Source organism: Vidua chalybeata, chromosome 4, assembly GCF_026979565.1.
Source record: "Vidua chalybeata isolate OUT-0048 chromosome 4, bVidCha1 merged haplotype, whole genome shotgun sequence".
In the NCBI taxonomy this organism is placed as follows: Eukaryota; Metazoa; Chordata; class Aves; order Passeriformes; family Viduidae; genus Vidua; species Vidua chalybeata.
The window spans coordinates 49863477-49922543 of record NC_071533.1 but is presented as its reverse complement, the minus strand read 5'-3'; the positions used below and the strand labels follow the sequence as shown (position 1 = coordinate 49922543).

General features: G+C 38.8%; 1 protein-coding gene across 2 annotated transcripts; it reads left to right on the top strand.

Moving 5' to 3' along the window:
• Positions 1 to 10635: 10635 nt before the first annotated feature.
• N4BP2 (NEDD4 binding protein 2) lies at positions 10636 to 46585 on the top strand. 2 transcript variants are annotated; one of them, XM_053940503.1, is made up of 19 exons: positions 10636 to 10692; positions 14949 to 15063; positions 15353 to 15525; positions 18070 to 18408; positions 20205 to 21435; positions 22243 to 22367; positions 23539 to 23627; positions 25139 to 25215; positions 26971 to 27126; positions 28373 to 30687; positions 32083 to 32168; positions 32870 to 32912; positions 33887 to 34122; positions 35551 to 35669; positions 36941 to 37079; positions 37183 to 37368; positions 39562 to 39730; positions 41533 to 41656; positions 42419 to 46585. In XM_053940503.1, the coding sequence occupies exons 4-19, from the start codon at positions 18192 to 18194 to the stop codon at positions 42462 to 42464; spliced, it is 5358 nt and encodes a 1785-aa protein (XP_053796478.1). In that variant the 5' UTR covers positions 10636 to 10692; positions 14949 to 15063; positions 15353 to 15525; positions 18070 to 18191; the 3' UTR covers positions 42465 to 46585. The 2 variants fall into 2 exon arrangements, with proteins under 2 accessions (XP_053796478.1, XP_053796479.1); XM_053940504.1 differs by lacking the exons at positions 10636 to 10692; positions 14949 to 15063; positions 15353 to 15525 and adding an exon at positions 16930 to 17011.
• Positions 46586 to 59067: the final 12482 nt, after the last annotated feature.

The window sequence follows — 59067 nt, the reverse complement described above, 5'->3', positions numbered from 1 at the left end:
TATTTTCAGTATCATTCAGCTGCCTGAATGCACTGTTAGGCATGAATTTTTCTATTTAAATTAAAAAACATGTTGACAAGTCTATCAGATTCTGAATATAGTAAGAACAGAATAATGTTACTTCTAGGGGAAGAAAGCAATAGATCCTTAAATCCCCTAAGGAAGCTCCTTCATATAGCAGGTATGAAATAACACTAAAAGAAGTACACAAATGCTGACATATCTATGAGCAAAAAACGCCCAAAGCCTCTATAGTTTCCTGAATTTAAGCAAACTTGCAGTAATATTTTTTCTATCTTACCAATACCTTATTTTGGTGTTTGTCTCTCTGTTCCTTTCTAAAAGATTTTTCCATTGACCTGCTGCTGGGTGTGGGAAATGGGAACTCAGGAAAAGGTATGAATGAACAGGAGAAATGGAATGAGCAAAGATGAACACATGTAGTAGAAAATCTGCAGGTGTCTGGGCAGTAGGAGTCTCATGTAAGCAAACAAAAAATGCAGAGACAGAAGGTGAAATAAATAGCTCTGAATGAATTGTAAATATCTCTTAAATATCCTTATTTGTGATCTGTAAGTACAATTTTGCCAAATTCAAGATGAACTGGAGAAGCCAAATTCTGAGAACAATATACTGTTATATATCTCAAAACGAGTTACATCTACAGTGCTATTTACTTCATATAAAGGTTCCTTTCAATTTTGATTTTGGCTTTCCATATTTAACAGCCGCTATACTAATCTCTTTGGAAACTAGCTGAACAAACTTGCAAGAAGATTTTTGAAAACAGAGCATACTATTAAAATTCAAAGTTAAAAAGAAGACTGTTGTGGATTTTTTTGCCCTCCATTTACATATGAAGGCAAGTTTCAGGTCAGCTATAGAGCTACATCAAAATATATTGGGAGCTTTTATTTCTGTATGCATATGTCCTGCTTGCTGTTTTGATGCTGCATTAGTCTTCTTGGTGAAACCTGGGAAGAACATATGTGTGATGGTGGCTGCAGTCACTAAAGCAGTGAACCTGACAGTGTAAAGTTTTGAAAAATAAATTAAACAAGCTTAAATTATGGAAATGTTTGTTTTCTATTTTATCTCATTAATGGGTTTAAGCATAATTTAGATATGGATTTACTTGTATGTGCCTTTTATAATTTGAATTTGTAAAGTACATGTATAACCAGAAACAACTAGGAAAGTCCAAAAACATGTGTCTTTAAGAGTCGTCAAAATTACAAACTGCATAATGCTGCTGAGGAAAATAATTACCAACATCTATATGGATGTTGTGTTTAACCCCAGCCTGTAACCAAGTCCCACACAGCTGCTCAATCACTCTCTCACAATGGAATGGGAAAGCGAATTGGAAGGGTAAAAGTGAGAAAACTCATGGGTTGAGATTAAGACAGTTTACTAGGTGAAGCGAAAGCCTCACACACAAGCAAAGAAAACCAAGGAATCCATTTACCACTTCCCATGGGCAGGCAGGTGTTCAGCCATCCCTAGGAAATCAAGGTTTCATCACGTGTATTTGGGAAGTACACATGCCATCACTCTAAATGTCCCCCCCTTTCTTATTCTTCCCCCAGCTTTACATACTGAGGATGACACTGTATGGTCTGGAAAATCCCTTTGGTCAGTTGGGGTCAGCTGCTCCAGCTGTGTCCCTTCCCAACAGCTTGTGCACCTCCAACCTCCTCACAGAAGATATCTTGGCACTTTGTAAGGGCTGCTCAGCAATAACAAAAACAGTTCTGTTGTATTATCAACCCTGCTTTCAGCACAAATCCAAAACACAGCCCCATACCAGCCACTGTAAAGAAAATTAATTCTACCCACCCAAAGCCAGCACAATGGATGAGGAGGAAATTGGCAATTTATTCTGCTGAATGTGTAATATACAGAATGCCTTTTCCTTTTCTACTCTTCTACTATGTAGTATATTTAATTTACTTTTTGTACATGGAAAATAGGCAAGTTCATAATAAAAACTGATAAAATTCTCACTGAAGTTTTAAGGTATGCATTTTTGTCTCCTAACCATCACCACTGTACAGAAGAAGAAATACCCAACTCTGAAATTGAAGAACTACACAGAAAATACAAACTACTCCTATTTCAATGTTCTTTTAAGTTAGCTTGTTCATTCTTCCAGGTCTTGGGAATGTAATCAGAGGAATAAAGCAGTTGAAAGAGTTCAGTGTTTGATCATCCATTTGAAAAAAAGCTTAAACATGTTTTCATGTTGGTTGTATCAACTGTTTTTGTTTGGGGTTGGTTTGTTTGTTTGCCTGGGTTTTTAATAAGTTGTCTATTACAGATGGGCCCAGATCCAAATGACACCACCTCTGCTCCATCCTCTATTGTGTGTATCAGGTTGCAGATACCAATCTGAATGTCATAAGCTAGAGCAGGGTGGAGTGGAGCTTGACTTAAGATATGATTTCCTCATTCTTTGAACTTGGAATTGTCATGAATTTGACAGGTACTTATGTTTGCCTAGTCCTTAAATAAATTGGAAACTGTAGACTGTCCTGTTAGAAGGAGCGACTGTCCTTTTATGTCGCTGAAACTGTAAGATGGCCTGTGGCTTTCTAAATTTGAGTTTCTTTTGTTGCTGGTGTTATTCACTGGGAAAGAATGTGGCCCCATTTCCAGTGACAGAGGGTATGAAATGTTAAAAAATAGAAGTGATAAGTGGATTTTAAAGGGACTAAAAAAACCCCAAAGAGGTCAGAATTTACAGGAAAGCAAAAGAAGGCCTTCCCCATTCAGCAACAACCAAATAGCTATCTGCTCATTTCCTATCTGAATAATTAGATTCTATCATGTGACAGTTACAAAGAAGCACATAATAAACAAAGAATTTTCTTTAAAAAGGGTAGTCTTCACAGCTGTTTTTAAATGCACATCACTCACTTGCTGCTCCCTTCCCCCATCTCCTTGGCTTCTTGTTTCAGCATAAGACATCTGGCATACAAGTTATTCAAGTTCGGAAACTAGTTACTGAAATCTAATTAATAAATAAATGCTAGTGGGTTTAGACCATAACAAGTTCCCTAATTTATTTTTACAAGCAGTTGGAGTAATCTACAGATGTTTGTAACAGAAGTCAAGCACAAAGATTGCTGTAACTAGCAGTTTCTGTGTAACAAATGGTGAGGTAAACTGACACTAAGCAGGATACCTGCAAGAGATTTATATATTGTAGAATTTTGAAGCCATTGAGTTGTGGTATGAGAAAATCTCGTAAAATACTCATGTCTCAATAGGACATGTATTGTACATATCTGTACTTGAGAATAAGGCCTCTAGGAAGCTATTTTAGGAAAGAAATAAAATAGATTTTTATATTGTTGTAATCTTACATTAATTGAAGGTCAGTCACTGTGAGGAAAACAGGTTCCTAAATCACTTGTGATTGGCAAGCAATTAACTTCTGGTAAATGAATTCCATGGGCAATGGAGTATAGTCTGCCTTGACAGGTAAAAGTGTTTTTTCATTAGAGTAACATTAATAAATGATCGGAACTTGCCTAAGATTCAGGCTTGTACTTAATATTAGATCTACTTAGAAATTCCATCCTGCAACAAGATCCAATATTTTAACATTTAAAATTTCTGAATCAGAGCAAACAAGACATCTCAAAATTTATAGTAGAATGAAAGTACTAGTTTTTGTTTAGAATCACTGAAGAGTATTAATGACTTTTTTCCCAGAATTTAGTAAGGTGAAATGGACTGATAACTTGATATCACAAAACCCATAAAATACAAAAATACATCAACTAAATTTTACTTACAGTATTACATAGCTGAAATAAAGTAATAACAGATAGGGGTTTTTTCTCCTTTTCTTTCAAATTGACATTTTAAATTGTTAGTTTCCAAGTGTTTATTTCTGCATCTCAGGATGATGTGTACATTAAGTAAACTTGGGAATTAATATGCTTGAGGAAATGCATCTCTTTTGCTCTAAGGAAAATATTTACATTAGGAGATATAGAGTACATCACCTTAAAGTGATAAAATCCTGATACGAACAAGGTAGTTTGTAGTTAATACATGCTATCTTGATGAAGGTAAACAGGTAGGAGCATAAGATTATTTTAACTATCTAATACATATGAGATAATGTTCTAACTAAATGAAACAAACTTCTTTTTGTTTCTGCCTCTACCCTAAGTTTTCCTTAGTGAAGACGAAGTCCAACATGGAATTATTTGGATTCAGTTGCTATCACTTATGGTAGAGATTTGGCTCTTAGTAACATATCCCAGGAGAAACTCAGCTGCCCAAGGACATAAAATGCTGAAGTGTACTTCAAATTCTTGAATTATATTAGTTCTGTCTTAATATAGAATAGTTTAGCCCAATTCAAAAGCAGTGACATTTATTCTGCAACTGTGCCTGTCCTCTTAACAACTGCCTGAAGGCAGATACCTTGCAGATTGGAAACCTGGAGATTTTCTGTCCTGGGGCAGTTTTGTTCTTAGAACTCTGCCTTTATGAATGAATGGAGGCCATTCATGATACTGTTCTGTGGAAGTGTCCTCTATCTTAATCAGCAGACAATAATTGTTTTGTAAAAAAACAATAAGTAAACTTTCACATCCTGGTCAAATTCCAGTTTAGATAACAGCACCCTGCTGACAAATTTCCTACCATTTCAGATGGATAGTAACTGCATATTAATCTACTCTGTGTTATTGCATGGCATAGTTAGGTAGCTGTTGAATTTTGTTTGATGTAGATGTATTAAATGAATCCCCCATGATTTTGTTGTTTTGGTTTTTTTAACAAAACATTTTGGGAATAGTAGAAGTTGCAGAAGCATCAACCATTATTCATTTTTTCCTGTTAAGTCTAATTCTTGCAGTGATATACATGAAATCAGTTAAAAAAATAAAACAGAAATGCAATTTTACTGCTAACCTTGTTCATAAGCCACTTAAATATGCAGATCTCTAAGATATCTGATATTAAATTTACCATAGGATAGGATCAATGCAGTTTTTAAAAATAAAGGGATATTCAACAGATAAAAACATGACAGTTACAATGAAAGTCAGCTTATTACTTTTTATCATATGCCAAGGTGGCATATTAAGGATTGCTTGTTCTCCATTTCTGCAGTTTAAACTGATTAGGGTGGATTTTTGGTAGCTATTGAATTTGACATATCAGATTGATAAAAACAACAGAGCAGAGAACATCTAATACAGGAATCCAATTCACCACAAATCAAATCTGTAGTGTTAGCTTATTCCGAATTCAGAAGGCCCTTGTAGCAGTGAGGATTGTCAGCTGTATAAGCATGACCTCATTCTATGCCTGCAGAGAAGATACAATTAAGTATAATCCTTCAGTTCTTGGATAATAGCATTTATTGTCATTATCTCTCTGCACCTCCTTTCCTAAAACCCAAGCATCTTTATAGTTCATATGTTCTGGAGATGTTTAGCATAGCAGGTATAATGAGCAAATGTTATTTCTGTTCTGCAATACATCTGGAGTACCTCATTAAAGTACAGGTACTTTAAATGAAGACTAGTAATATGCAGCTTTAGAATGCTTTTAAACAAGAATTTGAAAATTTGCAATTATTAACCTTCAGTGGCAATGTTATAAACTCCTTTGATAATTTACTGATGGATTTGTGAACCAAAGTACTGATTTGTTAAGTGGCTTCTTTAGTATTCATTAGTAGTAATGCTGGAATAGGTGTGACCGGTTTACTTAAAAATGCAGTTCTATTGATATCAGCAGAATTTTTGCTATTGTCTTCAGTGGGGCAAAAAGTGCCTTAATGATCTAGATTTCTGCTGCTTCTAAATACTGTTTTTTCCTGTTTAAAATAATGCTGAAATAGAGCCTTGTATAGAGGGAATTGAGGCATTATTTTAATGCAGATATAATAAATCTGCACTATTTGGAATTAAAAAATGAATATGTGAAATAACTTAACATTCCTGCAGTGACAGCAACCCATTTCTTCAGTTAACTATGCAATTGATTGCTATATGGAACAGAAGATCAATATTCTGCAAGTATAGAAGCCACATATGGAGTTTCTTAATGGAGATAAAACACCAACATTCACTATGCATTTGACTTAAATCGAGACATGGGTGGAGGAGAAGAGAGAGGTATGTGAGGTACTTTTTACTTTTTTTTTTTTTTTTTTTTTTTTTTTTTTTTTTTTTTTTTTTTTTTTTTTTTTTTTTTTTTTTTGCGCCTTAAGGAATTAAATTTCTACTTTGGATATCACATTCTGGCAGAGGGGAAGAGTTATCTTTTGTAGGAACACAAAGTAATCATGGATAAATCATGGACAAAGTAATATTAACAGGAGACAGAGACATTCCAAGAAGCCAAGTTAAACATCTTAAATCAGCATTAAGGTAAATTGATTTAAAAAACAGGGAAGGATAGCTAACACTCTTTAGTTTATGCAGTGGCAAATGAAACCTAAAGCTGGCAATGGAATATGGAAGGCTCCTTAGGAAGGGGATTACAGCATTGTGGGACTGGATCAACTTTTATGAAAAAGGTTTCCACAGGAACTAGATGAGGACTCTTTTCATCTCTCCTTTCTGAAGGAAGGAAAAACCTATTATAGTTCGAGGCTTTGATATATTAATGGTCCAAAGTAAAGTTCTGAATAATGATAAAAACTGTACCTTAAGCTCCTGGTAAGAGAACTTATTTCAGGTTTATCTCAGCAGGCATTGATTTCTAATGCACACTTATTCCTCAGGCCTTTTCCTACAATATTTTTATTGTATATTCACCATGTTACTGTAAGTAATAACAAGTCTTTAAAACTGGCAAAGTTAAACATGTCTTTCTTGCCACACCAGTACGCTCTTCGAGACAAAAGTTTAGCTGCAAATTGTTCTTGCAAATCAAAACTAAATTTTTTTTAAACTATAAAAACGTTTTGAATGTAGAAGAAAGGAAATCACAATTTGTTGAGTAGATGTAGGCTGTATATAATCAGAAACATTATAAGGGACTGACATTTCCTTGTTCTATGGCTCCACTCTGGTAATATTACTACTTTAATGTGATTTATAACAAAAGCAAAAACATACTAAAGTATTTTTACTTTAAGAAGGCAGCACTGAAGAAAATAAAATGGAAATCTGTTGCTAAAGTATTCAGTGAAGACCAGACTAAACACTTTAGCCAAACAGCACAGATTACATGCTGTATGTTCAAGCCACTCCAAGTAAAAACAAGCCAAGTGTAGACATAAGGGGAGGCAAAGGAATGGAAAAAAACCCCAACCCAAACCAACAGCATATATAATAGGTGATTATGATGTTATTTGAAAAAGCTGTGTGAAAATTTGAAGGACACAAATACTTGAAAGAGCCTCTATTACATGATTATAATTTTCTGATCAAAAATCCTTCCTAGTTAAATCAAATCCCTCCTATTTACAGTGTTAACTGTGACAGTGAGAAATCTGCCAGTGCCCAAATTAGTCTGGTATTTTCATGGTGTCAAATACTGTAATATGTACAACTGGCAAAGAACAACATAGTTTCATGCATCAAGTGCCAGCAGCAACACCCCTCCAGCAGTGCAGTTTAATGGAGGCTATCAGATTAGAGCATACTGAAAACCTCTCTTCCTCTTTTTTTGGCAACCTTAAAAATATAAAGACACAGTCATTACACTGGAATTTACATGACCTATTTTTCCAAATGTATGATTAACACATTACCAGCACCACGCCCTTAAAGAAAAATTGTTTCTGATACTTGTCCAGACACTGAACACATGAAGTAAGGAAACAGTTTGTGGGACATGCATGAAACTGTCACTTGACATGACATGCACACACAAGTTCCAATCAAGGCAAATTTTCCTCCAGAGTTTTTGACTTGTACAATGGCAGTGTATTGAATAATTATTTATTTTGCTTTTGTGAGTCATGGCAAGAGACAGCTTTTTTGAGGTTGACAAGCACATGCGGTGGATGACTATGTATAGGCTTTATGTATTGTATTAGAAGTGTAAATGCTTGTCCTTGTTTATTTAAATATTGCACACTATGTATCTACAAGATAAGTACTGAAATGACAAAGTCACAGGCAAACTAGCAATGACTAAATCAACTTATTTCCCAAAACATTAAATGTTTTGAATACAAATTTCAAATTTTCTTACATTACTTTTATTGAGACAGATACATTGAGAAATCCTACATAAAAAAACCTAATTTGCCCTTTTGTTGTTGTGCTACCAAATAGTCAGCACTTAGGGATTGTGAACCCTACAAGCCCTAGACAAATTACCCGCAGCAGCCTTTGCAGTTTTCACAGGACAACAGTGTTGAGCTACCCATGCGTACACAGTTCACCCTAAAACCAAATATTATCTTTTGCACGTGCTTGTTCATTATTTGCATTAAAATTAAATGTTACATCTATAATGGAAAGGGTTGGGTCCTAGTGGCAGAACGAGGCTCTCTAGCAGGACATTAAGGAACCACAAGTGGGAGTACTTGTGATTGAGACACAAAGCTGGCGGTGACTTCTTGGTCTTTCTTGTGAAGCATTAGGTGCTAAATAAGCAGACCTTTAGTAGTCTTCTGAAGGCCACATCATCCTTGTTTCCCCCTTTGAAGGGAAATTAAGGACAAATGAGGCTCAGGGATGCCACTTCCTTTGAATGGGATGAATCACACCATGAGGGATCTTCAGCCTGGGAGACTTTGCTGCCTTGAGACTCATGCTCAGTGCGCCTGCATCAAGACAGGGGTTGAGTCCCCCACTACAAGATATCTCACTACAAGGGGCTCCAGGATCCCCACAGACCTCATTTCCTGGAGGGCTCTAAAGGGCTTAGTATTGCATGCATGAATGAAAGAGTGCAAAAATCTCTTCTACGTAACACATGTGCACCAGATAAACTGTAAAAGAAAGTGGATTGGTCTGTCTCTTCCTCCTCTCTTACCCCGATCCAGACCACTAGGGAACCTGTTAGGATTGGGAGCATATTAGCTTGTTAGCCAACACTTCCGAGACCTGAAGTTTGTTGTGCGAGTTGCGAGCTTGTAGAAGTTTGTTGTAAAAGTTAAGGGCTTGTTAGCCAACACTTTTGAGACTAAATAGCGGGCTATTTGCTGGAGTTAAGATGATGATACGATATGACATAAATGTTCCCTGACACATGGATTGGTGTATTTGTTCAGCATGATGAGAAGTTATAAAGAACATTGAGCACCCTACCAAGTGGGTCATGACACCCCATCGGGAGGGAAAATGCTTCTCTCCTTTCACACAAGTGTCCTGTTTCTGCTCCCTAGGAAGATCACAGCAGGACTCCTCCAGCAAATGTCCTCCAGAGGCATTGTGCCCTGATGGGAGGTGGCTGCATGCAGACAGCAGGGAGGTATCCCAAGACAATGGGGCACAGGAATCTATCTCCTGAGAACTGGATGTGCAAGCATGAAGTAGTGGAGACCCTGACTATTACCTTGCTGGGATACGCAGGGAGACAGAGCTGATGAGGATGCCTATGGCAATGTAATGAAGTCCTATTCTCAGACATTGCCTATGGCAATGTAATGAAGTACCTATTATCAGTAATGGGTAAACTTCATATGTAATTTTCCAAGTATATTTTAAAGCCCATTTGGTGACAGTGAAATTTCTCAAATCAACAAACTTCTATAAAAAATATAGGAAACTTCTCCCAGTAAAATTTTCTAATCTTGAGTGTTGTTTGGTGCTTTTTTTTTCCCTTTGTTTTAAAAATAATTTTATTTTAAGAGGTCTTTCTCTACAACCCTTTTGCACCTTGTGTATGAGCACGTGTTGATAAATTCAAAACTCTTGTTCACTTAGTTCCTATCATGGTGACTTCACCGCGGTTCTAATTTAGGGCTACTTATCATCATTTCAGTCCATCAAGAGCCATCCTCTTTTCTTTCATCTTTCCATAATCTTGCACTGTCCATCTCCATCAAGTGTCTATTGCTTGTTGTAATCCTCCTAATCTGCTGCTTCTCTATTCTGTTGCAGCTAGTGACTTCCACAGCAGTCACTGATGCCAGATCCCACCAGACACTCCTCAGCTTCCTTAAAAAATTCTCGTCCGCCGTTTACATGCCATTTCCCCTTCAGTATGAGTCTGCAGACCCACAGCATCATTCCAGACTGTGTTACCTAACCTTAACGTTAAAAATTGCTTGCCAAAACTGGGCAGCAGCAGCAGAAACTAAACACTCACGCTTTTTGTTACAAGTGTGAAACCTGTCACTACGCGGCTGAGAGATGTCACCGTGCTAGCTGTCGGCGATCCCCCGCCGTTCCTGAACTCACCCCGTTCCGTACCCAGCAGCGCAGCTCCCACCGCACAGCTCTGCCGTCCCTCCCACGCCGGTTTCCCAGCCGGCTTGCGGGGCGGGGCGGAGCTGCCCGCTGCCCTGAGCCCTCAGCCCTGAGCCCTCAGCCGGCCGGGCGGGACCGCGGGCCCCGGGCGGGCAGGGGAAGGGACGGGGGCGGTGCGGCGCCTCCTCCCGGGCTGCGCTTCCCCGGGCGGCCGGGGAGCGGCGCTGTGTCCCCGCGGCGCATGCCCCGGCCGAGCCTCCCCTTTCCGCGGCCGCAGCCCCGCGCCCGCCGCCGGCGGCAGCGAGCGAGCTGAGCTGAGCTGAGCTGAGCCGAGCCGAGCGAGGTAAAGGCCGGCGGGGTCTGGCGGCGGGGCTGGGGAGGAGCTTCGCCCTCCCCCCGCTCCCGATAGGGCGCGGAGCTCTTCGCCGCGGTCTCCCCGGGGCGGGAGGCAGGCGGCCCCCGCGACGCGTCCCGTATGGCGGCGGGCCGGGGGGACCCGTCCCCGGCGTCACTGCAGAGGAGTTGCCTGCGGGTGGGAGGGGAGGCAGCGGGGCGGGGGCGGCGCAGCTTGACCGCCCGCCCGCGGCCGGGCTGCGGGCGCGGGTCGTCGCTGGCGCGAAGCGGCCGCGGCAGTGTGGTCGCGGGCGGGCCCTTCCACCGCGCGGCTGGGGCCGCCGCTCGGGCCTGCTCTCCCCGGGGCCTTCATGTGGCCTCGGCGCTCCCCGCCGCTGTGCTGAGCGCCGCCGTGCCGGCGGCCTGCCCCCCTCCGCCCGTCACCGAATTTCCCGGCCTTCTGCAGTAGTCCCGACTGCTGCCCTGCCTGCAGCTGTGGAAGGGCAGGGCCAGCGAGTCGGTGGAAAGGCTTCGGCCGCCGCGCAGTAAGCAGGGCGGAGTGCTCGTGAACTTCATCTCGAGAAGAATAGAGCCCGCGAGAGAAATTGACCCTGTTCAAAATGAAATCAAAAGATTCTAAGTACTCTAAAGGCTTGTTCGTTCTTAACAGTCGAGAACCGCTGAAACGTGTTTATCGTGAGGTTGTTTGTGACCTTTGTAGCGTAGTATCCCTCCGTGCTTGGACAGGATTTGCAGCTTTGCTGATCAAGTACCATAAGGTCACTGGGGTTTTGGAGGAGCTTGGCTTCAAAAGCAAGAAAAAAAGTTCATATTTAGCAGTACTTTTCTTAACTCGTATACTGAAAGACTAAGGACAGTGTGACTGTTAAGAGACACTTATATGCTATTGACAAAGGGCATTGACAAAGTTTAGTCTGCATCTTAGTCTGAGCAGAAGAACCGTACAGTGAAAAGTTGAGAATAACTCCTAAAATGAAAACTCCATTTTCATAGAACTCCAAAGAACTCCAACAGGAGTGAAAGTTTTAGATAACTCGTCTTTAGTTGTGATTTGAGAGCCAAAGGCTGAAATATAAACGGAGAAAATGACAGAAAGGCAGAAAAAGTTTAAGTATGGTATACGTTTGTAAGGTTGAAAGTTTTAACCCTCATTCTTGCCGGCACAGTCACCCTGACTGGGACTGGGCTTGCTTGTGTCACATGGTTGCAGCACGTGTTTGCAGTTCGGGTTCCTGTAGACTGTACCAAGAACTGGTCAGGAAAATTCAACAGCGTCAAAGCACGTCTTAAAATCCTGTATTTTATTTTTCAATAAATACAGGTTTTTTTCTTACTGTCTCTTGGTTTTTGTTTTGTTTTAGCTATGGAGTTGCCCTCTATTTCTTGTTGCCTTGATTACACTTTTTTTAAAAAAACCCTCTTCCTCTGTTGTATTAATATTAATGCATTTCATCTGGGGAAGCCAGTGATATAGAGGGACTATAAAAATGGCATTGGAGGATTTTAGGTCTGAGGTGTTGCGCAGTCTCTTGTTTTTCACTCCTACCTGTGTACTGATTTGTAATTTATGCTAAGTGGCTGACACAGTCAAATGATTATTTCAGGAATGTTTATAGAGCTAAATTCACATCCAGAAGAACTCTATTAAAAATAATAATCTTTGAATTTTAAGACGTTGCTGCCTTCGTTTTTCTCACAGAGGCTCTGCTACTATAAAAATGCCAGTAGGGCATTAATTAGCTGTCAGTTATATTGCCTGTCAGAATTGAGTAAGGCTGAGTTTTGAATAGTCTCTGGAAGCATGGTGTGGGCAAGTTGTAGCTGCAGGACTGCTGGAGTTCTCTTTCCTCTTTCCAGATACCTCTCTGTGTCTTGTAGTGCGGAGTTGGAATAAAACCTTAAGCAGTAGTACTAATGTCAGGTGTGGAATTGCAGAAGCACCAACATTACTACAAGATTCATCTTTGTTTCAGCCTGCAGCATCACTTCAGGGACTGGGCATAGGTCACAGTAACACTGCTGGGCTGTGTGGAGTCTGCACTGGGGACAGCCCAGGTAGCCCAAGAGCTCAGCATCCTGGAAGGTCTCTCCTCAAAGCCAAATTTGCCATGGGAAACCCTTTCTTCAGCCTGATTTATTGGGCTGGGAGCTGTATGGGAGAAAGACATAGAAGGGAAGCTATAAAAGGATCAAATATCTCTAAATGCCCCTAGAAGTGGAAAGACATTTTGCAGATACTCAGTATACTGTTTTCTGAAAAAAAATTCCACAAACTCAAAAAAAAAACCAAAAAACAAACAAAAAAAAACCACCAAAAAAAAAAAAAACCCAACCCCAAACAAACAAAAAAAAACCACCCCAAACCAACAAACACCCAAGCAACAACCTTCTCCACCTAAACAAGGAGAATACCTGGTTGTTTGTTGTTTTTTTTTTTTTTTTAGTTTGTCATGCTGTATATCTGCACTCTTTATAATACTTGCATATTTTTGCCAAAATCCAAGCTTTGTCCTTCAGTGCACAGCAAAAGGAAGTTCCTTTCAAGCAGACCTGGTGGTGAACACACTCACTGGTGGCTTTCCTCCTCCCACATCATTGCTTTAAGCATGTACATCCAGCAGATTTGACTGTCCCACAGAGCCCTATGAAAGGGCTCGAGCAAGAGAAGCTTTGTCTTGAAAGAAAACTGCACAATATGGAATTTCACAGCTTCTGTCACCTGTGAAACACTAGGTGACTTCCGCTGCAGGTTGACTTCTCATGGCATGTCACATGCAGAAGAGTTTTTGAGTCCTTCCTAGCAAACATGGCTCTGTTCTTCTGTAGGCTGTGTTTGCTTCATAAGCATCTACTTCAGATGAGTTTATGCTGGTTTTGTACTCTTGAACTATGTATGTAGTTGGATGAAGCTTTTGTTTTGTTCTCAAAGGAATACTTATTTTTTGCAGCAGCTTCAAAAGAATCTGTCTGACCTGGGACTTAAAAATCACCAAAGTGGAAAAAAATCCTAACAGAACAGATTGCTTAAAGCAAGTGTATGCAAGTTAGTTAGGAATTAGACCTATTTGTATCTTGCACTTTGACAGAACTTGATATGACAAAGGAGGACCTTTGTTAAAACTGTTGAACAAGACCTTGGAAAAGCCAGTGGGAATAACACAGAGTGGAAGAATGAGAGAGTAGAAAAGATCCTTGAAGTGTTTCCAGAAGCATTGTCTTTAGCTGGGTATAGATTTTCACATTCAATAATGAATGTTCCCTTGCTGACTGCTGGCAGAAACAGAAGAGCGCAAAAGGCTCCTAAACTATCTCCTTTGCTACTCCTACACTTACTGAGAAAAATCTGCTGGAAGGCATTTCCTGTTTTTTTCTTTCCTTTTTTAGCTTCTGGTTTATAGAGGGGGGACTCAAACATTGTCCAAAAAAAGAAAAGCTTTTTTTTTTTATATATATATATAGAAAGTAAAATGAATTGGTGTCAGTTTGATTTCATTGGCTGCTTTTCCTCTTGTGCTTGTATTTAAATACTTAATAGTTTTTTCTCCACTCAGGAAACCTCAAAGTGCAAATGAACAAATGTGGAAATTACCTTTGTTGAATGGTTGTTCTGTAAAATAATTGAATGGCTTTTCAGGTTTTCCTCGTATGATTTTTCTGAAGCCACTTTGTTGAGGTGAATAACTTTCTATGTCTGCAACATGTCCTTTGTTTTGTAAATTTGGATTCTCATCAAGTTCGTGCTTAAGTGAAGTGCTTTGTGTGTTTTGATAACAGTTTTAAATTCTTTGGAGCAGTGGAATAAAGTTAGATGTAAAATGTGAGATGGGTATCTCCATTTCTTGTGAAGAGTATTTAGGCCATCAACTTGTCATGTTAGGAGTGTGACAGAATAGTTGTTTCAAGTTCTTTACCTAATTTAGGTGTACATGTTCAGTTTGGTTTTGGTGTTTTTTTGTGTGTTTGGGTTTTTTGTTGTTGATGTTTATTCTTTATTTTGTTCGGTGGTTTTATTGCTGTTTGGGGGTTTTTAAAGTTCTTTGGAAGCACAAGACTTGTGAGGAGTAAGCTCTAGGCTAATATGTAAACTGGAATTGTCAGACTTTGAGTAGACCTAACATCTTTGGTATGTACACATTGGATTAGGAGTTGGCAGACGCTTTGATGAATTGAAGTGCAGTTCTTTAGCATTAGTAGGACTTTACAAATAAGCTGTGTAAGTAACATAATTTTATTTTGATGTGCCAGATTTTATTTGCCTAATTTCCCACATGATGGAATGAATCTAGTCTTCACCAGCATGGATATGTAAACCTTTTCAAGATGGTTAAGAACTGTGGCGAAGAACCAAGTGGAATGACAAGTGAGGAAACTTACCTTTATTTCTAGCTAATTTTTCTGCTATGTTATTTCATTACCTGATGTAAGTCAGCTTTTTTAGATAAGAAGTCATCTAAAAACTGAAATCAGGTAGATGTTCTTATCCTTAGGAAAACTTACTGTTGAGCTCAGCTTGAAATGTTTGGTACTTATATAAGATATTAGCTGTGCTTAATCTACTCAAACCTATTAAGTGTATTGTTCATTGTTAAAACTGCTTAAAGCGAGCAAAATACAAATTTTAATTTGTATTCTGATTATTCCTTTGTCAGGAGGAAGCAGCCACTTCTGCTGACATCTGATTTGTACGTTAGAAAGTATGGTTTCCTGACAGAAGAGTGCATTACAGTTTTTAACAGCAGATCTTTATTAAATGTGCCATCAGTGGTGGTTTTGGAAAGATGAGAAAGGACCCACTGTGGGGCAACTCAGTGAAGCTAAAGATGTAAGTTCTGTGCCATTGCTATTTTATATGTATTACAAATAGGATTTTTTTTTCTCCAGTCCCAACTTGTATATATGTGCATGTGTTTATTTGTTTTTTTAAAAAAGCCAGAAGGTTCACGTGGCCGTTACATGATAAATATTTTATATAGCTTGAAATTAAGAAATTGTTCAAAAACCCCAAAAGTAGACCAGACTAAAAAGCTGTCACCACTGCCACCCAATGAAAACCAAACCAATCTCTTTTATATGTATGGAGTTAACTACCTTAAGTATTCCGAGAAATTAAAAAATATATACAAATTGGGCAGCTTTGTTCATATTGTTTGACTCTTGTGTTATGTCAAGGCTAGACACTTCCTCTGTCCTTAAAAAATGAAGAGAAGTAATACTGATAAATTATTTGCCATTTGAACTTGGTCACAGTTAAACCAGAAGTGTCTCATGTTGCTTAATGCTTTTCATAAACATTCAGTAGTGGTTAGAATACCTCTCTGATATGTTTGCTTAAAAAATAAGGCATTGTAATGACATCGAAAAACTTTATTTACTGCTGATGGTTCCCTAATACAATCTCTTTGATTCAATGAGTTTTGTGAATACTTTTGGTATCAACTATAACTCAGTTAGAAAGTAGTTTAGTATTTTTCTTCCTCTATTCTATGTGTTCTGCCTGCTCTTGAATACTACCTAGTTACTTCTTTTCCTATACTTGAAATGTTATGTGTAATGGGACTTGCAGTCAGAACATGTTTTTCAGCAGCATGTCCTTACAGGATTGATCATTATAAGAGAGCTGGATTCAAACACTGACAACACTTGAAGAGTTCTGCTTGAAGTCTATTGCTGCACAGTAATGTCAAGGTGCATGAATAACTTTCAGAGAGGTGAATCAAAAAAAAAGTGTGATGAAAAAATCAGCTGCAGTTGTCTCAGCTCAGTCTAGCCAATTAGTATTTTCCACTATGGTTTCTCCTTTATTTTTGGAAGTCTGCTTCTTCCTTTTCCTGAGTATTGTTTTCCTTGTCATGCATTTCAGATTACCTTGACCTTGTTATTGTCTCAGACATCCGTCTGGTTTGTCTCTCTAAAGTCCATGTACACATGATAGAAACTCCTGGGGATCCTAAAGTTGTCTGTTTTGCTTTCATAAATTTCTATAACTTGAAAACATAACAGTCAACATTCTGCTAAATGTTCACAGAATCACAGAATCACAAGGTTGGAAGAGACCTTCAAGATCATCAAGTCCAACCTGTTCCCTGACACCTCAGCTAAACCATGGCAATCTCTTGGTTGTTGGAAGAGATTGCTAGAGGATAATGGAGAAGTGCTGTTTGAATCTGACACTAATCTGGCACTAATCTGGCATTGTCATTTGTGTGCCAGGAAGGGAAGGACTAAGTGAAAATGGAAGTGCTGCCGTTGATTTATCTGCACATGTTGAATTGATCACCACTGGCAAAATAACCTGTTTTATATAACAGGTATTTTATGGCCTACTCAGTAATTGTTATTGGTAAATAGTGACTCTTTGCTGTAATTTCAGATTTCTGAACCTTACTAAGGTTTGCTTGTGAATAATTATTTGTAAAAACTATAAATTAGTTTATTACAATCATCACAAGAATTCAACAGAGCTTTGATACTGATATAAAGAAAAAAGGGAGACCATGCTGTACTCCATGCTTGTATTTCAATTAATAAATGCTTACCTTTTCTATACTAGATTAATGCAGTAATTGCAGTTATTATAGATGCTGTAATGTTGTAACTAGATGTGTTCAAAGGCTTCACGGCAGAAGTGGGGGGGGGGGTTGGACAGAAACCTCTTCTTGCTTTATGGTTTATAGAGTTGTAAAGTGTTGTAACAATTGTGGAGTTGTTAAGTTGGAACAATTAAAAAAAAACCCACACAGGCTGAGGCACTTCTGGATGTCACTTAGTTCAATCCAACAATCAAATCAAGCAGGAGTGCCTGAAGCACATTACCCAAGCCTTGAAACAGCCTGGTTCAAGCAGGGCTATTTGGTCAGGTTTTGAGAATATGTGCAGTTGCAGACTCCACAACCTCTCTGCCATTGTTAGAACTCCTGTTTATTCTTAAAATATCATGGGTGGGGAGAAGTAATGAAAAAGTTTTGAAAGATTTGGTAACATGTTACATCTTCCAGTACTTCCATAAGAGGAGTAGCTTCTGAATGGTAACTGAATGTAGATGTTCCATAATGTTAACTGATCCTCAGTAGCAGAGGAATATTTGTGAACTGGTCACCTGGCACTGCAAACCTTACTTTTCTGTATTTCTCTTTTAAGCTACATTCTATTTGTTCTCTCTTCCAGACACAGATTCCATGTCTAGTTAACTGGAAAATAAGGCTGCTCTATCTGTCAGCCATTTGAAAAGAAAAAAGGCAGACATGTAGAAAATGTTTTCCTGTATGCTTATGTGTATTTTTAATCTTTTAGCTACTTAAATAGAAGATGTGGAAATGTGATCATGTGTTAAATTTTTTCTGTTTTTTTTTTTTTTTTTTAATTCCAGGTCTGCAATTTATGTTCGGTCTATCCCAGTTAGGAGGACTTTTTTTGTGATTTTTGAGCTTGGTGCTGTCAGCCCCGTGTGAACAAACAGAACAAAAAGCACGCTGGATATTAGAAAACAAAATGCCACGGAAGAGGAAAACTGGTGGGAGTCCTTCTCAGAGGAATGGCAGTTCTGACAGAACTGCTGTTGCTGTATCCCAGGGGGACCCAAGCCACTTAGCAGCACAAGCAATGCATTATGTCAATAAGGAAGAGCTCTTCAACAGCATGTCAGAGATGTTTTCTGACCTGGATCCTAGTGTGGTTTATATGGTTCTGTCTGAATGTGATTTTAAAGGTAAAATACAGCTGACATTACTGTTTTGTTTCACATGCAGATAGCTCTTAACTGGTGCAACTCCAGGAAAGTTGGTGTGGGTGTTGCAATCATATTTGTGAGTTTAACTTTTTATAAGTAGGGGAGTAATAATATTTTGAAATTTTATAACCGTGTAAGATTCTCCAAGTTTAACAATGTTTCTGTGAGCCTGGTAAATGGAGCAGTGCACTCCATAAATGGAGGTACTGTGTAGAGTGGATTATTCTGTGACACAGAGCAGGCAGTGGTGGGGTTGTGAGGAGAACCTAGTTTTTCCAATTAAGTTTCTGTGCCTATCTGCAAGATGCCTAAGCTGTTTCTGCAGGAGTAGTATTTTATGTTCTAGATCACAGTTTTTTGATGGTATGCCATATATGGTCCTGGCAGCATTTGCTTTTCTGTGAGTGCTTGAACTGAGCTTTTGTCTTACATTTATTTTGCATTGTCATCTTGTTGTGTCCACTGAGGATTAGTTTCTGCAGGATAAATTCTGTTTCCCATGTTTAGTTCTCATCAGCTTTGCTGGAACTAAGGCAAGGAACTAGTTTCTTTCCCTACACTCCGCTGACCTACATACCCAACTCTCCTGGCAGACCATTTTCATATTTATGCCCAGTCCCTCCCATTCTTCTGTGGTTTTAAAATTCCTCTCTATGCAAGGTTATTTGCTTATGATAAAAGTACTGCATGAGGTGCAGGGGAATAAGCCATATATGGAGCATTTTAATGAATTTGTATTCATATGATCAGATGTGATTAATTGATTATTGTAAGAATATGTGCTAAGAAAGCAGATTTTGGTATTTTTTTATACGTATGAAAGGTAGGTAACTAAAAGGACTGTTTTTATTACCTAAATTGTACAGAGTTTACAACTTAAGAACAAATGTGAGAGTGCTGTTAAAATTTTTGTTCATTTTAAAATGGAATTTGATGGAATTACTGATTCATGCTCCGAACTGTTAATAAGATTCAACCTTTACCATAATAACAATTTTATGTAAGGTTATTGGAGAATGCAGTAAACATGGAGAGTTCAGAGCCTTGTACTGTAAACAGTAGTTTAAAAATGGAAAGGTTATCATATCTGAGTGCTAATAAGTTGTTTTCATACAGTAGAGAAGCTGGAAGGTTGACAAAGATTTTGTTTAATGAACGCAGATGGAGTCATACTTAAATGAGCTTAAAGTTTTTGCTACACTGTCTTTCAGGAAAACAGAAGCTTAGCTTTAGGGCTCAGATGATGTTTGTGCCTGCTTTTCATTTTGTTCATGTTGATCACTGGCACCCTCTACTCAATTTAGTGGCTTTACAAAGAATTAATGCAGATACTGGATTTTTCAGGCTATGTTAGATAGGACATTTTAAAGTGGGCCATAATGAACATGCTTTGCATACTTTTATCTCTTTCATCCTTAGTAGAGTTTTTAATTTATTTTATACTATTTCAGTTATATTAGATTAGAAATAAGTATCCATTTAAACATCCAGCTCTAGTATTTTTTCCAATTAAAATCTGTAATTTTTAGATGGTATTTCCATAGTAATTTTATTAGGTTGTTATTTTTCAATATGTCTGTATTGAGTTCTGCCTTTATTTCTAAAGAGAAATGGATCAAGGGAGTTTCAGAAGCTATATTTAAAGGTGAATTGCTGAACTGTCTTTTGGTTGTTTCTTTAGTTGTAATAAATGCTTCCTCAAGTAAAGAATTGCATGTGCATCAGCCTGGGCTTGTTTAGTTACCATACTTTATTCTGTTTATCTTACCCAACAGTAGAAAATGCTATGGATCATCTTCTAGAGCTGTCCACCCATGCCAAAGGAGCAGCATCTTCAAAAACCTTGGGTTTTGATTTAGCAGCATCATCATTACCTCTTGTTAATCAGCAAAGATCTATTGCAAATGAAGGAATGGGGGAAGGTGCTGCAGCACATAGTTATTCTGGAGCAGCAGTAGAAAAGGTCCTGTCACCTGGTGTGCAGCTGACTGGAGAACTGGATTCCCTACTAGAAAATGCCTTTCAGAGTTACAGCTTGAGTGAGGAATTGCCTAATTCTGCAAATGACCAAATAGTATATGAGCACCCTGTGGAAGAGGATGGTTTTACCAAATTTCCTGAGTGGGAAAAACCTGATTCAGTTTGCAATGTCCTACTTTTTCCACAGCAAGCAGAGACAAATACTGAGGTTTTAGAAAACTTCTGCTGTTCCCAGCTGCCAGTGAGTCAGCTGAGCATCCAGACAAGCTCACCATCTGCATCAGACAATTTTGAAGAGATACTGGAAGATTCTGATTTGTTGGAAATGCACGTTCAACATGATGTGGCTTCAGCAGTATATAAACTATCAAATGGAGAAATATCGTGTGAAAATTCTGATCAGACACAAGATACTGTTTTGGATCAAAGTAGTGTGACTGCTGCTTCTTGTGGGTACTCCCAAAGACCTATGGAACTTGGAGTAGCTGTTACTGGAGATCCTAATTCAGGGTGCCTGGAACAACATGAAGATGAAGTGACTGCCTTTAGCAGCTACCAGAGTGCTTCTCTTCCAGAGGCATATATTTCTCCTGAAACATCCAGTTTCAAAACACAAAAACCTGTAGATACTCAGCAAACTCAGCAGGGTTATAACTTAAATTTTCCTACACCATCAGGTCAATCTCAACAACACTGGAATCTCATGGCTCCTGTGTTTTATCCTTCCAGTGGAAGTCACAGCTTTGTAATTCCTGTGGCTGTCAGTCCAGGGCAGTGGAGACCTGTTTCTGACTGTAGAACTTCGGAAAAAGGACTTTTTCTTTCCTCCCCAGTGGTTTCAAATGCCTGGGATGGCAGCTCTTCTCTGAAGGTATGGGGAAATCAAGATAGAAACTCAAAATTGAGCCTCCCGCAAGCACAGCAACCACCTGTTTGTCACATGATGAGAAAAAAGATGCAACTAATAGGTCAAGTACTTGTTCTTCTCAGAGGTGTTCCAGGATCAGGAAAATCATATTTGGCAAGGTAGAACATTTATATTGTGAGCTTCTAAAAAAAAATTGCTTAATTGTGTACAGGATTTGGCATAGGCAGAGGCAGTTTTCTGACACTTGTAAATAGTAATCTGTAAACCCTAATTGCAAGCTGCACAGTACACACAGTGTGATAGGTAATGATAATTGCTGAGAGCAGAGTTGCTTGCAGGTCTTTTCCTAGTGGAAATTGAAATAGAAATGATAAGCTTTAACTTCTATCACTGAACAAAGGAGTTTGTCAGCAGAGCATCATTGCTGTAGTGTTAGGTCTACTGTATTCTTTCAGTCCCAGTTTATTTCGAGTGGCTTTTTTTGAATAACACTGATGGAAATATGCCAGCTCTTTACAGGCAGAAATTCCGCTTTCACTGTATGACTTTTATTGTAGAAGTAGTATATGTGAAGCTTCTTGGGGGTATTTTTGACTCCTTTTCTTTCTGAAAGCCTAGGTTGAACTAAGACTCCTTTTGACTGACACCTGAAACATGTGATGCAATTAAGACAGGATATTTGTTAGTGTGAAAGTATGTCGCTACATGTAGATGGAAAAATACCTCCCTTGATGTTTTGAAATGAGAGACTTGTAGGGAAACTAGATCAGCTCTGTCCCCTAGATAATCCTCAGCCTTTGGAAAAAACAAAGGAGGGAAATTATTATAGATCATATTTGCTTGGAGGTTGATTTTTTCCCCTCCTCTTACCTACCTTACCCATTCCAAATAATTTTAGTTTTGTGCAAAAGACTAAAAAAAAATATGAAGGGGGAAAAAGCTGTTTATTTCTTGATCTTTCACAGGAATTTACTTGAGGATAATCCAGGTGGAATCATTCTCAGTACTGATGATTACTTTTACAAACATGGACAATACCTTTATGATCCTGATTGCTTAGGGGAAGCACATGACTGGAACAGGAAACGAGGTGAGATATAAATAAGGGATTAGCTTGCTCACAGTTCAGTGCTTATTTGCTGTTCAAAAATATGCTTGGCTTGTTACGTGACAAGCATTTATCCCATCATAGAAGTATTTTTTAATATGTATGGAAAAAGAATGTGAGCACAAACTCAGAAGTCATCTGTTCATTGTGTGTTTTGCAATTAGAAATGCCACTGTCTTTGTCAAGAGTATGTTTTGTCCTCAGATTTTATCATGGTATGTATTTTGGGTAGTGTCCCATTTCTGGAGTGGTTACCTACACCATCTCCCAGAAATATTTCTTCAGAGATGATCCATAATATGCATATGTAGTAAGTAATGAGGATACAAATAATATACTGATATCTTCCTGCTCTTAGTTATCTTTTTTCCCTCTTGTACATAAAATTGTTGTCAAATTTAAACAAAATTACAAGAGCAAGAATAATAAATTATTTTTTCCCAATTTCATAATTGGATGGGGTTTTTTTGACAGTGACCTGTGCTAAACTCACCATAGAACAAGTTTTTTAAGCTTTTACTTGCTAAATTTAAACCATGGTCCCTTTTCTGCTGTCAAATTTCTACTAGTGGAGAAATGAAATAATAAATGTGGGATTCAGCAAGAACTGATTGTTCAGACACATTGCAACATGGCTACAGAAACATGATGCTGTGTCTCAAAGTTAGTGGTTCTATACATTTCATTAATGTGTATTTAAATTACAATAATTCTTTTGATTTTTCATATTTTATACAGTTTACAGAGTGGACTAATCTTAAGACTGTTATAAAGCCAAGAATTTTGTATGCAACAAAGAAGTCCACTTTAAGGTGATCATGTAGTTTTTTTAGTTTAATTTACTGATCGATTAGTCATCTTGATGCATTTTACATCTGCATTTTCATTCCTTGATTATCATACATACGTTAATTCAAAAGCTAATGCCATATCTCAGTAGCTTTACATGTGAGGGGGGGGTTCTGAAATAAGGGGCCTTGAAACAGGATCTTGAAACAGATCAAGTTATGGCAAGAGTTCTTTACACAGTGGTTAATCATTATGGATTATCTATGTAAAAATAGAACAAATTTAGAGCATGAGTATTAATATGTTCACCCTATTGTAATGAAATTAACTGTATTACATTGTTTTGTACATGTGTATTTTTCAGCCAAAGAAGCGTTTGAAATGAGAATCTCTCCTATAATAATTGACAACACTAACATACAAGCATGGGAGATGAAGCCTTATGTTACTTTGGTTAGTATTACAATTTGACCAATGTGAAAAAAGATTATTGTCTAGCATGGCAACAACATATGTTTTAAAATGGGAGTGTCTTTCACAGTCCAGCTGCTATTCCACAAGGAAGTCTGGAGTAAAAAAAGCCAGTGTTGCATGGAATCATATTGCCCAGTGTCATGTTGTGTTGCCTGACTCACTGTCATGTGGTATATGAGCATTAACCTGACCTAGTTACCAAAAGCCAAAACCAAGTGCTTTGTTCTTGGGGCCAAAAGCAAATGTTGTTGAAGAAAGTGGATTTTGTTCCTCTTTTATATGATCAGTAAAATTAGAAGCTGCTTTAAAAATGCAGTCAATACTAATGAATGAGTGATGTGTGATGCTCTGTAAAACTTGAAAACTCAGTTCCGTCCTAAATATGACGTAGAGCCAGATACCAGTTGGAGGCTACAGTTACCAAATATTGCTAGCTTGCTTGAAGTTATGCAGATTTTACTTAATACTTTTTTTTTAAGTGATCCACCTTTTCACGTAATAGTTTTTAAATGGACATCAACACTTTCAGAGTCTAGAGTGTGTTTTGCTATTGATCATTGACCATATTGGTTGGTAGTTAAAACAGCATTATTTTATGAAATTGGTTCTGATTAACTGAAATAATACATTGCAAAAAAGTATTATAATGTAGATCTGGGATTTCTCCTTGCCTGTTACAGAAACACAGCAGAGTCTATATAATTGACAGCTTTTGAGCAGATGCCTTACATATGCTGCATGTGCTAATGGATTAATGAACAGTGAGACTTTAACACACATAATTTTTGTTAATAAAATGTTTATTTTATTATCTTTGCATTTATTAGCAACTGTCAGATTAGCAGTTCTTTTGTAAGTTATGTATTTCATTTTACTGTATACTGAAATCAAGAAACACAAGACTTCTTGCAGAAGTGCAGTGTTTGGTCCAGTGATAAGAATTTTTTCTGAAAGCAGGAATGGGGAGAAACAGCACAGTACTTGCAGTGTTTCACCTGATTAGACTTTAGGCTCCTTTTCCGTTATGATGAGACTGGACTATATAGGAGCCACTTACTTGCAGCTTGGTCAAGTTTCCCATGTGGCAGGAAGGCTGTGCTAATGTAACTGAATTGCTTGTTTTGGAGCTGGTTCACATCTGGTCAGCTCTGAATGTAAGCTGTGCCCTTTCCTCTGTCTTGGAGAGGCTGTGTAGACATGTGCATGCTGTATCTGGAAAGAGGAGATGCTTTGCAGTATTGTCTCAGAGAAGACACATCATGGCACATGTTTAATTTTATAAGAGATGCATATACTTTTTTTTTAAATTTCAGTTTATGTAAACTGAAGTGCAACAGTGAACAAAAGTGCTATTCCAAATGTTTAATAGGTATCAAAAATACAAAAATCAGCTTTGAAGAAGCAAACTATGCACATAGTGTGCTTTTTCATAGATATAAGAAATGGGTGATGTGGCATGTTCTGTTTTATATTTTATCTCTTTTATTCAGGCTCAGCAGTTCAAATACAAAGTAATGTTCCGAGAACCAGACACTTGGTGGAAGTTTAAACCAAAAGAACTTGAAAGGTAAGAATGTAAAGGAAAATAACATACTAGACAGTATAAGCTAAGATTTTTTAAAAAGTATAGTTTAGTACAATGGCTAGTGAAGTAGCAAGGTATCTGTCAAATTTTTTGTGATAATAAGTAGCTTTTTAATGATGTTTTGTGGACTTTTGTTTGTATGTATGTATGTATTAAAAGACTTTTGTATGTTTGTATGTATGTATTAAAAGATCTTTTGTCACTTCAGTTATGTGCAAAAGGTACTGTTAGCAATAGACACTGTGATGTTTTCATTATTAGAGTGCTTTGCATGTAAGGTATAGTGACTGTTCCTTTGGGTTACTGAGGTTGCAAAAATTATGTCAGGTTGGGGCTGTTTTTGCATCCTGGTCTGTTGCTGTAGTTGATGTGTTTCTGCTATCATGGAATTTAGTCAGCACCTCATGGCCTAAGAGGGACCAACCTCTGTGCATCATCATTGTTGCTTACTTCTTCTTTAGCAGGACCTTCTCTTACTTGGGGCTGAAATTGGCAAGACATAAACCCTATGGAAGTGAATAATAAAACATAAGAAAACATAATGAGAAAATTGGCTAGATGCCAGGTTCAAATGTTATGATCGCTGTCCAAAGTGAAGGCTTATGTCCCTCTGGGGAGGGACTGCAGCTCTTTAATGTCCTTTTTATTACTTGGATGCTGGGACAGAATGCACTCTTAGCAAATTTGCAGGTGATATGGAACTAAGCAAGAGTAGTTTATTCAGCCTTCAGCAGAGATCATTGAAGAGGGATAATTTTGTTGTTTTCAGCTACCTTTTGGAAGGTTAAAGAGAAGACTAAAAAGAGTTGTGCAGGGATAGGACAAACCAAACATCATCAAGTTGGAAGTCTAGATTACATAAAAGAAAAAAGCCCAACATTTACTTTAAAGGTGGTTAAGTACTGAAAGTAAGAGTTTGCCCAGAGAGTTTATAGACTTTCATTCATTTCAGATATTCAAAATCAGACAAAAAGCTCTGGGCAACCTGATCTAGCTGTATTTCCTCTGAGTAGGATACTGAAGTATAGGACTGCCAGAGGTCCCTTCCAACAGATGTTACTTTGTGATTTTGTAGTATTTGTTGTCATCTGAATTTGCATGTTTAGCTTAAGGTTGGCTGCTTTTTATGTGAGATAGGGTAGATTATTTTCCTTCTTAAAATAAAAGTTAAATATTTCTCTTTTACTATCCTTGGTAAGATTCACTTGTTTTAGATGGAACTGCAGCAAAACACAGTGCTAATTGGTGCTTAACAGAGTAAGTGAAAATTTCTGACCAAAGGGTGTCTGGAATAATGGGTGAATAGGTTTTCTTCAAGGCTTAACGAGTTCTTAGTTTAGCAAAACCAAATAAAGAAGACTGAATTCAGAAGTCTTCTGTACCCAGTTTGATATCCTGCATCGCTGTCAGGATCTGATAAAGTGTGTTTTCTGAAACTTATTTGAGGAAGATGCATTATTAGTACAGTTTTAGATTTTAGTATTATGCAAAACATCCAACTGCAGTATGGGTAGACCAGATGGAGTGGAGAAGTGGAGCAGCAATTTATCTGATGTGTCCTGTTTGCAATGCCTTAGTGCACAGATACAGAAAGAATTGCTGTTTCACAGCTTTTTATCTGTCTCCCTGAATTCTTTGGTTAATCTTGCTGTAAATTTATTAAATTATTCTCTTTTGTCATTGTTATACGCAAATCTGAAATGGCTTTATTTTTGTTTGTTTGTTTTCAATTCATAGGAGAAACATACATGGTGTATCTAAAGACAAAATCAAAAGAATGTTGGAACGGTATGAACGTTGCCTTACTGTTAGATCAATATTGGATTCTTCAGTTCCAGACAAATCAGAAGCTGCTGGTTGGAGTGAAGATCCTTGTCAGGAGGAAAGCCAGAGGTTAGATTCTTTCATTAGCTTTGTAGCATCTAATAAAAGGCTAAAAATGTAGGCTTTTAGCTTCTTAGCAGCAAAACCTGGGTGATAGTGTTGAACAGTGAATGCATTAAAGAAAACAGTTAAGTAACACCAAAAAATCCCTACATAGCTTTCTTAATTTTTAAGAATTTCAAGATTTTCCAAAATGAGCAGTCAAGGGATCTAGTCAACTTTCCAATGCTTTTGAAAACCTCCTATTACTTTTCAAGAACCCAATCTTGACTAACTTTCTTTTATCTTAGAAATGTGTTGTTGGATCTATGCCATAGATACAAAGTACTTAAAATCTGTAAATTGTTTTTTAGAATAATGTAGTCCCAAAAAAGAGCAAATTACTATTTCCAAGTTTGTATGTTGATGTTAGGTTATATCTTGGTGGTAGAAGGTGGATTCTTTGTGCAGTAGTAACAGGTTTTACTTGCTCTTCAGTATGCTTGATTTAAACTTGCCTAGGTTTCCGTTGGTTGTATCCAGGACTGTTCTTAGTTGCCAGTCTGGATCGTGCTGTGTATTGCAGTGCACGGTGTCCTGCTCAGGAATGGCAGTCCCAGTTCAGTGCCCCCACTGGGACTCCCAAACCACACGCTGCTCGTTCGCTCCCCCTTCCCTTTCCTGCTCCAGCAACAACGTGAGGTGGTACAGAATAACCTCTGTGTTCTGGCCAAACCAGGACACATAGGAAATCAGATTTTATTTCACTTATTATTTCACTTGGGATTTGCATGTGTGATGTATTTGAAATGATAATTAATGGAATGTAGTTGATTGTGAAAAATGGTTTGACAAGAAAAAGCACATTCTCTCCTAGTTAATGTCTAGACTGTCTTTAGCATTAAGCCAACAGGAGAGAGCAACAGTCATTAGATAAAAGTATATTTACCAGACTTGCTGATCTGAATGAGGAAGTGTCTGGCAGCAAAGTGCTTTGATACAAAACTGAATGCTGAAAATGGGATGGGGGAAGATTGGCTCCTGAGAAAGTGTTCTTAGCCCTGTGCTCTAGTAAGAAGGGGATACTTCCTAAAGAAAGTTCATCTTTGCTTATCTCCTTTTTTGTTGAGGAGTGTTGGAGTTACAGCTAGTTATAAATTTGTTTTCCTCTCACTAGAAGTCTAACTAGGTTAAACTCTAACTGGAGTTAAAAATGTGGACAATGCTTTAAGAAGGTTTGAAATGGGTTTATATTTCATTCCAATTTGTCTTTCAGAGAGAGAGAGGCACATTCTGATATAAAGGAAGAAGAATGTTTTGCTTCTGAGGTGGAGCCTATTGAATTAACTGAAGTTGATAAAACTTCTCCCAGTATTTCTCTAACATTAGAAAGTAGTTGTGACCCTGAGCATTTTCAGAAAGAGGAAAAAGATATGGAAAATATCTCAGTGGAACACAATTCCGAGAACAGCACTGTTCAAGATGACTTGGAAATTAATTTGTCAGATTACATCAAAAGAGAACTGCCCTTAGAGAAGAAAGAAGGAAAGGGATTAAAAACAGAGGAAGATACTGAAGCAGAAATGGATGAGGTTGATGTGATTCCAACTGAAGAGATTGTGAACTTACACACAGGTGGAGCTGAGGAACACAGTGATAACGACAGTCTCAAAGTTCCAACTGCAGTTGAACAATTGGGCAAAATACGTATGGAACCAAAATCAACACAAACCAGTAACACGCTGGAACCAAGCAGTTTGGCTTTTGACGCATCAGGAAAACCAGAACTACTAAACTTTCTGGGTGACTGGCCTATGGAACAAACAATGGGACAGAGAGTCAAAAGATCTAGAAGACTAGAAAAATCTCCTCTGAAGAGTGATAAGGAAGGTGAAACTCCCAGTCAGCAGCATTCTGAGATAGGCAAAGAGCAAGTGGACCTGCCTGAGACATGTACTGTTGAGAAAGGACACGAGGACGAAAATCTACCCTGTAGCTGTTACTCTGTTAGTTCAGATAAAGTTACACCAGAATTGCAAATGTTAGGATATTGGCCTGTCTCAGCCTCATTGGAACAGAGACAGCAAAGGTCAAGGAGAATGAGAAAGACAAATTTAAATCAGTGTGATGAAGACAGAAATACTGAAGATGACACTAACATGAATGCTCTTGAAACTGTACATGTGATTCATGGGTCACCTGTGAACACTGAAGAGCAACCAGATATAAGGAATTTGCCTGTGCACCTAGAGGAAGTAGTAGCTAGTGAAACAGTAAGTGAGGAAAAATCCCAGCAAAGTAAGAGAACAAGAAAACATCACAAATTAGCTCTCACTTTTACAAACAGCAGCTTGCCACATCCCAGAGACGAGGACCACTTGTCTAAACTTAACTTGGCAGAAGAGAAACAGGAAACAAACTTATGTGGGCAAAAAAGTAGCCATTCACAGACTGAATCACAGGACTTCGCTCTCCTGTGGAGATTAGAAAAGAAAATGCTTTTCCCTGAGACAACAAAAATACTGCATGGCAGGTTAGATGGCTTCAAACCCAAAGACATAGATAATGTCTCAGATTCTCAGGAAAAAATACCCTATCGAGTTACGTATGATAAAAGTACTTTTGTGGAGGAAAGTGAGCTTATCAATATCGATGAGTCTGAAAGACTAGATACACTCTGTAAGCTCTTTGAGTCTGTTTCATTTGAAGCTCTGAAAGATCTATATGAAAGATGTAACAAAGACATAGACTGGGCCACAGGTCTGCTGTTAGACTCTGACGAAAAGTTACGTAAGGCTGTTGATACTGAAAGCTTTCAGGAAAGCGAAGCTGAGCCAGTGGTTGCAGACCTTGATTTCAAGGCAAGTATAAACTATGATGAGAATCACAAAGACTGCAAACAAACCCCACAAGTACTTGGGGCTGATGATACCTTTGAGACTTTAGAAGGCAAGGACTCTTCACTCAGCATTGCAGAAAGTAGGGCTGCCAAGACAGCTGTGACAAGTGTGGATGTTTCTGACTCAATCACTGCTACCTCATTGGATAAATCAGTGGAACTGAAAAATTCTGTGGATTCGGCCCCTAGAACTAACACAAGCAACTCAGCAGCAGGTGTTATTGAACTGTCCATTTCAGGAAAGCAGAAGGGAGGGAGTGAGAGTCCTTTTGAAGAAACTGTAGATAAGCCATCACTTTTACAACTTGATGCAGGTTTGCCTCATGATCCTAACACAACTTCTACCAATTTGAAATCTGAATTAAACAATGAAAGTGACAGTAACCCTTCAGAAAGCAATGCCAAAAATTCCGAAGGGACTGGTTTGTTACTGGAAATGGATCGTGCACCTCTGGTTGGTCCTAGGAGCAATAAAGAACTGGAGATGGATAAAGAAACTCCAGAGAATTCCAAGGAGATATGTGGTAAAGAAGAAATTGACACTGCAAGCTGGGCTGCAACTAAAGCCAAGAGACAAGGCCCTATACCAGCATCACATGCAGCCTTCAATATAGATTGCCTAGAACTAACATTGCCTCCTGAACTGGCACTCCAGCTGAAAGAGATATTTGGACCTGTTGGCATTGATGCAGGTATGATGTAATTATATACATGTTTTTATGGAAAAGAAATTATTTTACTAGGAAACCTTTCTTTCTTTGTCTGTGTTTTTTTCCCCTTCATGCTTGATTTTTAGGGAATAGATTCCTGTAATTCCTCATTATACTGGTGGTTGATGTTGTTAATGCAGAAATGAAACTGAACTAAGCATGGCATAAAATACAAGTGCAGTAGGGCTACCTTCTGCCTTTGTCTTTTTGTAGATGCACATACTTCAAAGTAAAAAGAAAATATATTGGCTTATTTGTATTCTGAGCAACAGGCCTTTGAGCTTATATTCAAACTCTGAAGAGATACTCAGATCATAAGGAATATGCAAATTGTGGCTGATTTGAAGAAGAAAGGGAAAAAAGCCTTCAGGCATCACTTAAGTTGGGGAACAAGAAGATGGATGGTTAAGGGAGATGAAATGTGGCTGTACTTAAAAGATGACAACAGACCAGCCTGCTGGCAGATTATGATTAAGGAAGTCATAAGCACCTTGAACATGCATCTCAAAAGTTAAAAAGTGATAGAAAAAGGAAAAAAGCAAATAGGAAGAATATACAGCTTGATGTTTTTCTCTCTTTTTCCCCCACACTTTTTCCCTTTTTTTTCTCATTTCCATTTTTCATCTTGAAGATTGCTTTATGTGAAACCCTGGATACCTGATTTATTGGTGGGTTTGATTACTGGCCTCTTTGCCTTATATGCCTACCTCCTTAAAAAAAAAGTTTGTTTTTTATAGCAGAAAAGTGTTTTATTGTGTCTGAAGTATGCCCACAATTTTTATTTGATGCATACATACTTATTGGTTTTTTTATATTTGAAAGGGTGAGAAATACCCTTTTTAGGAAAAAGAGCTTTTGTTATGATACCATGATAATTTCTGCTGTTTCCTTTAGAGTTTGGGGGGATGCTAGGAGTTTGTCTCTCTGAGTTTGTGTGTTGGAAAGGAGGGATGTGGCTGCTGTTGGGCTGTGGTGGGTATGTTGTACAGAAAAGCAGTTGCCATGTGGATTGCAGTGGAAAGAGGGAATCACAGTTTCTTGGATGAAACTGTTGTTTCCAATTAACAGCAGCTTTGTAAAAGAAGGGTCTGCTGGAAAAACTGAAAACAGGTGAAAAAATATCGTTGTTCAGGTAGTCATATTTCAACAATATACAGTTAATGTTAACTTGTTTCTTTCCTACCCTTTCAGAGTTTTTGAACACCTGAAAACAATTTCTGTGGAATGCGTTTTTTGTTTAGAATTTTTTTTCAGGCATGACCAGTTTATGTAGACTCTCCAAAGTTAAAATTCATAAATCTAGGACACTGTACTTTAATTGCTTACATAAGGTTTTATAGAATGCTTTTAATGAATATATTCTCTTTGTTCCCCCAGGATCACTAACTGTTGAGGATTGTGTGGTTCATATTGATCTGAATTTGGCAAAAGTGATTCATGAAAAATGGAAAGAATCTATTCTGGTCAGTAGATTTCCTGCTTATGATATGTTGTGGCAAGCCTGTATTTTGTCTGACCATTTGTCTGCATATGTCTTGGTCTAAAGGTGTTATCTTGGCAAGAACAATGATAAAATGTAATAGTAGTTTTTAAAATGTGTGGAATGTATCAGTATGTCATAATCATTGGAGCTACTGAAAGATGTTTTAAGGGATATCATGAGTGCCTCATCATGAAAACAAGATTCTTAAAAAAGAAGGATCATAGTGCACAATTTCACTACAAGATTGATGAATTCCACTGGCCAAAAATACTTTTTTTTTTTTGACCTGTAAAAATAATTATTTTATGAATTATTCTCTATACAAAACATCTCCATGTGCAATAATTGAGATGAGTTCTGTAATCTGTGTTCCTTTACAGCTCTGTGAAACTTGGAATGCCTTTTGGCAAACTTTTTGTTTAGTTTATATAATTATGGCTATGAAGTCTTGGCAGTGGGGCATGTTTCTCTGGTTTGATGTGTTTTTAGAAAGATAATTCTAGCTTATAAATTTCACTTCATAATTATTTTTCCTAAATATATTTCTTTTAAGATACTGAATCTTTGAGAAATATTGCAAGACCTTATTTTGAAACTGTTTTAATTAGAAGCTAACACTTGCAAAGTTTTCCTGCAAAATTCATAACTTATAAGATCCATGATTTTACTATTTTTATTTAGAAGCGTCAGAGGAGAGATGAATCATGTAAGTTGACTGCAGAAGGTATGTTGTATATATCTTTTAATTTTAAAAATACTTAATGTTCATTATAAAAGCATTTAATTATTTGAAATTTAAGGTTGCAAATAACCCCATCCGTTGAAAAATGACGACTTTATTTATTAGGCTAAACTTTATTGCCTTTGGATCCATTTACCAATCTCTTATGATGGTGTGGGGGAGGGGAGAGGAGTTAATTATAAGCAGAATCACTAGTTCCAGATAAAGCCTATAGTTTTGTGTCATTCAGAAAACTTAGAGAAGCTCTGGTTGGAGCAGACAGCTGTTTGGTGGGAATTCTCTGTAGCAAGAAAAGGAGGCCAGAGAATTACTAGCAGAGTAAGATTTCTGCAGGTGAGGAAGGGAGGTCAGGAGTACAACCTTGACATGTTGTTCATCAGAGGTGATTTTAGCAGGAAGATGGATGCCTTGTTCAAATAGTGTTAACATCTCTTGCAATCCAGTTTTCATTCAGCTCCCAGAAGAAATGTCCCTCTATGGCAGAACCCCACTGCAGACTTGGACTAGTGCAAACTAGTGACCAAACAATGCTGTTGCCATTAACTTGTAGAAGCAGAAAACCAGATTGTTAAGCATCTGTCCTTAAGTTGTAGAAGAAAGGCAGGTAAACATAGGAGTCAGTAATTCTTTTATAAAAGCAAACAACCTCCCACTTAATGTATGTGCAAGGTGATTTACAGCTGTAAGATAACATCTTAGCACTTGAAAATTTTGTGAGGAAGTCTGGTTTTCTTTGTTTCACGAAATAGATAAAGATGATCAGACAGTCTTTGGAAAATGGAAGTGAAGAAGGTGAAAGCAATGTGTTAGTTTCTGTTTTAGCATTAATAATCTTGTTTTGACAAAACTCAAACTGTATAGGTTGAAAAACTTGTCTATTATTTTGGCATTGCATGTATATATAACCTAGTCAGTGTTTTGTCACCCTATTTTTATTGCTTTTGAATGTCCTACAGTGTTTCAGCAGATAGATACAGATGACTCAGAAGTGCTGTTATCTCAGAATGCAGACAGCAAAATACAGAAGAAAAAATCGAGCTCGGCTGCAGACACATCTTATGATATACAGACAAAGACCCCAGCAACATCAGACGTTTTTCCATTTATGGATCACTGGAATGCTCAGATTCAGAAAGTTTCTCTCAGGCAAATAATTTCTGAAGAAATAGCCATGCAGGAGAGAGAGGACCTGGTATGGCTAGCACCATTTTTTTAATGTGGTTTAGATTCATTACTGTTAGTGAAATGAAGTATGGTGACTCATCCCTGTGCTGCTGATTACAGCTTGAATTTGTGAGACAAATACATGCTAATTAGTATTGTTGATAACTGTGATACAGGAGTTTGCTTGAGGTAGATGGTTCTGTTTGAAAAACACAGTCTCATTTATAATATAATATTTTGGTTGTTTCACAAACAGATCATGCCGCATTGCACTATCCAGGTTAGCATTTGTGTTTGGTTGAATTGTTTTTTGGTTGCTCAGCTAAAAACAAAGATCAGTGTGGTCTTCCATGCTTTTTATTGTGACAGCAATACAAAAAAAAGTTCTTAGTTGGCTCCATGCCGTGTTAAGAAGTGTACTGAATTGGTTGTAATTTTTTTTAATTAGGAGAACTCACAACATTCCTAACAGATGAGACATTAAAATAAGTACTTTTTGAGGTTAATCTCAAACAAGTTGCTGTACCCACTTCTAAAGTAACTCTATAATAGATTTGTACTAGTTCTTTGTTTTCCACACAGAATTCCTGTACCCTGCCTGTTTGGCTTGTGCTTGATACTGCCCTCTACTGCCCCACTGATGTTCAGAACAGGCATTCTTCTTTGTAATAGTCTCTGATAAGCAGCAGTCCCAAAGCAGAAGAGCTCTGAACTGGTGTAGAAAGTTGTATGAATTAGCCTGTACTTGGAAAATGGCTTGTGAAATCTTTCTTTGAACTGCATGTATGTGCCCTACTGATTACAACTAGTGTCAAGTCCACAGCTTTATTTTCAGTTTGAATTCATGGAGCTTGGCTTTATTTTGACCATTTTTTCCCCCTTTTTAAAAAACAGTCTGAATATTGGAACAATCAGTCCAATTGATTCTAGGCTATAATTATGTCATCTTCTCAGATGACTTCACAAGTAAGAATATTTATTATAGACACAGCTTCAGATACATCAAACCAAAATTGTTTATGCTCCTTAATAATAAAGTGTTGTTTCAACTCCAGGCCTTCAGTATAGAGAAAAGAGGTGGATTTTGCACAAACTTAGCACTGGACTGAGTGGACTGGCAGGGAATAAATTCCAAAACTTTAATCCCTCCTAAAAATCCTTATTTTACTTTGTCCAAATTATGAGGAAGCTCATCATTTTATGAGGGAGATACAGCTGCATTACTTCAAAAGACTGCAGAGTACTGCAGTGGTGTATGATACAACTCACCTGTTTCTTACTTCATGCTGATCAGTGTGACAGGCTGATATGGCACATTGTCATTGTTGTGGGTGCATACCAACTGAGTAGATACTTTTTAAATCGTAACAAATAATGGCAAAGTTGGATTGGCTCCACCTTCACTGTATTTTTCTAATGAAGAACTTGTAATATATTTCTTTTGTCTTCTGGGTAGAATCGTGTTCCTTCTACAGCTAGAAAAGACTGTGCTGCTAAACTAAAGGAGAAGCAGCTTTTTGAGATGTTTCCAACTATTAATCAGAATTTCTTAATGGATGTCTTCAGGGACAACAAGTAAGAATTCTTTTTACTTCTTTTTAAAAATGGTACTCAGTTACAGTCATAAATATTGAGAGTTAAGATACTGCTAAAGAACGGCTTTTTGCAAAGTAGAGCTTTTTGTTAATCTAAATAAAAGCTAGCTGGTCTTAAAGGCAAAAAGGGTATAAAACCTCTCAGTTTAGACACATTTCTTTTTAGGGTGGAATAGATAGTTTCTTTCACTGGGAGAAGAATGTCTCTGTCTGTTGACCACTGAGTGACTGTCAGTGGAACCGGGTATTTTTTTGAGAGCTGAGGTTTAAATCTAATGGGAGAAATGGCATCTGCCCCAGAGGAAAACACGACAATCCCCTGGTGTTACCTGTGGGTATTTTCCTGGTTACTACAGCCACTCTGGAGGAATGAGTTATCTTTCTATGCCTTCCTGCTGACATTCTCTTTCTCTCTTCTGCATTATGTTTCTGGGATATATGTCTGCCTTCTTAAATCTAAGTTTCTGAGAAGTGAACTTTTTTTTCAAGAGAAACATCTTTTTTCATCCTTGGCTGTTTGAATGTCTGTCTCTACATATGGGTTTGCATACCTACTTGTCAGTCATGCTGCTTGTCCAGGTTGTTATAAAAATCTTTCCTATTTAAAATATTCATCCATTTTTATAATTCAAACATTTCATCATCTCATTTTTCACATTTGAGATTGTCCTCATAGTGTTGCCTTTCCCAAAATCTGTCTTTACTTTTGATCTGTCTGCTCTTGTTAGCTTACTAAAGAGCAAGAATAAAGAAGAAAAAGGGCTTATTAGAAAGCTGTTGGCAACTGATGTCTTGTTTAATTAAATTTGATAGCAAAGTTTGACTAAAAATACAAGGATTTTCCCTCGTTAGGGTTTCAGAAAACTGAGCTAGTTTTAAATTAGTTTGAACTATCTAACCCTGACCAGAAAAGATTTAAGATGAACTATCTTGCTCAGCCCAAAGAGCAGCATTTATTAATATTTCTTTGATTAATGTAGGATGCAATTTATTTCAATTATGTCATTTTCCTTTTAATGTTCAAGTGCCCCTCAGTTATGTTTCAGTCGACCAAGACTGCATGTGTGTTGATGCCAGTAATGGAGTCTGCAAGCCTTTCTTTAATAAGCTGTAATACTCCATTCCAGTGTTTATTTTCATTGTAATCTAGTTCTGTAACCATATCAAGGTTTGTTATAATGAATTTAGATAAATATAGCAGCTATTAATATATATATTTGTAAAGTCACACATTTTATTTATCCTTTACAGCTACTCTTTAGAACAAACTGAACAGTTTCTGAACTGTGTTCTGGAGGCAGATCCTGTACAAACAGTTATAGCTCAAGAAAGTGTTCAGCAAAATGAAACTGTTTCTTCCTACAGTGCTGCAAAGAACCGTGAGAAGAAGGTATTTATATATTTTTTAACCATAGTTACAAACATAGCCAAAACTATGCCAATGAAAACACCCTACAGTGCATCCATAACTTCAACAATGCAAATTCCTACAGGCAAAAAAAAGTAAGGAAGAGGAGGATCCTTTATGTGAAATGTTTCAAGACTTTGAGTATCCACAATATGATGATTTAAGAGCAGAAGCTTTTTGTCACCAACAAAAGCGACAGGAATGTTTGAAAAAGGCTGGAGAGGCCTATCGCATGGGTATGAAGCCTGTGGCGGCATTTTATGCACATCAGGTAAACAAAAATATTGTGCTTTTTGTCTGAACTTAGGGAGGTACTTAAACACTGAATTGGAAGTGATAAGGAAAACATCATGCCTGCTAGAGTTGATGAATTTGGTCATTGTTCCCTGTGTATTATATTGACAAGTAAATTTGCTTCCACTAGTAATGATACTGGCACAGGAAGCTAACGTAATTTAGCTGGTGCGAGACCTCATGAAAGGTGATATCTAGTGCTTAGTCACACACGCTCCTTTATCTTAGATATCTCTCACATCACATCCTTGTAAACACCAAGATTTGTGTCCAGGTGGTCTGGCTAGCTTCACTGGAGTGTGACATGGACTGCAACAAACATTTTTTGAATCCTCTGTATATGTCGGTGCTGAACTGTTCTTAGACACATCTTCTGTACTTTATAGGAGTCAGACAGGTGTTAAGATGTCATCTTTTGCCACAGAATCTTGCTTGCTTCATCCTCCATAAATCTTGGGCAAGATTGCTGCCTGCTCTCTTCACCTCTTCATTCTGACTATCTTTATGGCTACAGCCTGTCTTGGGATAAATGAGGTGTGTATGTCATGCTTTTCATGATACATCTGGTTATGGACTGTAGATCTGCTGCTGATCAGTCTTGCATGCTGTGGCCTTGGAGCACAGGCTCTTTGGTCTTGATTCAGGCACATTTCTTACTATGTACCAGTTTGAGTACTGCTGATCAGTGCTGTTGATCCTACTCTTGGTTTTAGGTCTCATCTCTTCTTGTAATCAAAGTTCCTCTACATTGGTTTCTTGGTGCTTTCACAGGAGACCCCTCCCTTGACATCACTCTTAAAAAATCTATTACAAATGTCTTCAAAGGCTGTAGTTTTCCCCTGATCTAATAGTATATAAAAATTTACAAACATTTAATTCTAAACTTTGAATTGTATTATGACAGAACAAAGATATAATAATAAATGTCTTGAATTTGCTTATTCAGAAAGCTTTCATGTAAGTGGTATAACTCTAAATGTTTAGATTGTTACTGTGCATGTAGGAAGCACTGACTATCAATTTTTATAATGAACTTTTAATGGTTTTTATTCTTATATTCTTGAAGTTTTGAGACAAAGGTGTGCAGGATTTTAAACAGAAATCTAATTTCAAGTCCTGTCTTACTTTTTTTCTTATCCATAAGAACAAATACAATCTATTGTAAATCTATTGAAATTTATTTATTATATATTTTCCTTTAGGTAATAAAAAGGCAAACTAAGCGACCTTTGTTAACAAAAAATACTGTATGCTTGGTGGCCTTTGTCTTGGGAATCCTTTGCAAGTGGGTTACAGAGCTGCTGTCTTGAGTCTGACACTAATACACTTCAGGTGATCCACTTGAAGAAAGTGTAAGACGGATTTTCACTTTTGTTCTCTTGAGCCTTTGTCAGTCCAATACCTGGAGTTAAATCTTCCATTCCTTTTCAGACTGTACTTACAGATCTTTAAGGACATAATTTGTTGCTCTGATCTCTCAGATACTACCATTGCAAGGTTCATGGGAAGGAGTTGGTACTTGTTCACTCTGTAGTAAGGTGACTAACTGTACTGCTCCTTGCCCTCATTCCAAAAGAGACTTACTGACCTTGTCAGTCATAAAAGATGTCAAAAGTATTAGGAGAGATAATAGACAATGTTATTATTGGTATTGTTATTAAAAGTGTTTACCCTTGACTTGTCTGAAATTTTGGGAATGCATTCGGAAGAGTTAACCTCAAATACAACAAGTCAGCAGGCTTTTCCTGATCTGTTGGGCAGTTTCTCTGACACTGTTTCATTATAATTTTAGCAAAATACTTGCAGGAAATAAAAATCTGTTGTTAGGAAAATAAATCTGCAACTCAGTATGGAGTGTAACTTTTTAGCTTATGTAAAGACCTTATGATTTTTTGCCTTTTCTGCCTTTTTTTTTCTCCTTGTAAGGCTTTTTATTATAATGTCTTCTTTGTGCCAGCTTTGAGTAGTTTCTCACAAACAGATTTAATGAAATCTTCTTGTGAGTAGGTCTCACTGAGCATCTTGCAGAAGTTCTGCTAGAATTATAAATTTTACTAGTTCAGACTTGAACTAAAAGTACCCTGCCAGTGCTGTCATTTTGAAACCACTGACCAGTGTGGAGCTTAAATTATTTCTCGGTGTGTAATAGTCATTGTGCTTATGAATAAAGGGTCGCCTTCATGAGCAGAAGATGAAAGAAGCTAACCATGCTGCTGCTGTGCAAATCTTTGAGAGAGTAAATACTTCCTTGCTGCCTATGAATGTGTTGGATTTGCATGGTCTCCATGTGGATGAAGCTGTGAATGAGTTGTCCAGAGTGCTGCAGGAAAAAAGTGAAGGTAGGATTTAGGTAATAATTCTTGTCCCTAAAAATGATTCTCATTTTCTCTTAAGAAATCATGATACATGGCAATATCAGAGGGAATGAATAACATGCTTTAATAACATGTATGTTAAAAACAACTAGGCTGTGTGTTGTCTTGTTTTCGAAGTACCCCAGTGGAATTGTTTTTATTTAACATGACAATGATTCTTGTTGCTTTCTGTCTCGCCCCCTCCCTCTGCTTCCTTGTAAATCTTCTTCCTTGTGTTTTACCCTTTTTCATTACTATTATTGAAAACTTGGTCTGTCCTTCCTGACATTTTTAACTGAAGTGATGATGCAAACATATGTGTAACCATTGCATTGCTTTGTCACAACTATGTTGCTTTTATAATCTTAAAAGAAAAATTACTATGTTGGAATTCTAACAACAGTGATGCAGTGATGATATTGTCTTCAACTTCTACATGAAAGTGTGAGATTTGAGCCACCTTTCAGAAACTTCTGTATCAGTTTCTTGGCAGCATTGCTTGAGATCAGAATACTGCTGCTTCCAGAAATGTCGTTTTATGCAGTTTTGCTTGAGAGCGCATTTTTTCTTGTAGTGCAGAGTTCAAGTACTTCATGAGTGTCCATGCTGTAAAAAGATCAATTTTCTGCATTACTAGTTTAGCCTCTAAATTTAAGCACACTTGGAATGCTTCTGCAAGGTACTGCCACACAAACTTGATTTTTTGAATCAGCTACTCCACAGAGTATAGATAAAAGTGTTCAGTGGGGTCTTAGATAACCCTTGTCTTTAAATATGCATCAGAGATAATTAAATTCCATTATCTCATGCAGTTCCTGCAATGACATTTGTGTAATTTAAACTAATGCTTTTTAGAGCTGCATTTCCAGAACTGTACTTAAATCAGGAATGCTGAGATTGGTAGTAGTGGCTCTCTGTTCAGTCTATTTGCCTAAATCTGGAAAAAAAAAAAAAAAAGTTAATTTCACTGTACATACATGGGAAAAGGATCAATACTGGGAACTTTTTTTGCTGGCAGAATTAACAGTAAATAAATATAAAACCTAAATAAAGTTACGGTGTGGGGGAGAGTAGTTGAAGAAACACATCATGTGAACTGATAATTTCAAACTGGCGAATCTTGACTAGTTGTGAGAATCCAGTTTAATTTTTTTCCCCTCTTTTTCAAACTCTTCATCAATGTAGGTTGCTGTTATCTCTGGGAAGAGAGCAATTTCTTTTGTTATCAGGGCTAAGTGCCCTAATAAAACTCATGAAATATGTTGATCTGTTGATTTCCATGCTCCAGCACAGCAGAAGATAGTCCAATAATGTGACATAAGTGTCAAAAGCTGGATTTATATTTCTTTCGTCTTAATTTCTTTATTCAATAAAATGTTATTTCTTTATTCACATTAATTTAAGATAAAACATGAAACAATACAGAAGCACCACTTAAAAATTCAGTTAATGACATTCACCTCTTTTAATTTTGCAATTTAAATTTATATAACAGAATGTAAATTCCAGTTGAATATTAGATGACAGAAACAGTAAAGCTTCTATGAAATTGGAAGGATTTTGTGCTGATCACAGTACGCATTTTGCAAGCAATCTGGATTTCAAAAGTTTGACTTTTTCAGAACCGGGCAAAATTGCTATTTGTATCTAAAATATGCATATCATGATGGGAAAACAAAGCTCTAAATGAGCAGTGAGAGTTTCCAGAAGAATGCATGGGAGGCTTACACTGAATGCCGAGTCTCTGCTGAAGAAGACTTTAACCGTTACAATTCCTGCTGTTGCAGAGTGCCAGCAGACGGGTGGCAAACCATATCTCATTGTTATCACGGGAAGAGGAAGCCATAGTCAGGGAGGAGTTGCTCGCATCAGACCAGCAGCTATCCGATACCTCACAAGCCACAACTTCAGGTGACTTTAGATTTTTGTTACTGATAATTTTTTTTTTTCTTAACCCACATTTAAATAACTGAACATTGAAGTTTAGTTTTAGAATGCTGTAAACTACTAGAAAGATGAGGGCAGGTCTGCTGTTTCAGATTAAATTAAGTCGGTTGTTTCACAAATCCAATGCAGTTGTGTAGTACCTGTAAAATGTTAGATCCTTTCCTCTGAGATAGTTTAATTCCATATTTCCATTCAAGATTGCTAGCTTTACTGTGAAAAGTTGTTTATCCTGCTTTTTATTTGTTCCCAATACTTATATTTGTGTTCAGTTTATGAGGGATAGCAATTTACTAAGTCTGGGCTGGCACCGGTGTGTTTGCTGCTTTTTTCATAGAGCAGTGGAGGAAGGTGAGACTCAAAACCAGCAATGACTTCCCATTTCCTTCTTGGCTTCTACAGAATAGAAGGATGAAAATCCATTTTGAAAGAAGAGGGAATGAAAAGGGAACAGGAATAGAGGAACAGAATGAATATAACCAGGAATATTGGGCAGCTTTTTCTTTTCTCAAATCTTCATCTTAGTTTCTGCTTTTTCCAGGTCTTCATATCTCCAGACACTGAAAAATCCTCCTTCAGTGTCACATCTGAGGACATAATGCTGATTTCCTCACATGCACATATACTTGACTGAGGACCTTACCACTTACCATATGTTTGATGAGAATTGAAGGTGATGGCATTGCATATAGTTTACATGTTGAAGCTTCTTTTTTTCTTGTTTCATAGGTTCACTGAAATAAAACCAGGCTGCTTGAAAGTCATGCTGAATTGAGGAGTTGTGGAAAGAGGAATATAGAAACTGAGGTGTCAGATGACCTCTGGTTAACAGAAAAAAAAACCCATGTTTTGAACAACTGCACTGGTATTTTGTAATCTGTTTTCAAGGATGATATTTTATTAGAACTGGTCTCAATTTACAGCAAGTGGATTTGCCAGTATGTTTCCAATAAATTTTTGTGTGGAATAGATCCTCTTTTGAACCTGTAAAAGGAAGATACTTAAAAGGATTTGAAGTCTCAGAAATGCAGATTAGGAATTTTTCTGAGAAATATATGATGTTTTTAACGGAAGTTAAGGTACAATTTTTAATATAACTGTCTTCTTAGCATACCTAATCTGCCTTTTGACCCTTGCACATCTTGATTGCTGTGGCTTCTCTACTTCTAAAACATATTATCTTGTACAAAGTTATTTTGTAATTCAGAACTTTGTGCTAAACCCTTCAGAAGAGCAAAGGAGAGGCTGAAACTGAGCAACTGCTGGTATTTCAAACCCAGTTACATCTGAGTGCTGAGTATTTCCAGGTTTCTTTTAAAATCTGGTGTCTTTTTAGTGGTTATGTTGTGATGAGTTGACCAGATCTATTATCCTTACTTCATTCTAAACTTTTCCAAATATTGAAGGAAGTTGCATATAAGGCCTCTGCATTAAGGCCAGCTGTGTGTTTGGTAATTTGGCAGATTTAGTGTGATCTCTTAAAAGGGAAAACCACAATGCTGTTATTCAATCTCTTTTGGAGATCCACCTACTGGATTAAAATTGTTTCTTTCTTTGTGGCTTTTTAAATGCAGCAAATGCAGTAGTGTTTTACTTTACAAGTGTCTAATAATGATGTCTTCATTCTCTGTGTATTGTTTGGTGATTTCCTTGTAGAAAATATGATTATGAGACACTTTAAATGTATTTTTAACATCAAAGTGAATGCTAATATTGCAAAAGTAATTGCTTAACTGGAAAATCTGGGAGTACAAAAGTTACTCTGATTTTGGTGGTGTTGCATCAGCATGTAGAAATATCTGTGTAAAAAAACCAAAACAACATAAAAAGACCCCAAACAAAACCCTTCAAAAATGAAATATAAACATCTCTACTTCTGCAAGTGTTTCCAGTAAACAGTCAGAACACTTTTTAAATAGAAATGTCTTCTGGAATACATCACTATTTTTATTTATATCTTTGCCTCCTGAAAGTCATATGAATTTTTGTTGTACAGCTTTTTCAGAACAGGTGTGAGTTGTGTTTCAGGAATAATATTAATAGATTAAGGATTAATGTGAGGAGTTTTTAAAATTTTAACCACTTTGCAGTAAATTTTATCAAGGAACTACATGCACATAGAGTTTGTGTATGAATCCATATGTGTGTGCAAGTTCTGCAATTTGCATACATGAGTACTAATAAACAAAGAACTTCTGTGAGAAAAGCTGTCCACAGAAATAGGTTTCACTTGAAAATGTGTCTGTATAAGTTGCTGACAGGCTGAAAGACATGATGTTTCCTGAATATATCTGTATTTACTCTAATACATACACAGTGAATATGATGCATGGTAGACTTAAAAATGAGCTTGTCATGCTTCAGCAGATACAGTAATCTTTTCCTGGTGATTTCAAGTGGAAAAATAGCTTGAGTAATACTTAATCAAAGAGACTCTTTCTATAATAATAGACTGCCATAATAAGTTTTATATTTTTTGTGGGTACTTAGTTCATCTGAATTGTGTCCTTTTTCTATTTTCTTCTCTCTGCACTGCTCTGGGAATCAGTGAGTGAAATACGAAAGATCTGTGGTCCCCAAACAGCACTAACAGAGCTGTTTCTGCCACTGCATGGTGTCCTGTGTGAAGTCCACACTCCATCCTCTGTGACAGTGCCTAAAATTGACAGAGATGCTGTTTAGGCACTCAGCCTCAAGACAATAGTTCAGACTATCAGCTGTACTGGGTTGCAAATGCTAGAACTATCTCAGTGGAGCCAAAATCTTGGTTTTGGACCAAGGGACTTCCTTCTGTTCCTGAACAGGTTTTCATTAGTGCTGCAGTTTATAACAAATGGAGTTGCAGCTCTCTGGGACAGCTCTTTGCAGTACAGTCCCTGTTGGCTGGCCTGGGTGGTTGTTGTGTGTTGAGCTGCTTGGGTGCCCAAGCCCTACAAAGATGTGCCTGTAAATGAGGAAGTGCCAACACTTCTGGTTGTTTTGGGAGGCAGCCTGATTCACTCAGCATATTCACACCATTCCTGACATGGACAAAGACAGCTTAGATTTTAGTTCAAAAGACAAGCAGAAAAAGTTGTCGTCTTGCCCATCTGTTCATCATAATCTAGTTGACAACTTTACCCTGAAGATGAGAAACACAGCGTTTTGCCTTCTTCTGGCTTAGCAAGTGGATGATAATGATTGCACTTGACTCTCACTTCCCCAGAAAATGCTCTGACCAACGTGCTCAGGAATATTTCTGAAGTTGCCACTTCCTGAGCCTCTTTCAAAATTACCACTGCACACTAAAAGTGCAAGCTTAAGGGGACAAAAGAGATTAAAGAATTAAAAGTGCATAAACAGTCTCTGGGAGTGGGCTAAAACTTTTCAGAAGGGAACTGTTCCTGGTGAGCCTCAGTGTCCTTTCGTATTATTTTTTCATCCTTTAGTCCTATTTTATAAGTACATTAAAAATGTTCAGGGTAAAATCAGCTCTACCCAGTGCTATGAGAATTTTTCTTCAGTCTGTCAGCAGAAAAATACACAGCTCAAGAGCAGTTTGGAATACTTTTCTTTCTTCCTCTCTTCACTGGCTTTCATAGGGGTACAGGTTGAGGATCACGAACTTTCTCTGAGTGCCCTGCCTGGGGTAGATTGGTCATTCACCTAGCATGCGTTGCTTTGACTATCGGCTGAACTTTGATGGAGATGATGGCTTAAAATCATAACACTGGCAGAACCAATCCTTTCTCTGTCAGCTTCAGCAGCTCAAAATGAGGCATTGCAGTTCTGACTCAGAAAAAAATATCATGATCCTCTGAAGGATCTCAAGCACTTGCTTAAAAGCTGTGCTCAGCTGGATACAAAATAGGTCAGATGATCAGTGCACAGAGTAAAAATAAGTAGAGTTTTATCAGTAAAGATCTCTGTGCCTTCAGCTACTTGCCAATATTCCAGAAAAACAACACTGGAGTTCTTGTATTTCTCTGACTGATTTTATAATGTATTCTGGGATGAATCCTTTGAAATAGAATTATTTCAAAATGGTATTTCAAAGTAGGTTATATTTTAGAAGTTCCAACCATTCTGATGTCTCTTGCAGTGAGAATCCATGAGAATCCTGAGGTATCGTGTAAATTCTGTATCATCTTAAAATTAAAACAGCAGTATTGCCACCAGCATTCTGAAATAATGTACAACTGTTAAAATACCTATTTTGTGTACCACTTTCTATTCTATTCTTCAACAGCATGTGATAGTAATGAATGGTAGCCTTTAATATGTGACTTTTTGTGTCTCTTTTACAAAACATTTTAATGGTCATCCCAAGTTTAAATTTAGGAAAATTTTTTAATAGACAAAATTAATACTTGTACTAACATTGATGAGTGATCTTAGAGTAAAAAAAAAAAAAAAAGGCCAGATGTGCAATGAAGAAAGTTGTCTGAAGTAATGTGACAGTTGAAAACCATTTCAGTTGATTGTGAAAGTAGTAGGGCAAAAATTTATTTTAAAAAATATTTCAGGATACCTTGACAATACTTAATGACTTTGGGTTTTGCTTTTAATATCATGTGGTACATCCCCCTTCAAAACCCAACCAAAGCCCAACTGTTTATGTTATTTCAGCTAAGTAAACTCTGCAGAGGATTAAATGAGTAGATGTGAATATGCATGTGAAAACATATAGTATTGCAGCTACCAATTGTAAAAGCTGTTAGGACCAGTACATTGGAAAATACAAATTTCTATTTTTAAATTAAAATAAAAAATGATTTTTTAATTTGTATAAAGTTGTACTTTTGCTGTTTACTATAATTTTGTTTTTTACTTAAATAGTTTTGTAATTTGCATTTAGAATTTCTAATATGAAATGGAATTTACAGAATCTAGTTTAATAAAGGATTTTTGTCACAAGTACAGCCTTCTGTCTTTCCTTGGAAAACTATGTTGCAGCTCGTATCAATTTTTTTCAAATAGTAATCTTGGAGTTCTGCATGAAAGCCACTTGCTTAGCTTCAGGATACCATATGTAGGCAGATGAAGCAACCATCTGCAGGCATAAAAAGGAACAGATTTGTGGCCTGAATTTCAGTGTTGCAAGTGCAAGCTGAATGCTCTAATTACTGAAAACGAGGGTCATGGTTTCAGATTTTTTTTTCGGCCTGAAGTAGCTGAAGAGATGCTGTTCCAGGCTGGCTTACTCATGGGAGCGTAAGAGCAGTAGTGTCCACCGAGGGGAGGGGCGGTGTGACCACTGCAGCAGTGGGGGTTTGGGGAAGGAAGTTCTGCAGAGCCCTCATTTAGCCGAGCCCGTAGGTCAGGGCAGTGAGAGGCCGGGTCCTGAGGGAGCCCAGCGCTGTACTGTGGTGGATACAGAGCTAGTAAGCCTGGCTTTTTCCTGCCCCGTTCTGGTCAGGTGCAGGTATTTTCCTGTGTATTGTCCTGGAAGTATGGAATGACACAAGAGATCAAAGTGCTAATCGAAATTATTTTATTAGCTCAGTGTGAGGACAACTTGCTGTGACCCAAGATGACTCCTACAGAATTATTCCTGTGGCTTCATTGCCTTGCAGGTTGGGTTGATTGCAGAAACAAGTCAGGCTTGTGCATTTCCACAGCAAAGCCCTAACTCATAAGCTGTTCAAGAGAGCAGGGAAAACAGGTTTTGGGAATACATGAAGGCTTGGAAGATGCTGGTTTAAATGTGACGTGGCTGATCCTGAGTCACAGTTATTAGACCACAGCATTGGTAAATGCCTCATTCTTGTGTGCTCCTTACTTACAGGACTTCCTGCTCTGGCAGTGTGGCTGAAGGTCCAGCTTGGGTGTTAGTCTCTCAAATAGATGTTTTTAAGTGGAGGTACCACTGCTGGACTTGCCTTCTGTCTTTGAGGCAGCTTAACTCCTACCCTTGCTAAAACATTCCATCCTCAGCAGTTTCTGTTTCAGTTCATGCCCTTTCTTTCCTGAGTGCTGGGATAGTCTTGAGCACCTCTCTGTTCCAAATGAGAGTTCTTCAAAAGCAGCCCTGTGCACTTCTGAGAGTCTGTCTCCCTATTTAAATAAGAGAAATAGGGTATTGTAGTCTGTCCTTAGGAAAATTATTTGAACTTTAGGACTGAAAACTCTACTGTGGTAAAATAAAAATATGGCTTGAGACAAAGTTTGTCAGCTCAAATTATCAAAGCATAATTAAATGTGTCTGCTGGTGGAACGTGTCAGGTAGCCTGACAATAGGTGGTGCCCTTGCCAATGGCATAGAGTGATGGTGGCAGCAGTTCTTACTGTGCCCCTACCAGAGCAGAGTTGTTTCTCTTTATGACAGGTGCTAAAGGATGTTATTACACATCACGTGCTGTTCATTTCTTCCTCAGAGGGAGATACTGTATTTGGAGTATTATTTTGGTGAATTTTTTTCTTCTTTACAGATGGGTGGGGTAGAGTTGGTTTTCAAAATATATTTGCTGCTCTGTGCTAGAGATGGGCAAGACAAGTTCATTTTTGCGCACAGGACTGAACATGGTAATGTCAAGGTTTCTCCATCAGCTACCCTGGGTTAGTTTTTGCAGTTGAATGCTTGAACAGATCAGTCTGTTTGGAGACTGACATAAAGGCATTGTGCTGTTTGGTGAAGTTCTGTGCTACTGTGGATGTTACTGGTGGCACAGACTTCTTGAAAACCATGATAGGGAAGGACCCCCTTGATGTTGCTTGACTTTCTGCATCATGGGTCCTGGCTGGGCTAGCAGTGGCTTCTCATTAGTTACCACTAATTGGTAAGCAACTGCATGGATCAGTGTTATTTTTGTATTATCTTGAGAAACAGCACTCTCCTTCATAGACATCTGTGGCTAGTCATACACACTGGCCAGGAGAGGAAGCAGTGGAAATCCTCCGCCAGAGCCACAGATTTAATCAGTTTGGTCTGTAAATGGAGAGATGGTAGCCCAGTGAAGCTGGTGTGTGGGAGCTCTCTGTAATAGTGTTTGCTCCACGTCAGCTAATTTATAAGGCATTGCCTTGGATTCCTGTCTCAAAATTAGAGTAAAAGTAGGTTTCTTCACCTGTGTGCCCTTCTTGCCTTTCCAGATTATCTCCTTTTACTGTCTTGTAGTGCCATAGAGACAGATTTGGGCATTTATCAAGACAGACATGTAAAGTAGCTACTTTGATATGCTGTAGACAGCAGAACCTCCTTGGAGGGATGATGCACTCTCGCTGGCAGGGAGCTTCCCTTTGGGAGCAGGTCAGGGCACCTATGTCAGGCTTCTGTTCTGAGTCTTCTTTTGGGGTAACATCTCCATGTTTATGGACTAGAAAGGAGAAACTAGCTGGTGAGGCAGAGAGCCTAAGACTGAGCAGTGTAACTATCCCTGTCTCCCTCTTTAAAGCAGCAGCAAGTGGGAAAAGCACATTCAAAACAAAACCAGCTGCTGCCTTCAGATTGCTGAGCTTCCCAAGGAGAACCCACAGCTGGGGCAGGAGGCCTGGTTTGTTTTCTTTCCTGACAAGACGAGTGTAGTCAGCAGCACCAATGGGGCAGGGCGTGGCGCTGGGGCTGGAGCAGGCACTGGAGCAGGGAGCAGGGTGTCTGTCTGCTCGCTCCGTGGGTGCCGAGGCGGTGTGTGCTTGGCGGCCCTGAGCCGGGAGCCGCCCGGAGCCGCCGCTTGCCGGGGCGCGGAGATACCGGCGCCGCTCGGGGGCTGCGGGAGCAGGGAAGGGGGAGCCCCGGGGCGGCTGCAGCGGGGCTGCTGAGAGAACAGGCTCCCTCCTCCACCTCCCTGCTGTGACACAGCCCGGCGTCTCCCGGGCAGAGCCAAAGGAGGAGCCAGCCTTTCCCTCGGCGCTGGTTCCCGGCGCCCGCGTCTGCTGGCCCGGAGAGCCGCGCCGGGAGCACCTCGGCGGCTCTGAGCCCTGGGCCGGGCCGTGGGCTCGCCCCGCAGCCGGGGCAGCCTCAGGTGAGGGGTGGTTTCACAGAGAAAACGACTGGAGCCTCCTCCACGCTTACAGCAAAGCCACAGGCGTTAGTTTGCATTAGATCCAGGTGGGGAAGGAAGTGTGAATGTCCCCCCCGGGAGAGAGAAAACTGCAAAAGTCAGAGAGTTCAGAGAAACAGATGTGGGTTTGCACGTTCTGCACGTTTTCCCTTTGAAAATTCTAGAAAAAAAATTAATTAGGCTATTTTAAAACAAAATAAGCATATATCTTATGTGTTGTTTGTATCTCTGGTGCTAGACATAAGCAACTATTAGTTTTTTTAATATAATGATCATCTAGGACAGGAGAAAAGCTTGTAGGGTTAAATACAGTGGGTATCAAGAGTGTCATGGTTTACTTCCAGAGCATTGCACACACCATATTCTTTGAGGCAGACCAAAATCAGAGCTGAGTAATCTGAGAACAAAAAGGAAATCAGGCAGGGGGGCCAGGAGCAGCTTCTGCCAGTCGGAGAGGTCTGCTCTTAGCCCCATGTCTGCCCCGTGAGGTGGCAAATGTCTTCCCAGAGTGCCAGCAAAAAAACCACAACCAGGCAAATACAGGAAGAATCTTGTTCATTCAATAGGGCAGATGGGTGTTTTGGAAATAGTACCTGATTTGGGGGAAGAAGATTGAATTAGTTATTAGATACTGGAACAGGTTGCCAGGGAGGCTGTTGGACATCCCAAGACTGGCATTGTTCAAAGCCAGGTTGGATAAGGCCTGGAGCAAGCTGGTCTACTGGGAGGTGTCCCTGCCCATGGCCTGGGGGGCTGGGACTGGGTGATCTTTAAGGTCCATTCCAACCCTTAAACATTCTCTGATTATATGATATCACTGCTTTTATGCTAGGCTGTCTCAGAATGAGAGACGGGGGAGTTAAGTAACCCTCAGAGCAGTTCTTAAGCACGCTTAGCTTTCAAGAAAGGGGATGTAGGTTTTCATGTCACTCTGGAGGAAATCACTTCCCGTATATTGTCCAGCAGTTCCATGCTGATGTAACAGGAGGAATTGTGCTAGGAAGTTAGGACATCAGCTTCTGTGTATCAGATTCCAAGAAAACATTCAGTATGTAAATGTAAGTTTTGTCACATAGCCCATGTTGCTGACAACCTGATCTCAAGAGAACTATCCCAGAGAAATAACTAATTAGTAACCTCTACACAGTGGGGAAACATGAAAGTAATAATGAATGGTTCTGTAGTTGAGATAGCAGAAAGCTGTGGTCTCAGAAAGTGGGGAAATCTCTGCCTGCCTTCCCTCAGAACTGTATGGGTTTAATGTGTGGAGCTGCATCAGTCTTGAAAAGGGGCTGGATGAATGGAGATGACTGCATCCAAATCTTGGTGCCAAAGCCAAGTCTGATCATTGTTTGCACAACTCAGAGTTTTCTGTTTTGGTCCTGAGAGGTCTATGCTGCTCAGGCATGGCCAGGTCTGAGTTGCTTTGTGCCTTGTACCCATCTCAGCACTGCACCCAGAAACTGGGAAGCTCAGGGCCGAATCCTGCAGAGCAGGAGTAGCTGGAGGGCTGCTCTGTGGCCACCTGAAGCATAGGGCAAGCCTGTCACTGAAGAGGAAGAGGAAATGGCATGGGAAGGGGCTCAGGAGCTGAGTTGAGTTGAAAGTTGAACTTTGTAACTCGGGAAGGAGGCAAGAGGGTCCACAGGGCGGGGGTGGCATTTCAAGCATGTTCCTTCATTTAGGCTTCTCTGGAGGGCTTTGACTCACCCTCTGAAGGCCTCTAGTTCTGCCCACACAATGTGTCAGGAGCCTGCCTCCTGCTAGATTTTGCATTTTGCTTTATCAGGCTTCAATTTATGCCCCTTCACTACCAACCCTGAGGGGTATCTAACCCACAACGTTAGGTTGCTGAGGAGCCAAAGCCTAAACTCATGAAGATGTAGTAAATAATGTGTGAGAGTTTTACCAAATCCATATAGGAAGTGCTTGTGAGACTGCGTTTTCATTTCCTCTTTCAGATTGAGTGCTCTCGCAATGAGTAATGCAGAAGTTGCTGTGCCTGCTCTCTGCCATGCCGTGAGGAAGCCTCCCTTTTGCTGAGGTATCTGGTCCTGGGAAGGGAATGACTTCACCCCCAGGCTGAAATGTGTCTGGGCAACCTACCTCATTTCCCCTATACTGCCCAGGAACTCAGGGGAAAGCAAATAGGCTTAGTTTTCCCAACACACAGCTGGCATCTTGACCACATACATTTTCCTGCCTCCCTTTGAAAATTATACCAAAAAAGAATTACGCTTTTTTTTTTTTTCCCACAAAATAAGTGTATTTCTTCTTGTGTTTTGCTCATATGTCTGGTGCAGTGGCTAGACATAAGCAACAATTAGCTTTATTTTGTATAATTTAATGATCATTTAGGACAGGAGAAAGGCTTGTAGGGTTAAAGAGTGTCATGGTTTCCTTCCTGAGCATTGCACATACCACACTATCCAATGAAGACCAAAATCTGAGCTGAGTGAATCTGAGAACTAAAAGGAAATCAGGCAGGGAGGACAGAAACAGCATCCTACTTTAATCTCAACCCCCTTCCTAACACCAGCAACTTTCTGTTTTCTCCAAGAGGGACAGAAAGCAGTGGATTAAGAAGAAATGTGACTTTTCTTGTAGATTGACCCATGTCAAGACCCTGGGTAATGTTATTTTACACAATTTCTTATAAACCCTTAGTTACATGTGTTTTAAGACTTTATTTTTGCTACTTCTCAATGCAAAAATAAATTGCAAGCCTTTGCTCCACCCCTATAAATATTTTCCGCAACAAGGTGTTTGTTTCTGAAAGTCACAGATAATGACTCATAATGATTTTTTAAAAAAGGAGAAGCAATGTATTTTTTAATGTATTAACTATTCTCTCACAGCCAGATGTTCCCCTTCATTGCACAGCATGAAGAGGTGAAAAGGAGCAGAAAAACTGCAGTAAAGAAGACAAAAAAACTCCCAAAAGCCAAGCCAACAAACAACCAAGGATCAAGAGAAACAGGTCAGGTGTCAATTTTACATCTAACTTTGGAATTACCTACATGTGCAGTGTGCATGGAGCTGAGGGTCTTTCGTTGGAGTTCCAGGTCTCTTGGAAGTGAAATAGTGGATCAAATGCATGAAGCATGTGTATTACTGAGAAAGGTCTCAAATAAATAAAATACAACTATTTTTGGGAAGTTACTGGGTCAAGATCATTCAGACATAGTGGAGGGAAATGGGTGGAAATCAAGACATGTTAGAATATGTCTCTTAATCTACAGTTTTATTTCTTTGCTGAGTTCACTCAGTTCAAAAGTTGTTTATCAAGTATTTTACAGGTGGATGCACTCTTTTCAACATGCAAACTACTTAGCCAGATGGCTTCACATCTGGATTAATCTCAGCACAAAACAGAGAAGAGTAGTTGTATTTTTAAGTATCTGCTCTCTGTAGCAGACCTAAAATTGGTCATGATCACCAAAGACATTTATATCAGTGTAATTTGCAAATAGTATTTATTTCTCTACTTCTGACAGTTCTGAATATTTCTGATGGAAATATTTAAAAATGTTTGGGTGTCTGATTTGCTTTATCACAATTGCGATGGAAACTTACTGCCTGATTGCTTAGACTGGTATTGGGAAACCCAAACCCAGTTAAAAACAGATGAATAGATGTTTAATGTGAAAATGAGGAAACACAAGTTCTCACATAAACTAGTGAAACGCTGAAGCCCCTTATTCAAAATCTTGTCTCAAACTAAAAGGAAGATTGAAGATTTTAAGAAGATAGGACTCCCAAAATGCCTTCTGAGAGCCTTCCTTAATTTCATCACTGTTGATAATCAACTGAATTAATTTCATTTTGTAGGGAAAAGAAACAAATTAATTTGCCAGCACTGCTCTGCAAGCTTTGCATTAGCAGGTTTACAGCATGTTTACATAGGCTATATTATTTTTATATTTTTGGCACAAACTGCCTTTCATCTACACATAAATTGTCTTTTTGTTTCCTTTTTGCTTTATCTTGTAAATTATTCTGTTGATTTTTAATCTTTCTTGGAAGCAGTATGACTTTATCTTGGAATGCATTATACTGTCATAATATTAATGTGGACCAATTCATTACCTTCAGTCTTCAGAAAGTTTCCATCCTGCAATGAACATAAAATGCATAGCATTAGATCTGGATCAGGCAGTCCATTTCTACTGTGTCATGGCTAGAGACGGTCAGAGATCATTTCACTGAGCCCAAAATACTTGCTGAAAAAGACTTGCTTTCCACTTCTGTGCCTCTGGGTTTCCAGGCTGCTTGGGAAGCCAGTGCTTGTGCCTCTGCCTGAGGACCAGACATTCCACTGCACTGGTCATCCAGGCCCTTCGCCTTCAACTCAAGGGCAGCTCTCCTGCTGTGCTAGTGCACTTGGGCTTCTTCAGGAGAATGGGACAGGAGTGTCCTCCCTGCAGTCTGATTGCCTGATCATCCAAAGTGGACAACCTCTTGTGCTCATGGCTCCTAAGTATAGACCATAACACTTGAAATCCTGAAACTACCATCACAGCTTTGCTTTCAGTGTCGTGGTAGTTGTTGTGGTAGCTGGAAGTGATGCGGATCTGGCCAGCTCAATTTGTCTATGAAAAGGGAAAGGTGAGAATGTCAACGTCTGTGGTGCCTCCACCTGCTCAGCCTCCTTTTGCTGGTAGTAGAGAGGACATGCATGGTGATAAAATGACACTACTGATCAATCCTGACCAGAACTTCAGAGGGATCCTCACTGAATTACAACAAAACCATGTACACCAATGGTGAATCAGCCCAAAGTGCCTGCCTTGGGTTTTTGCACAAAATCAGTTAAACATGCACACTCTCCTCTGTAAAGGCAGGGCCATATTCCAGGCAGGGCCATATTCCAGGTTGCAGAAAAATCCCAAATGTTGTTCTGCTACTGGAGCGTGAATTGCATGTAGCCATGCCGGGCAGTTGTTGCTCTGCTGCTCCTTTTCTCCTCGCACGTACTGAGCTGCTGGGCTGTGCAGCAGGCACAGCCCCTGTAGCAGGGAGGAGGCAGCTGTAGGAGCGGCAGAGTACAAAGTGAAAGCTTTCTGCAGCCTGGAGGTTTGCCTCCCTCCCCCATCTTCAAGGTTTTTACATCTGCTCCCAAAGAGAGAAAGATATACCAACCCACAGCAAACCCACAGAGGCAGAGCTGTGAGGCTCTCCCCAGAAAGCTGACTTACGCTAAACCTCTCCACTCTTTCTCGTCACACTGCATCTGGGTCTGCTGTGACTGCTGCCTCCACATGAACTAGACTCAGTTGCCAGGACTACTTTGGCCTGTATGTGCAGGCATCTTTGGTTACCTTTAGAGCTTTTGGGTCTTTTGTCTTCTCAATTATATAATTGTTCTAATCTGCTAAAAAAGAAGTCTATCTGAAAAAGCCAGGAGCACAGAACACCACTCTTCTTTTTTTCTTCCCTTGTCTCGTCTAAGATAGTTGACTTCTTTAACGTTTATTTTCAATAGCCTCTTTCAGCTTCCTGCCTCTGGTGAGTTCATTGCATTTTTTTTTTCCTAGGAATCTTAATGTGAATTGATATTCTGGATAAAATTCAATATATTTTGGTTTACTTTTGTTAATTACTTTTATTAATAAGTTTGTGAAATTGGTTCACATAATCAGTTTTACTTTTCTGCTAAATACCATCTGTTAAATGCTTGGTGTTGAGATATACAATTACACACTGGCCTAGATCTTGCGTTTTCTGTATTTTTATTTGTTCCAGAGTTTTTTTCCACCTCAGAGTAAAAAGGCCTTATATAAAGTAGAAAAAGGGGTGTGATGGGCTGTACAATGCCAGTTTCTTCCATGTTAACTGATATAAGGAAGAAGAAAAAATGTGAGTTACTCTCAAGATGGTGGATCTGATTCTGACGCCCTTTTCTGTTGTATGAACTACGAACGCAGGAGTGATAGACATGTATAAATCTGCAATATTTCAAATGATGGTCTCCTTCCCTGTTTGTGAAGTACATCATGCTTGTGAGGAAACTGTTCTGCTTCATCTTAAATATTCCCAAACAAATTTCGGTGAAGATTTTATTGTGAGAATTTTAGAAACACATTCTTAGAACTGGAGCGAGAGTCAAAGTATTTTTAATTTGACAGCATATCTTTGGCTGGCTCTGGCTCCAGCAGCTGCCTGGTCCTGCTGGGTCTAACAAATGCCTGTGCCACCTTCTGAAATGGAGTATTTCCATCTAAATGGCCACATCTATAACTCTGTGTTCAGGTCCCTCCCATGGCTTCTTCTCTGCTTTCTGATCCAACTGTGGCATGCTTAGGGTGTGGAGTCCCCTTACAGAGTAGTATGTGTGTGTGTGCATGTGTGCACATCTGTGCACACCCATGTCCAGATTCTCCTCAATCTTGTGATGCTCTAGTGTGATGGGATGGTCTTGTCACATTGCCAGTGAGATGCAGTTAATCTGAAAGGTGAATGAGGATAAAGCACACTGGGGCCGGAACCATCTGACACAAATCCCTGCAAAAAATCTGAATGTGGATTTAAGATTTTCTAACTTTTCCTTTCAGCTGTGTTTCCACCTTTGGATGGGGCAGGAGTTGAACTGTGGCATCTGGCAGAAGCCAGCTTTAACGAGGGATTTATCCTGAATTAAATACTTGCAGAAGAAAAAGGTATGGTAAATGAGATAAGTTAGCTGTTAACAGGAACATCTGTCAGCAAATTTTGGTGTCTGTTGCTGTTGGAATAAGGTGGGATTGTGCTTTATATTGTACTCCTTCATATTCCACATTTTCAACCCCACCATTTATGTCAGTGTGTGGTGTGTTTGTGGTTTTCCAGTAGGAAGGACCATATGTGTATACTTACTTGACTTTAAAAGGGGGTTTGATGTAGTTTTCTGAGACCAGTCTATCATACAAATGGAGTCAAATCTACCAGAGAAAGTGGGTACAGACTTCATGTGAATACCATGTTTGAAATTTAGGCAGTAACTGCAGGGTCGAAAAGCCACATGTGCACTTGATTCCTACTAAGTTTAGAGAGTAGGTCTTAGTGAGGCATAATACCAAATTTTACATTCCCCAGATAAGGTGCTGCAAACCAAGAAAATCTGTAGGTTTGTAGTTATAGAGAATCATTGTTTTTATAAGTAATCAGTACTTACTATGTTCCAGAGCAAAGATCTAAATTTAAAAATGGGTTTGATTTTCATGTATAGCAAGATTCATAGGCCATCAGCAGGGCAACATGGCTGTAAATTACTGTAATTTAATCCCATTTTAAGGTAATTTTACTGTGCCAAAGCAGTGTGAAATCGTCTCATAGCAGAAGAGCATCAGGCCTCAAAATGGAGAAACTGATGCTAAAGTCACATTGCTGGTAACAACTGCTAGTGCCAGTGATGTTAGGGAAGTAATCTCTTGTACAGTGAGGAGCAAGCCATATAAATCCTCAAAGATGTAAGTGGGTGACTGCAGCACACCCAGAGCACACAGGAGATGAGCAGCCAGCATGGTGGCGGTCTCACAGGCTGGCCTGTTTTGTAGAGCAGTGGGTCTGTACCTGCAGAAGCTCCCAAGGAGCTTTTCTCAGTGACGCTTTCTGATAACCAGCCAGGAGGACACCCAGGCAGGGAGATGAAATTCTGCTGATTCTCCTCTTGCTTTTGCTGTGCAGTTCTAGATGTATAGCAGCAGGTGGGTTAGGCACTTTAATATAAAAGATTTTCTGTGAAAATTACCTCTTAACCCCCCATTTTCTTTGTGAAATTTTGGTGCTGTGATTCCACAGTTTTCCCTAAGAAACAGTAGAACATAACTGAGTGCACGATTCAAGTGATTAATTTGACTGACATTGATCATAAAATCAAAAATTGGAGATTTTTCTATAGTGCTTTTGATTATTGTTTGAAAATAGATAAAATAAGTAACTGTAAAACTTGCCTTGTTCCAAGTCTTGATGTAACATTTTAGACATCACACCACACAGCTTAACATCCATCATTCCCAAATTAGGTTCTTGTGTTTTTGGCTAGTGCTGTGTGGTTTATTAAATCCACAGTTTTCAAATGTTTCCATGCTATGACACACTACTTACAGCTGAAAAATATTTTGAGATAACCCCAGCATAGCAATTAAGAAAGAAAGTTGGCTGCAGCTGTCTCAAGCCCACTATTAAAGTGTTTATGGCTTTAAGATGCTGGGCAGGATCACACAAATGCAAGAAAGCATTGTAACAACAAAATTTGTGGGCTGTAGCCTACCATTAGCTCTTCTTCACAAAACCAAGCAGAGTTTCGTATTTGCTTAGCAGGAATTAGTTGTCCTTTAATTTTTATGTCAGTGAAGAACTGGAAAACCTTTCCAATCCACCAGAAGGATGAGTATACAGTGGAAGGGGAGACTTTTGGAGCCTGTGAAACCTCTGCAATGCAGAGTGTGAGTACTGGGAGTCATGGTTACAAACCTTGGTGTATCAGGTCTAATATGAGCAGCTGGCAAAGTGGCACGGAGCAATAGCCCCAGCAGTCCCAGTCTGTCACTGCTGACAGGGTGGCTGGAGGATGGGAGGGAGCATGGTCTGAGCACTTGGTGTGTGCATGCATTTCCTGCAGAGCGGGTGCAGGAGTGATTTTTGCCCAGCCTTGCTTATGGCCGTGCCCTGTGTTTATCGCAGACCCTTTTTTGCTCCCCCCTGCACAGCTGCCTGCCGCTGCATCTGCGCTGTGTTGCTTTTGCACGAGCAGTAGCATTTGGTCTTTGGTTACAGAAGCCAAGTAGAAGTGTAAATTGCTAAGGGATGAGGGTGGGCCTGAACTTGGCATGCTTCTCTTTACCTGACAAAACATATGAACCTGCTGGAAACCACATGAGGATTCTGTTATGGTTTGGGGATTTCTCTGATTTCTCTATGGGGAGCCATGGTGACCTGTCACGTAGGAAAGAGCCAGCATGTGCTGGAAAAGGAGCAAACACCTCTCCTGGCAGAAGCTGGCACAGTGGGCTGTGGTTACATACTGTGCATGATGCCGCTTCTCACACACAAGCGTGAGTACCAGTAACTGACACTTGCCAGCTTGAGGTTGTTGTACCATCTGGTGATACCACTTCTCCTCATGAGTGACAGTGTGTTGCTTTTGAAGGTTAGACTGATTTATGTCAAAATATAGATAAAACTGGCTCTCCTAATATAAAAATGTGAGACCAAGACCCCTATGTATCTAGGGGTCTCTTTTGGTTATTTCCTGTGCCATGGTCATTGAAAAATATGAAACCTCTCAAACTTGCAAGAAAACTGTTCTTTCCTTTCATTGATAGGCATGCCTGTGGACACAGTCTTCAGCTTCCCTGTTATTTTTCCGTCAAATGACTGTGCTTAAAAAGCAGTAAAGACTTTGGAGTTTGAAGTTAC

Bases quoted from the DNA above. Each gene is read 5' to 3' on its own strand.
- N4BP2 (XM_053940503.1), top strand. From the start codon at position 18,192: ATGCCACGGAAGAGGAAAACTGGTGGGAGTCCTTCTCAGAGGAATGGC. The intron at 22,368-23,538 runs GTGAGATATAAA...TGTATTTTTCAG, and splicing joins TGACTGGAACAGGAAACGAG to CCAAAGAAGCGTTTGAAATG. The intron at 35,670-36,940 runs GTAAGAATTCTT...TATCCTTTACAG, and splicing joins GATGTCTTCAGGGACAACAA to CTACTCTTTAGAACAAACTG.